The 71,482-nt window shown below is 46.8% G+C and overlaps 1 protein-coding gene and 1 non-coding gene across 2 annotated transcripts; both read right to left on the minus strand.

The window, feature by feature from the left end:
* Positions 1 to 1,040: 1,040 nt before the first annotated feature.
* Positions 1,041 to 48,153, minus strand: SEC14L1 (SEC14 like lipid binding 1). Its single transcript, XM_054170449.1, has 17 exons — positions 48,074 to 48,153; positions 46,270 to 46,361; positions 21,109 to 21,258; positions 20,889 to 21,020; positions 18,739 to 18,867; positions 18,277 to 18,511; positions 16,915 to 17,024; positions 16,011 to 16,200; positions 12,489 to 12,577; positions 11,436 to 11,506; positions 8,643 to 8,814; positions 8,251 to 8,385; positions 6,423 to 6,557; positions 5,716 to 5,967; positions 4,566 to 4,744; positions 3,668 to 3,769; positions 1,041 to 1,601 (listed from the first exon to the last, which is right to left on the minus strand). The coding sequence occupies exons 2-17, from the start codon at positions 46,330 to 46,332 to the stop codon at positions 1,586 to 1,588; spliced, it is 2,160 nt and encodes a 719-aa protein (XP_054026424.1). The 5' UTR covers positions 46,333 to 46,361; positions 48,074 to 48,153; the 3' UTR covers positions 1,041 to 1,585.
* A 16,358-nt stretch (positions 48,154 to 64,511) lies between these two features.
* On the minus strand, positions 64,512 to 64,691 carry LOC128898257 (small Cajal body-specific RNA 16). Its single transcript, XR_008462778.1, has one exon. It is a non-coding gene; the product is annotated as a small Cajal body-specific RNA 16 (non-coding RNA).
* Positions 64,692 to 71,482: the final 6,791 nt, after the last annotated feature.

Below are 71,482 nucleotides of genomic sequence, written 5' to 3' on the forward strand. Positions count from 1 at the left end.
CTCTGGCAGGGCCACTGGTAGGGAAAAGAAAAGTTCTTGCACTTGCCAGTGGTGGCCACATTCCAGCCTGCACAGAGGCAAGGAGCCATCCATCTGTACCCTCCCTGTGGCCTCTGGATAACACACGTCACATGCTGCACACTGCTGCCATCAGCTGAACTGCTCAGCTTGGAGCTCCCTTTCACACTGTGACAAAAGGGTATGAAGCCATCACAGAAGCCATCAAAGCAGACATTTGCTTTCTAGGGCTACCTGAAGCCTTTCCAGCACAGCATTTTGTTCCTTTTGTGCATTCCCAGACCATTAAAAACCTGGATACAGGTTCTGTGGGGAAGAGAGAGATTCTATTCTGTGACAGTAATGTGCCCAGCAGAGGCTGATTTCCTCCCAACCCCCACATTTCCTCACACCATTTATACCTGCTCAGGTTTCTGCTCCCCACAAGAAGCTGTTTTGCTTCTCCACAGTGGCAGAGAGCTGAGGAATGACAGAATTGTTTTAGTGGGAAAAGACCTCTAAGGTCATTGAGTCCAACTATCAACCTAACAGCACCATGGCCACTAAACCATGCTCAAGTTCCACGTCCACACACTTCTTGAACACCTCCAGGGATGGGGACTCCACCACCTCCCTGGGCAGGCTGTTCCAATCCCTGACCACTCTTGCAGCAATTTTTCCCCATATCCACCCTAACCCTCCCCTGGCACAATTCCAGGCCATTTCCTCTCCTTCTGTCACCTGATACTAGGAAGAAGAGACCAACCCCCACCTTGTTCCAACCTCCTTTCAGGGAGCTGTAGAGAGCAATGAGGTCTCCCCTCAGCCTCTTCTCCAGACTAAACCAGCCCAGTCCCCTCAGCTGCTCCTCCTCAGACCTGTTCCCCAGACCCTTCCCCAGCTTTCAGGAAGGATGCAGTGGGAGACTTTGAAATGGCAGTTCAGGACCCTCCACCTCCCCTGTCCCCCATAAAGCACTGCCCCCGAGCTGCTCTGGCAGAGCTGAATTCAGCAAAGTGAACACAACCAAGAACCCCTTCCAGTTATTTCCAAACAGTTCACATTTATTGATAACAATAAAAAAATCTTTTAAAGACTGTCTGTAGTTTAATTACCCAGAATGAGGTATTATGTATACAAAACATTTACAGAAGTTGATATGCAGGTCATGAGTACAGGCAGGGGAAGTGCAAGGAGGATGCTGCTAACAGGAGAGAAGCCAACAGAGGAGTCAGTGGTGGAGAGGAGGAAGAAGAGCAATAATAACACACAAAGGAAGAGCAGGGTATGGGAAATTAATTAGTCAGACTGCAGTGATCAAGTCATATTGCCACAGCACTTGGCTTAGAGGAGGATTAGCTATTGTATCTCTGGCATTTTATCTCCCCCAGCTGTTTGTGCTGCCGTGTGCTTTGAGCTCGGAAAGAGCAGGGGAAACCCCAAAGTGCCACTTTTGAGCCAGCTCAAGTGAACAATAAAACACAGATCTTCAGACTTGAAAAGTGACTGCAACTCAAAAAAGGTCTACAAAGCCAGACACCGCTGGACAGATGTGGAGTGTTGAACTGAAGCAGTTTCTTTACAGTTGTCAGCAAAATCGCCATCTGAGAGAGAGAGAGAGAGAGAAAAGAAAGGGCACCACTTCAACCCTTACAGCCTGGCACATGGGAAGTGGCACTTGCAAAGAGCCAGGAGTGTCACTGAGTCAGCCTCACCGTGCCTCCTGCCACACTAACTCCCCTGTGCCTGGCAGCACTGGCTCCTGCACGTCAAGCATCAACCCAACCCCTCCAGCAAGCTGGGCTCCTCCTGGCAGACAGCTCCCCAGCAGCCCCAGAGCCATGGCGTGTGCAGACTCCCCGACACCAAAGCGAGTGGCCTGACTCACACAACAGCACACTGTGGCAGCCTATGTGACAGCCTAAGCTCCACCTTCCATTTTCAAGTCCAAAAAAAGACAAAACAGAGCAGTTTGGTTCAGTTTCAGGAGACTGGCCTCTCGGCAGCTCTAAACCTGTTACTACATTTGTCGGCTCTGGTCTGCAGGAGGAGTGCTGCTACTCAGAGGTTAGTGTAACCTGCCTCTTAGAAGCTTTGCAGTCATAAAGGAGAGTCCAGAAGCATCTTTCCCTAGGCAGGGCATCTTAAAAGAGTTCTCATTTGAATGTGCAAGACCTCCACAAGTTCCTCTACCACTTCCCCATGGCAGTGCTGCCTCCACAAGGCTCCCTCGAGTCTACCCAGCGTGCTGGTAGGGACTGCAGCCAGCACAGTGCCTCCTTTTAGCTGGGATGGACACTAGCTCTAAGACAATGAGGAAAGACTAGGCAGGGTCTAAATATGTGCCTCCTGCTGCATTTCAGACTGAAATCCTCTCTGCTCCACTGCCAGGAACGGTCTGTAGCTGTCTGCTGCCAGCCCTTTGCTCAGCACTTCAGTATTGTGGGCTCCAAGTGGAAGAAACTAAGCAGCCTTTAACAAAGACTTGAAGTGGCACTGCTTGGGCACAGCAATCCAAAATGGCACTTGGCTGCTGGAGTGGCAATGGTGAAAATGGTGGAGCAGGCACTGCTCAGCCTTCCACTGCATCCCTCAGAGGGAAGCTCCATGGGCTCCCTGCCTGCCCTAAAGCTTCTGCTGCTCAGAACTGAAGCAGAGGGAAGGAGAGGAGGCGAGAGGGATTGAAAAGTGCACAGGAAGGATGTGAGGCAGACCTCCTTAAGAAGCAAGCTTAAGCTCTGCATAAATTCCTGCTAAGAAGAGAGTCTCAGTACAATGAATTCCCATGGAGTGTACTAAGTGGAGTGGAGGCCCAGCAGAGAGCTGGGCACAGATCCTCAGAGCAGCTCTGGATCAGCCTGGCGTGAATGCAGCGAGGGAGAGCCTGCTCTCTGCCTCTCTCTCTGCAGTGCTTCCAGTGCAAACCCAAGGAAAACAATTAATTGCTTTAACTCACCCAAAAGCTCAAATTCCAACCCTCCCCCACCCCCTCCCAAAAAATGTGCTCATACAAAAGGTTTTAGTGTTGACAGCCTGGCCACAGCTCCATGGGCATGCTTTGAAAACAAATGGACTCACAAAGTCAAGTATCCAGCAACTGCTTTGCTTTGTCTTGGACATCACTTGGTGGCAATGGAGAAGAGTTTGCAGCACTGGAAGACCACAGGGGATTTAAGATGGCAAGAAATGTCCTGACAGGAGGCTTTGCAGTTGATCTCTAATGCACTACAGGACATTTTTGGTAGGGTTTTTATCCTTCCTTTTGGTGTTTTTTTTTGTTGCTTTTTAGCATTGACACAGTTAAAAACCTGATCCTTAAACTGCTGCAGTGGTTATTTTTCCTTGCAGTGAGAGCCCTTGTGTTCAGAGTTAGGATCTGTGCAAGCAGACTTGCAAAAACATTTATGGCTGAGTGAGGGGGGAGAAAAAAACCCAACCAAAAAAAAATAGGGTTAAAAGTTAAGAGAGAAGCTGTTGGATCTAACCAGGACCAAATCCACTAAGTTTAAAATTCAAACAGCTACTTGACTATCTATAAAAGGCTTTATTGGGGTGGGGGGTGGGCTTGTTTTTTGCACAATTGCCAGTTGAATATGGTGGGTTGCAGTCAGTGCCACAGGCGAGGGTCCAGCCATCTCATCCTTTTGCTTTTCATCTCTTGTGGCACTACCTGGAAATCATGGAGCTGGAATGGGACTGGCTAGAAGAGGTGGTGGCAGCACTGAGCTGGGAGAATCCACTGTGGCTTGATTCGAGGCTGGTCATAGATCCCCTGCAATAACAAACAAGGTAATTTTAAGCTCCAGAAGAGACAAAGATTTTGAAGTCTGCTATGTGTCTGCGTGGGATGTGTCTGCAGGCTGAATAAAAAGAAGGCAGGTTTGGTGCAGGTACTCCAAAGCTTTTCTGCCTCATCACATAAGAGGGGAGATTGAGACTGGAGATTAGAAAGAAATTCTTTACAGTAAGGGTAGTGAGACACTGGAACAGGCTGCTCAGGGAGGCTGTGGATGGCCCCTCTCTGGAAGTGTTCAAAGCCAGGTTGGATGAGGCCTTGAGCAACCTGGGCTGGTGGGAGGTGTCCCTGCCCATGGAATGAGATGATCTTTAAAGTCCCTTCCATTCCAACCCCAACTATTCCATGACTCTATGAATAAATGAAGACACTGAAAACCTTCCTGCAAAAAAAAAAAGAGCTTCTGGTCAAAGAGACTGAGGAGCTGTTTCAGTCAAGCATCAACTGGCAGGCAGCTGAACTGACTCAACTCAATTTGAGCTGCACCTATTTCTACCTGGCAACCTGCCAAGCCCAACAGCTTTCCAAGCAGAGCAAAGTGACTAGTGATGATTCCAATAACTAATAAACAGCTTTTATACATTAGCTGCCCCCAGTGCCAGTACTGGCTGCACTCTTTGGCTTATTGGTTTGTGGTTTGGGAGGGATTTTGAGGCCTAAGAAAACACAAGTGCTTACAAGTTACTTGTATGTAACTTGTATGTAGCTTGATCATCTAAGCGTCAGAGAGGTTTGACACCAGCTGACCTTCCTCAGCCTCAGCCAGACATACCTGAAATCTTCAGATCCTATCACTTCTGTGTAGTACATCACTTTGCATTTGTGAGAGGAGACCTGTAGAGATGCTAACACATCATCCACACGAGGCAGGTTGGTTGTAGCACAGGCAGGCATGTTATGGAATTTCCACTGGAGAATGTAGAAGCCAGGCCACCTGGTCACGTGCGATCCCTGGGGGCAAGCAAGCACGGCAAAAATTCCAAGTTAACTTTAACACCACCAGGATTTGTAGGCTTGCCATTTCTTTTCCACTGCCTACATGCCAGGACTTCAGCTCCTCAACCAACTGGCAGTGCTGGTCACCTCCCCCCACACAGCATACTGATCAAAGTTGTGGCTGCACATCAGCAGATCCTCCTACTTTTTGACAGTGTCAAGGGGTTGGGATTTAAATATCCTGACAGGACAAAGTTCTGGTTTAAAACAGGAGCCATTTTTTCCCCCCCATTTATTTTCTGTAATGGCTGTCCTTTGAGACTGTGCAAAGAACTGTCAAGGTTCCTGCCTCAGAAAGAGAAAGTGCAATTCAAATGGTCACTGCCCACATTTCCAGTCTTCCAATTAGGTGGTTTCAGGAGTTCCTTTGGCAAAGGCTGCCCAGCTCTTATTTCAAGTCAAAAGGAACAGCAAAGTGTGATTGTAAACATGCTGCATGTAACATCAAACTTGGTAATTAAAGGACAGGTCACAAGTGGCATTAAAAAAAACCACCTTCAAGAGCCTTAGCCATAGGGACCTCCTTGAGGTGCCTGTTAGAGAGAAACCCACAGCAGCTCAGTCTTAATTTCCAGGCTGCTCTCATTACTGAGGTAAGACACTATGATAGTCTGCAAGCACAACATGGAGTGTACTTCAGAAAAAAAGGGTCAGAATCACAGCACAAGGTGTGTCTGGCTGCTTTCTGCATGTGCACTTCCTTGTAGATGGCTTCCCTATACTCCTTGCTGATCAGTCTCAGCCACTACTGCACTGATGCAGCAGATCCCGTGTCAACCCTACCCCCGTGCCTTGCAGCATGCAGCTAGGAAACATCAAGCAGTCAGCAGCTGAATCACCATTCAGTCATCAATAATGATTGTGAACTAGGACACCTTGCTCATTTTGGAGCAAGCCCTCACTTGCTCCCACACAGGGATTCTCACCTGCACACTCTCCCCTTCTTTGCAGATCAGGGGAGACTCCACCATGCTGTAATCCCGCCCCAGCTGCCAGACTTTGTCTATCAACTGGACGTTGTTCCCACCAGGAGATGTGATACTGTGGGCTCCCAGAGAGTCCTTTTTAGGAGGCTGTGGGGCTCTTTTGGAATGGAAGATGTTAAAAACAATGTCACCCTTGCACACGTCAAAATCCCAGGTGATCACAGATGAGGCATCCACGATCTGAATGAGAACCTGAGGCAGAAAAGTCAGAGGAGACAATGAGCAATTTGCTCTGTAACAAACTCTTACCAGAAAAGGAGACAAAAGAACAGAGCTTCTCCTTGTTTGGGCTTAGTGTGGGCTGTTCAAACAGGCATTGTAGACACAAATTCTCTCCCGAGGGAGTGTCTTTGATTTTAGCACACTACTTTCAGAAGCTGGCAGGTAGCTTCTGAGAACATTCTGTGTCTTTGCTTAGAAGGAGAGGGCTTTGAATAGGATGAAAAGCAGTGACGTTGTCTAAATGGCAACAAGACAATACCAGGAATGGTCACAACTTCAGCTTCTAAAGCAACATTATGCAGCAGAACCACAGAAGAACAACAGGTGGAAGCATGGCAACCAAATAATCAAGTTCTAACCCATTTTCAGCCCAAGAGATGCTCCAGAGCAGAAGTTTGTAATGCAAGGAGGGCAGGAGGTAGTACCTCATGTGGAGCTCCTTTGAAGACACTTGCAGACTGGTAGATTGTTTCAGTCCAGAGCTTTATGTCTTCATTTTCCAACTCCTCTGCTGTTCGGTAGAGGGACTTGGGGACCAGCCCCCCCTCTGGTACTTCACACTGGAAGCATAAACAGGCATTAGAAAGTATCCCCTCTGCACATCCCCCACCCTGCCATGCTCTCTGCCTAACAGCTTCAGAAATAAACCACATTCAAGCAAGTACTCTGAAGAAAGAAATGCAAACAGAGTTTGAAAGTCCTTTAGTAACTTGTACATCATGCACACAGAACTTTCTTCTACAGTGATCTGGTTTAGGTGAGCTTGCAGAATTACACATCAGAGGAGCAGCTCTGGTATGAACAGAACAGCCAGCAGCACAGAGCATGGCTGTGCAAATCCTGTCGGTATCACTCATACTGCCCTAGACTGAAGAGAGAGGTGAGCCACTTCAGAATCCTGAGGGAAGTGGGAATAGCAACTCAGCCTGCAGAGACCTGAAAGAACTGGGGTAGCTAAATTTAAGGCTGAAGAATGGTGAGGAAGTACAGCAAGCTCTCAAACAGGTAAAAGAATATTTCAGTCAGGAAGGTAACAGCTTCGAAGCCACAACTGTCCTGATGGCTCAGTATTGGAACCAATTACTGAGCTTCCCTCTGCAATCTTCCCTTTATAATGCCTCCAGCACTGAAGTCAGACAACGATCTGATCAGGAAGAGGTTCCACAGGAGTGTTTGGGCCAGCAGTTTGATAACTGAATTACAGCAGAGTTGAAAGGATCTTTGAGAAGTCAATTTTGTTCAAATATCCAGAAGTAAAGGAGAGAAAGAGACTCTCTCTGTGAGCAGCAGGAAGCATTGAAGCAATTTGCTTTCTGGTAGCATTCACTTTTGCTTACTTAAGCAGTGGGTTTTGCCAGCTTCCCAAGCTCCAAATTAGCTAGCACAAACTCTCTGCTCTGAAAGCCACTGCTGCAGCAAAAAGCAGCCCACTGAAGACAAACACATATTCTGCTTTGCCATATGTAACTTCATTATCATTTGAGACCCCATCTGAACAGACCTAGGTGAATTCTCCAGAACAGCACAGAAATGACTCTCAGAGGTGTTACAGGGGCTTAAAAAAAGCAAGCCTGAAATGGTATTTTAATCCAACTGAGTTCAGAAAAAAGGCAAAGGCTCCAGAGAACGCCTGAGCTGCACTCCTACAGCTCAGTCACACCACTGAGCCTGTGCTTTCAAAAACAATGCAGAGAGAAATCAGCCTCGCAGCATCACGGAGATGTTAAAATGCCAGATTCAATTGACACCCACAGGCTAGGCAGGAGACAGCTCTTAAGGCACATGGCAAGGGACTGAGAAATGACAGCATCCTGCAGTACACCCATTTCATTTTGTTTGTTGTGGGTCAATGCACACATTGCACTAGGAGACCTGGCTGTTTGTTAAGCCCTGCTAGCAGATGTGCCACATCTCCTTGGGCTCCCTATGGTATCAGTTAGTTCTTTTAGGTGATGACAAAGACTCTGCTGATTAGCTGATGGTGACAGCTCTTGCTCAAGTGCTGTGCCACCACAGCTGAACCTGACAGGTAACAGAGACTCTGGCTTTGAACTGTGCCTGGCTGTTTTGCTAAGCCTTTTGCTATTCATCGTGGAGAAAAGTGGATCCAGAAGAAAACATTGTGCCTGGCATCTTACAGCTCCAAACTATGTTAGGAATCATTCTGTGCTTCCAGGATTCTTTGTTTAGAGTGGAAGGAAAAGATAACCTCCCCCAAGTCAAGTTGCTCTATGCAGTAGTTTGTATTCATACCATGCACTCTCCACCAAGGAAATCAGGGATAATTTCTTTATCGATGTAATCCAGCAGTCCCCCAGGACCCTGGTAGTCATTTCCAGCATAAATAAGGAATTTCTTTCTAGTGTTGTCATCAATGAATGGACTAACCTACAAACAAAGAGAAACAGAAAAGATCAGGCTCCTGTATTGTTCTTGAGTCAATTCTGAAGGCACCAGTTGGATGGCATTACCCGTGGCACACAAAGAAGCTAAATTAACCCCCTGTGCGAGCAAGCTCTCAGCGATGCTTCTAAACCCATTCCAGGAGTCCCCTAACACAGATCATTCCTGGTTTAGGAAACAGCTACAGCTGTGCAGCAACATGGGGAGAGTGAGCTGAGGAGAACCTTGAGTTTCAAACCTACCAGTGTCCAAAGAACTGGGAATACTCGAGGTGCTCTCAGGATAAGGAGACGACCCAATGTCTCAGGGTAATTAGCTTCGACCACCTCAATGATTCGCAGCAATGCTTTGACACCAGGTCGCCACAGATGTCTCATGTTCAGGCCTTCCAGATCCACTAGACAGGTCCAAGAGCTGAATTTGAGATAAAAATAAAGCATTTTAGAGACTTTTAAAAAAAAAAAAAAAAAGGCAAACAACAAAACCAAAGGAAAAAACTCAAAGCCAACCAAACTAAAGCCACCCAAACCCAAGCACCAAAATACATAAAAGAACCCCAGAACAAAACAAATTGAACAAAAAAGAGGGGAACATCTCAACAGCATTAAAATTCCCCTTCCTTATGGCAAGTGTCTAATGTACTGAACATGTGAGGACCTCCCCCCTCCCCCTTCCTGCATGCTTAGGTTTTCTTCTGTTTTACCTCCTTGCTTCGTGCTATCTTTAGACACTGGAGTTTAAGATCCTTAGAGCAGGAATTTCTGAAGTGTGTGCCAAGGAAAACAATAGAATAGAATTAACCAGGTTGGAAAAGACCTTTGAGATCATGGAGTCCAACCTATCATTCAACACTACCTAATCAACTAAACCATGGCACCAAGCACCCCATCCAGTCTCTTCCGAAACACCTCCAGTGATGGTGAGTCCACCACCTCCCTGGGCAGCACATTCCAATGGCCAATCACTCTCTCTGTGATGAACTTCTTCCTAATATCCAGCCTAAACCTCCCCTGGCACAGCTTGAGACTGTGTCCTCTTGTTCTGGTGCTGGTTGCCCGGGAGAAGAAACCAGCCCCTACCTGGCTACAACCTCCCTTCAGCTAGTTGTAGACAGCAATAATGTCTCCCCTAAGCCTCCTCTTCTCCAGGCTAAGCAACCCCAGCACCCCTCCCCAGCTTTGTTGCCCTTCTCTGGACACCTTCCAGCAACTCAACATCTTTCCTAATAAACTGAAGGGCCCAGAACTAGACACAGGACTCAAGGTGTGGCCTAACCAGTGCTGAGTACAGGGGCAGAATGACCTCCTTGCTTCTGCTGGCCACACTGTTCCTGATCCAGACCAGGATGCCATTGGCCTTCTTGGCCACACTTCAGGCTCATGTTCAGCCTACTGTCAACCAGTAGAGTTACAGATTATGTGCAGTGATCCCCTTGCACATCACACATTCTCCCACAGACATTTCAGACTCTAGGAGAAGGTTAATGTGAAGCTAAAAAGGACTCTTTTGACAGACAGCCCAAAGCTGAACCATTGCTTTTACTGGGAAATCAGTTCAGTGGCCACACTGCTGCTGTGAAGCAATTCACCACTCCCAGCACTGTCACATGCCACAGCTAATCCTGCTGTCAGATCTCAGGGAGGAAAAGCTTTTTCTATAGGAAGAGAGATGTTCTTAATGCTAAATACTGAGCATCAGCATATGCTTTAGTGCCTTTCCAAGTTCAGGTCTCACCCTGGGCATGAATTCAAGATTCACAGCTGTGCTGCACCAGCCAGCATCCCTTAAATTATGCATAAGGCTTCTATGAAACCACAAACACTTCTTTGCTTCCCTTTAAATGTTTAATATCTAGTCCTTCAAAATTACTTCTACAAATGAAGATCTCCAGTAGGCAGCACAATTTCAGTTACACACATGAAGCTCATCTCTTGGATTTGGACTCCCACTGAGAGCTAGGGCAGCAAGTTCTTTAACAGGGAAAAGATAAGCAGACATACTGTGCTTCCCTGAATCCTTAGGGATTAAAGGAAAGAGTCACAAATTGAAGAGAGTCCAAGAAACACTGTTCCTTTTCAGGGCCACTCCTGCATTCATTTCACACCCTTAAATCCATTTTGCAGATAACACTATCATAAGTGACCCCTACAATGACTTAATGATGGGATAGCAAGCAATTTTTGCCTGAACTTCATGTGAGGTCATGCCAGTACTTGAAAGACTAGATGCCACCTTTCACAGGAGCCTTAAGCCTTTGCCTTGGGTCAAAAATTTGGGTAAGAGCATATAATGATAGGAGAACACAAACAAAAACTGAACATAGAGCCTTGGCATTCACTAGGGATAAACAAGTGACACGAAAACAATACCCAGACTACTGGAAAGGTTATCCATGAAATGATCATGGCCTTTTTTGGCAGCCTGTACCAACATCTGTCTAAAAACTCCCCCAGGAACAGAAATGGGAGTTGAGCTGCATTGCTTTGCAGACATTCAGCAGCAGAAAAGAGTAGAAGCAGAACACTCCCCATGCTTTTAGATGAGGCAGAGTAGATTTAAACTGGATCTTAGGAAGAAGTTCTTCAGCATGAGGGTCTTGAGAGTTTGGAACAGGCTGCCCATAGAGGCTGTGGATGCCTCCTCCCTGGGGATATTCAAGGCCAGACTGGATGAGGCCTTGAGCAGCCAAGTCCCTGCCCATGGCAGGGAGGTTGGAGTAGATGATCTCTGAGGTCCATTCCAACCTCAGCCATTCTGTGATTTGGTAACTCTGTGTAGAACCATTATGAGCATGACACAGACTGCTGGAGCAGGTGGTGTTCCCTCAGGCCTGACCAGGCAGATTCCCTCTAGTGGTAACTGGGAAGGTTCCCAGTTAACTGTGCTTGTATCTGCTTGCAAGGCACACATGCCTTGCCTTCACTTGTTCCATTCTAACTTTGCTCAGCAGCATCACACTGCCTGACATTCCTCCCCACACACACACCATGAAACCAAGCAGTTCCCAAGGAGCAGATCCACCAGTTGCATTTTACCTTATTGGCCTGCCAAATACTTTTGTATTCTCCTCACACCGCCTCAGTCCTTCCTCATTTATTGAAAGGACCTGCACAAGAAAACCCTTTGGTTAGGGAACAGCCTTAACTTCAGTAGCTAGGATAAAGGAAAAAAAAAAAGTTTCTATCCAAAGATTAATTAAAACTAGAAGGCTCAAACCAGCACAAACATGTTTCTTTCCCCCCCCACAAGGAATGAACTAGAAAGCTCTCTGCTTACCCCACCGGCTGACCTTGCTGAAAAATAAACGTGACTTTCCCTAAAAGCACCAACTTGTAAACAAGGTCCTCCAAAAAACTGAAACCCTGGAGTGATACAGACAAGAAGTCTCCCTGCACTTCTGTCCTTTTAAGCATTGATTCACTGTTTACTCAGAAATTAAGAGGCCTCCTTTACGTCAACGAAAGTAACCCTGGAACAGTACTAGGGCAAATAAATTTCAGTATGTGGCTGGAAATGTCACTGGAAGAGAAAAAGTAAAATCCAGCCCCTGTTTCTAGTGGTTGCTATGGCCATGGCTGTCATTACTAGGAGTCAAAAAACAGTATTGCAAAGCTGGAATTCTGCCAGCTCTCTGCTTGGAAACGGGGCAGATCCACACCAACGCTCTGAGCGATGCCTTTAGAGAAGGAAAGACTGCAGGCAATAACTTTCTCTGGAACAGTAAATTACTCTTATCCTTGGAATACAAGGCTTGGGGGGAAAAAAAAATGAAAAAGATCTGAGCATAGCATTTTCTCTTCTGTGCAACTGCAGAGACCTGAAGCACTGCACAAACAGCAGAAGACTCTGTGAAAATGCTAACCAAGAACGCCAGCAGCTGCCAGGAACTACGCCTTTCCGCCAGCAGTTTGCAGTTGGAAAGAACGCAGAAAATCGGCTACCAGGAGCTTTCAGATGTATTCAAACCCAAACCAGACAGCCAGAAAGCACATCAAAATATCCAGAGTGATGAATATCCTGGCAGGGCAGGAAATTTCTAAATGAAAGTATCACATTGCTAACAACTTGCTGGCTGCAGAAGTACTTACGTAGCGAAGCAAGGCCTCTTCCCCGAGAGCTCGCACCAAGCCTTTGGTGTCCATCTGTCCCAACCTCAGCACGTACAGTGGGCGACCATCTGAGTAACAAGAACAAATGCATCAATACAACCTTTGTTTTCCCACAACAATAGCCAGCTTTGTGTTAAAAATCCAGATGGAAAGAAGCCAGTCAGTCCAAACTTAGTTGTACATCTGGGAAGAGGAAGAGCCTGGAGCAAATGGCAATACAAACACTTTACCCTGTCCAGCTACACCCAAAGGTGACCTGTAAATCAGATGTCAAAGTCTAATGGAGACATCTGGATGCAAAAATAGCTCCCCATCTGCACAGAAAAGTCCAAAGTCCATGCACTTAAACAAATACATGGGTACACACAGTATCTTGATAGAGACAGCTAAAGACAAAGGACTAATTAGCTGCCAGGAGAGCTGGATCGAAGAAAAGGTGGAGTCCATTAGCATAGCTGAGGAGCTGTAACAAAGGCTGAGTGAGTCTTCTATCAAGCATGATGCAATACTGCTCTGGAGAGCTCACAGCAACCTTTTTGGAACAGTGGCTACCCTGAGTTCTGGAAATCAATGAAAGCAAGTGTTAACCCAGAGCCTTGCTTTCTGCAGGATTTGCTGAAGTCACAGCTCCCAGCGGTGTCATTACACACTATGCGGAACTGGCACACAGCCTCTCTTATGCAGGTTAAGCCTGGAGACAACAGACTCTGCTCCAGAGATCAGTTTCAGATGGACCCTCTGCCTTCAAAGCCTTGCCTTTTCACAGTCATCTTGCTGCATACTGGGGCACCCTGGTGCTGTCCAGGATACAAAGGCATTAAGCTTAACATCTGCATTGGCTGAATTTGAGACTCAAGGCTTGCATCCTGGCTCTTCAGAGTAGGAGCTAGTTTGAAACAGCTTCCATCCCCCTCCCAAAGCTGGGAGGCATTTTTAAATCTTTGCTTCATCTGTTCTAGCACACAAGCTAAATAATCCCCAGCTTGTGAAACTGGATGTGCTAGGATACAACATTAAAAGATATATTTTTAAAAAAATAAAAATAAGAAGCTTTCTACATAAAGATCTCCCTGAGGTCCTGTTGTCTGTTCAGCTTCTCCCCTCAATTTAAGAAGGGCATTGAGACTCTTGAACGTGTCCAGAGAAGGGCAAGGAGGCTGGGGAGAGGCCTTGAGCACAAGCCCTATGAGGAGAGGCTGAGGGAGCTGGGATTGTTTAGCCTGGAGAAGAGGAGGCTCAGGGGAGACCTCATTGCTGTCTACAACTACCTGAAGGGAGGTAGTAGCCAGGAGGGGGTTGGTCTCTCCTCCCAGGCAATCAGCACCAGAACAAGAGGACACAGTCTCAAGCTGCACCAGGGGAAGTTTAGGCTTGAGGTGAGGAGAAAGTTCTTCACAGAGAGAGTTGTTAGCCATTGGAATGTGCTGCCCAGGGAGGTGGTGGAGTCACCATCCCTGGAAGTGTGCAAGAGGGGACTGGACTTGGTGCCATGGTTTAGTAGTCATGAGGTACTGGGTGACAGGTTGGACTTGATGATCTTTGAGGTCTTTTCCAACCTTACTGATTCTAAGATTCTTTCCTCCAACAACTGCAAAGAGAGGTATCAAATTATCATTAAGTGCTTTGGGACACAATGAAAAAGAAACCCTCAAGATATGCTGTTACAAAATAAAGCAACCACCAACAAAAAAACCCAAACAACCCAAAGTGCAGAGTCAAAGCAAATGATTTACTTGGCAAAGACACTACCCCCGTGAAAGCTCACACTACTCTCTATTTTATCAGGTAGTCTACGAGAAAGTGTTATTTTAACCTCAGCACACACTTATCTTAGAATGTGCTGTTTAGCTTTCCAAACTCTAAATAAAAAGTGCTATTAAGCTTGATAGCAGATCTCCCTCCCTTGCAGATGCACAAGCATCCAAAGCCAAACCAACAGCTTACTCCACCCAAATGACACGCGAGGCAAGGTCTCAGCTGACAGAGCTGCCTTATCACGGTGTGTTTCATATTCCATTAGAGCTTTGTGACTTAAAAGCCCCTGTTTGATGGAAACATCCCTGTCAAAATAAAAGCCACTCAGATGTACAGAAAGCTGTGCTAATTGCAAGCCAAAAGACCAACTTGTATTCGCTTGCACTGACAGCTCATTCCAGGCAACAATGCTCCACAATCCCCGCTGCCTTTTGCTTTGGTGCTAACAGCTGCACAGAACTCAGCTGGCCTAAGCTGGCACATTTTGCATGTGTAGGAGGAAAGGGGAAACACTAGAAAGAAAGCTTTAAAGAAAGGAACCTTCCACTGTAAAAATTTAAATTACAGAGAGCTGCTCAGTTTTGAAATTCTGTTTGCAGCATTGTGGGCACGCTGCAGAGAGATCAAAGGTACTGGAGGGGAAGGAGGGGGGCATGAAGTTCACCACAAGACTGAAGAACTTCTCAGAAAAACATTAAACAACCCTTTGATGCATTCTGTACCTTTCTACTCCCTGGCAGGACCCAGTTATGTGCTATTGACAGAGGAAGTCTTTGCAAAGCACGACAAGGCACTGACAAAGCCAGAATGTGTTCCCAGCTCTGTTCCCTTGCAATCTTTCCAAGCATATTCTCATTTTTCATTTTCTCAGTCTGAGGGCTGTCAAACCCAAAGCAGCAGGGAAGAGCCATTCAAGCTCTTCAGCTTTACAGTGATTAAACTTCTGCTGCATCCTCCCTGTCTTCTGGCCACTAATGCTGACAGCGTCCTGTCCTGTCTCATACGCTTCATGCACCAGGAAGAGCTAGCAGAAACAATGGTGCCTAGTGGGGAAAAGACTCAATCAGAATACAGATAGCTCACAGTAAGATTGGTTCCTTATCTAAAGAGCCCAGCTTGCCTCAAGCTACAAATTCCAAAATGTTTCATTTCTATGTATGTGTTAGTAACAAGATCAGCACATGATACAGCAAGCAAAGGGATAGGGGAGGGTGTCAGGCACAGCCAGCCGTGTTTGAAAGCTCTGGCCATGGATCACCATGGCAAGTGAGCCAAAGCTGCTTCTCTTCTTAAATAAACCTGCTCTATTTGATGTTTTTGCAACATCTCACTTCTCATCATTAAGCTGATTGTAATGCCAAATAAGTATTCATTTATGCCATCAGCAGACTTACACAACACCAGAAATAAGTTGATTAGAAAGATACACTTATTTACAAACATCTTTTAATCACTGAAAGGGAATACTCAGCATTTGCATAACACCCTTCTAAGCATCTCTGAGCGCTACAGAACTGCAACTAATAACTTTCTTTAAGCTACTGGCAAAGCAGAGCTCTTCAGCATTAGTCAGAAAGATTAGGACCTAGGAATCTGCCTCCACCAACTGAAGAGTTGGCAACATCGATTTAAACGCGTTCAGTACATAACTAGAGCTGACCGGGAAGATAGCTGTTAAGAGGGACAACAGACACCTTTAATTAAGGCCATAAAAAGGCTGTTCAGTATTCACCCTATAGAGCTTACCTTTATCATGGTGATGCCAGCCTCCTGCATAGTAATCTTGGAGCACTTGAGGAGGGTTCCAGGTGTCTAGAATGTAGTCTACCTGGTGCTGCTTACGCCACGTCAGTGACTGGCAAAGGATCTCTCTTGCTTTATCAATGTTGAAGTCCCGGGCACGCAGAAACCTTAAAATGTGCTCATCCTTTGGGATCTGGTAAAAAAAACCACAACAAAACACCACCTGATTTTGGATTCAAGCTTTGAAACAAGAACAAAACCACCCAACCAAACAACAGAAGCTGAAGAAGGTGCAGCCTGGATGGAATTAACCCTCCAAGTTACTCAAGCAAATCCGTTTTTGCTTGCAACAAAACCAGGTATGCCCTGTCAGAGAAGGGATACAAATACTTCATGAACTCTAATGCAATGACTTACACCTGTGTGAACACACTAAACCAGTCCAGTTTCAATGAATCTAGGGCCAAAACACAGGCTGTATTTCATTGCAAAGTAAAAGGAAGCTGAGACACATGCGCTGGAAAACCCCAGCCTTGCTGTGAGGGATTTAAGTGGCCACGTAGCTTCCCTTTCAGTACTGCACTTAGGGACATACATTTAAGACGATGATGTTTGGCCAAAACAAACAAAGGTAAAATTAAGGTTATTGCAGAATGAGGCAGACTTATAAAAGTAATACTCCCCTGTGCTGTTCACTAACACTGAGAGGCTGTCACTCTGATCATTTAAGCACCTCTGCTGACCATGTCAGCTGGACATTCACAATGAACTTCATCTGCTGCCACTGTACAGACCTAGGTTTTGATCATGGGGGACCACTAACAAGAACTGTTAGACACAGGAGGCGTGGCATGATGTTCCATCTGGTCCACTTTGTGTATCACACAAGAGACCAAGAGTAACTTACTTTGCCTTTGTGTGTCTCCTGGAGCCATTGTCTCAGTCGAATGAGGCAGCTCTCCTGTATTGGCGTCAGGTCACCCAGATACCGCTTGATGTAGTCTGCGTCTAGCTTGTCTGCAAGGAGATGTACATGTGATTAGAGTGGTCCTCAGCTGACCTAGTCAAAACAGCAAGTGATCCTATCTGCTGATATCTGAAGCAGAAAAGCAGCTGCTCTGTGTTCTGTGCAGTTAGAACAGAATAAAGTTTCTCTAATTCAATGAAAAGAAGAGTAAGGCAATGTAGAGAATCATCATAAAGCAAGAGGATTCATTCTTCTGCAGCTAAGAGAGGAGTAAACCCAAATATTTATAAAAGCCTTTTGCCAATAGATTCAGATTTGTCAATCCACAGCACCAAAGGGCTTGCTGCTTCTGGAAATACTTAGAGAAGCTTTGATCTAAATCTCACAGTGCAAGATTTTTCCAAATTCCCTTATTAACTGGGGGAGGAGGATATAACAGAAGACAGTGCCCAGAGAAGCCTTCAGCCCTTTCCTCCTCATTATTCCTACAGTTAAATCCATCCCAGAATTTCAGGGCAAGAAGTAGGCCATTCATTTGCAACCTAATCAGCAGCAAAGTGAAGAGTTTTACCGCTCGTGTCTGCTCTTCGTTTTCTAAAACGCAGCCATTAGGGTATGCAAAAACTGGACTAACCCAAACAATTGGTGTAATAATCCACTTACAGCAAATCAAACAGCAAGTGGAAGATACTGCATCAGGGTAACCTTAAGCTATTTCATCAGGGTGACAAATGCAAGCATCACAAAAGAAACCACCATTATCAAAGGGCATGCAAAAGCAAAAAATGCATGAGAGCTTATATGACAGTTTATATAACACAAGAGGTGTTGGGTAAAGGGTGGGTGCCAAGAGGATGGAGCCAGGCTCTTCTCAGTGATGCCCCATGGCAGAACAAGGGGCAATAGGTGGAAGTTGAAGCATAGAAGTTCCATGTAAACATGAGGAAAATTTTTTTCCCTGTCAGGGTGACAGAACACTGGAACAGGCTGCCCAGGGGGTTTGTGGAGTCTCCCTCTCTGGAGATACTCAAAACCAGCCTGGATGTGTTCCTGTATGATCTGGTGTAGGTGATCCTGCTCTGGCAGGGGAGTTGGACTAGATGATCTTTTGTGGTCCCTTCCAGCCCCTAACATTCTGTGATTCTGTGACTGGAGCCAGGAATGTGAATGTCTTAACATGAAGGGGAACATACTCTTTGCTCGGCACTCTCCTGCCAAAGCCCAACTGTCTTAACTAAGACAGCAGCAAGAGGAATGTAATGGTTTAGTGCAAGGGCTCATTCTCACAGCCCTCCATCATACCATCAGGGGTTCCCGCTGTGGGCTCCGAGGGGCTGCTGGAGGTGTTGAGGATCTCCTTGTTGTTCAAGCCTTCCTTTGTGGCAGAGTCAGGTATGTTAATAGCAGGTGAAGCTAGCCGTCTGGCGTGGGATGTGCTGCTCTCCAGTTTACATGCAACAGGAGGGGTCCAGCGAGGAACAAAAGTTATTCCTTCTTCCTCCAGCTGCTTCAGGTAGTATTCTATTATTTCTTTGCCCTTCAAAAAGGAAAACTTACTTTAGCTACTAGAGCCACTCATTCAGACACAGAAAGGACTGGGCTGAAAACCTATTAAGCAGTCAGACCTCTCTAGAGATTCCACTTTAAAACGCAGACCGCCAAAAAATACTGCCCCAGGCTGAAGAGCAGCCTGTTCCTTAGCAGCAGCTACACTGTCTGTTGGTAACAGGGAGCCAGGCACCTCCTGCATGACTGCAAGCTCACCTTTTTGATATTGCTGGTGTACTGCTTCATGGCAATCTTTTCCACTGTGCTTTCAAATCCAAAGAAAGACTTTATATCCAGACTTGCTGACTGTTCAAAACAGGTCCAGTCTTCATTGTCAGGATGAACCTGTTAGTTAAAAGGAGGTCATACAGCTTAGTTACCCATTTAGTGCTTTTTCCTCACAGTATTTGTAATGACTGTTTCTCATTTTACAAGTTCACAGAGTCAAAAGCATTCAAGTGGAACATACAGCCTTTTGCTCCATTTGCCAAACATGGTTCAGAAAAGGTGACACTGCAGAAAAGGCTGAGGAGGCCCTCCTCTAGTCCCAGGGCCACCACACTGACAAGAAAGGAGAGGGTAAAGAAATACTAGAGCAGCAGGCAAGAGCCAAAGGACCAATACATCTCTTCAAATAACTCTTATCTCATGCTAGACAGGGGCTGTGACTATAGTGTATCTGTGGAACAGGTCAAAATACTCCACAGTGACCTTTGTGCTGCTGCAGGTTAGATCAACAGACTGAGGCTAGCCAGCTTGAGAACAGCAGCACAAGCACTTCCAAGCACTGTAGTCTAGACATGTTTGCACAGACTGCAAACAGGTTTTGTAGACTGAAAACCATTTTCCTTTGTTGTCCTATGATAATGGTACAGAAAGAAGGGGAAGCTTCTCATTCTGTTGACAGCTGAATACGCTCAGAGCACTTCCAGCTTTCTTCTTAGCTCATTAGCTTGCTGAGAGACAATCCTGAAACAGAGATTTTACTGCTTACAGTTGGACTAGATCTTTAAGATCTTTCACAACTTAAATGATTCTATGACATGATTGATGATGATACACTGAGGGAAATCTGTTTTCTAACCTCTCTTCAGCTAAAGAAGACTTGTATAAGGAATTTCCAGGCTGGGCCCTGAATTTGTAGCTACACACACATTACATAAGGCTGGATTTCTGGGCATGCAGCTGTCCTAATGCCTTAAGATTCCTTTCCCCATCAAAAGGTGTTCAGATTGACTGGGAACAGTATCAACACTTTACAAGGAGACAACTACAGGAACAAAACCCAAACATTTCCTTTCATTTGCTTCTTGAATTAGGGAGTGGGGGGGTACTAGAACAGCTTGCACAGCATGAACAAGTACAAATCACAGTAACAACATTTAAGAATCTTCTGTTCCTTTCATAAATTCAATTAAAAAATAACTTTAATAAGAATTAACTTTTTAAAATACTTTATTCTTCAATTCAAAACCTAGCTTGTATTTACCTACTAATTCCTTGATCAAGCAGAGCAAGGGCAAGAAGGGCTGTGTTTTGTACAAACTTACCACATGGAATCTTCTGTTTAGCATTTCTCTTGCTTAAACAGAGCTTTCACAGAAAAAATAAATGCAGGTGGGAAAAGTATCTTTGAATGTGCCTTGGAAGTAATTGCAGAAATAACAATAATAAACCAATCAAATTACAGTGTTGAGTGGGTTTGACATCCAGTGGCCTTTTAACCATCTTCTGTACACAACAGAAAACTGCATGAAAAAAAAGGATGTTCCCAGACAAGTATTTCTAGCTTTGATGTGACCTTTAACATTAATTTGAAGTTTCAGTGCTACACTTATGTGCTGTATGAACTTAGGAGCATTAGCTAAGTCATTCAGAAAAAATAATGAGCACAGCAGTTAAGTGCAGCACCAAACTCCTTAGTAGCAGAAAAGGTCTGCACTGAGGACCAAGAGTGATGGAAAGAATTAGGTTAAAACACAGCTGACTTAAACATTTGTCTGAGCTGAGCAGAAGGCAAATAAACTATGCTGAACTTTTAACAGTTCTGTCAGGGTATCATCAGCCTCACCAAGTCCCACACTGGGACCACCAGATTTGCCTAAGCAGAGCTGTCAAACAGCAAATTATGTTGTGTTCTGCTCTCTGAGAACATGCTCAAGCAAGAGGGTGCCAAGCTTGCTTCAGTTCTTCAAGCAAGTATGTTACATTTAGCACTACCAACAATTAGCACTCATGATGGTGTGTTACCGTTATTTTTTCTTGCAAGACAAAAGCCAAGAACAACACAGCTTCTCTTTGTGAGTCCTGAAATCTAAACTCTGATTTAGTTCCATCTGTGGCACCACCAAGAGCCTGTTACTCACTGTGTAAGAGCAGTGTTCGTTAATAATGACTCTGTTGGAGAAGGTTTCATTGTAGGCTTCTATATGCAAAGTCCTTTCTCGTCTGTTCAAAGAATTCTTCTGGACAAAGTAGACGTAATCCACTCCTGCAATCTGAGGAAGATGAGATAGATTTCATTAAGGTACAATACTTATGTGGAAGAATACCAGAAGTGTAAAACAGGCACTTCAGCCTAATCACCTTTTTCAACAGCCGTGGTGCATCGATGTCCAGCTTGCAGCGCCGTTCAATCACGTGGATGGATTCATCCTCACTCTTGTATTCACTTACAGTGTCACTGGCAACAAACATAGGGATCAGAGGGCATGTAGGAAACCTCCTTTCATATGCCTGTAAAGATGGAAAGAGAAGAAAACAAACTATCATCACAATTTAGTCATGAGGGGATGCGTGAGGCTGCTCTGCTGACACCACCAGCATTCGGAGGCACAACGCACTTCAGACCTTGTCTGAGCCCTCCTGGAGTCCACATTACAGCTGAAAAACAGTCACAGTGCATTCCAAACAATCCATTTATTAATATGTTACTAATATAGCCCTTTCCAGGTTAAACAACTTTTAAAACACATGAAATATCCCATTTCTCCCCTGCCTCCCCAGAGGAAATTGCTCATTCTGCGCAACGCCAATCATCTTGTCAGCAGAGCCAGCAAAATAAGACCCTCGAGTTCTAAAATACCACAAGACAAAACAATTATGTGTTGGATTAAGAAAACCCACATGGTAATTATTGGTGTTTCACCAAGCTCTCTAGAGGGTTTTCATACAGCTCCCAAAGGTCTAATAAAAACATTTCAAAGCCTATTTCTCAAGCTAATGGAGCTCTCGAGCTCCCTGCGCACAGTCTTTGCAGCGACTTCACTGCACGGTTTATCAGCTCACAGTTTTGTCCAACAGCACCCAGGCAGGCTCCCCACTACAATGAGGCCACTTCATACCTCTCAAAATATAAAAAAACCTCTTTTGCAATAATCCAGAGCTAGCAATAAATAGCTTTGATTCTGCTTAAAGGATATAGTCACGTAAATAAGTTCATCTCTTAAAGACTTGGCACACAGGAGACGGTGTTAAATCAGACACACTTGGGAAGGGCAGTTAAGAATCTGCTAAGTCTTTTAAGGCAGTCTTATTAAGATCAGTCAAACAGGTAACAGGGAAATGGAGTTTTGCCCATTTTGGCTTTAGAACAACTGTGGCTGGAGAATCATAGACTCATAGAATGGTCTGGGTTGGAAGGGACCTCTAAAGGTGACACCCAAACCTCAAATGCAACATAACTTTGTTCTTTCCCCTTTCTTTTCTTTCCTCATCACTACTGCACCACCATTCCTCTTTGGCTTTTTAAACTCATGGTGTAGCAGTAAAGTAACTGATTCTTTAGCCCTCTTTCCACATGCACTATCACCTAGAAAGGTTAGGTTAGAATAGAATAGAATTAACCAGGTTGGAAGAGACCTTTGAGATCATCAAGTCCAACCTATCATCCAACACTATCTAATCAACTAAACCATGGCACCAAGCACCCCATCCAGTCTCTTCCTAAACACCTCCAGTGATGGTGACTCCACCACCTCCCTGGGCAGCACATTTCCATGGCAAATCACTCTTTCTATGAAGAACTTCTTCCTAACATCTAGCCTAAACCTCCCCTGGCACAGCTTGAGACTGTGTCCTCTTGTTCTGGTGCTGGTTGCCTGGGAGACCAACCCCCACCTGGCTACAGCCTCTCTTCAGCTAGTTGTAGACAGCAATAAGGTCTCCCTTAAGCCTCCTCTTCTCCAAGCTAAGCAACCCCATCTCCCTCAGCCTCTCCTCACAGGGCTGTGCTCCAAACCCCTGCCCAGCTTTGTTGCCCTTCTCTGGACACGTTCCAGCAACTCAACATCTTTCCTAATCTGAGAGGCCCAGAACTGGACACAGTTGGCCCAGATGATTCTTGAGGTCCCTTCCAACCTGGCTTCTATGATTCTGAATTTTTCAGTTTTGCTATGATCAGAACCCAGTTGGCTTTGGTGAAAAGGAAGGATATGCAAGGTGTCTCTATTCAGTAGAAAATGTCAGTGACATAAATGAAGTAAATTTGAGAGCAGGACATGAAGCAATTCTTCAAAAGAGCTAAAATATCCACTCTGTCCTTTGAGATGATTTTAAGTGCTCTGAATATAGCTGGGCTGAAGCACAGGAATGGCACCAAGAGGGAGAGGGTGTGGAGGAAAACAAGCAGCAGCTGCAGAAAATATGCAATGGTGGCTCTGGGAGAGAAAAGGTCTCTTAATTCTCTCTTTAGAAGAGCTAAAATAGTTTGTTACCAGGGTTCAAACACAGCTTGAGCAGTGTTACTACGGTGCCAGTGGTGCAATGCACTAAAACAGCAGCAGCTTTTTTCCCTTCATGCAGGCTTTTAAACCACTTTGCAGCCCAATTGTTCATAAAGCTCCTCTTTAACCCCCTAGAAGCACAAGGAGTGAGCAAGCACACATGCTCCTTCTTTCAGGCTTTGCATCTGTGCACAGCTGGGTTTGTTTAAATGAAGAACAGAAACAATTTCTGGGTTGAGAGATGGGCACAATAGAAGTGACAGAGCATTAGTGTCATAACACAACAGTGAGCAGTGGGGAAAAAAACCCTCTCAGAGCTCCAGAAGAAAGGAGGATGGGTCTTATTCATAGGGTGTGAGGAGTCCCTTATTTCTTTGGTGAAGCTCTGCCTATTTTGTTGTTGTTCAAGAAACTCTCAGCCCTTTCCCTGAACGAGTCCCAGCATTCCTTCTGAATTAATCCCTCTTTTAACTATATTGACAGCAGTTCAATGTTGTCCTCAGCCAGAAAAGATTTCCAGAAGAGGCAGAATTGAGCAGCACTCCTGCTCTTCAGATTGCTTCATTTACTGCTTATTTCTCTTTTGAGGAGCTTATGTTACAGACAGGAGAGAAGACGACCTCTAAATGTTTTCCTCACTGTTTTCAAAGTATTTTTACTTCTAGACGATAACAAATTTTCCACATCTGAGCAGCCTCCTCTCTGCCTCTTTGCAAGTCTTCATTGCACCTATGGCTGCATTTCTTCATCTTAGCCCCCCAAAATGCTTTCCATTTACCCTGAGAACACTTGCAAATCACAACATTACCTGTTCATAAGTGTTTGTTGAACTGTGAGCATAAAAATGCCCGGGCAGAATTTGTTCTGAATGGGAAGGCTGAATTGAATGTGTTCATCGTGGAAGAGAACAAAATAATTATCTGCCAAAAGTTGGCAAGCTCAGTGCTTACAGCAACAAAGTACTTGAAGGCTTGAAAGTGATTAACAGCGACACAGGATTCTTTCTCCCTGAAGAACAGGCACAGAGCGTATTGAAAACCGTTCACAGGCAATTTTATTGGGCTCTTAAATTAGGCTGGTTTTATTTCTTCATGTACCATTGCCAACATGTTCTTGTAGTGCATCATTTCTCAGCACTGCCTTGTCTGGAGAAAAAGTGATTATAGTAAACCACAGCCCCATCATAATATTCCATCTGATTTAAGCACAGCTGCCTCTGCCACACATGGCAAACAGTTCTCCTTCACGCTGCAGAGAGGGCAGGGAAAAAAAAGCTGCTCAAACGGGACACAAAGATCTGGCTTCAACCTGGACCAACACAGGACAAGAAGAAAACCTGTAGTTTGGGGTACAACACAGTCAGAGACACATGAGTCAAAGCTGCACATGTATCACCAAGACTAGAGCTATAAAAAGAGCATGAGAAGAGAAAAGAAAGATCAAATGCTGTTGCTTCTTTCCTAATACTACAATTGAATGGCATTTTCTGTGTTATGAAGGTGTCCTGAACCAGGAATTGTGTCTCAAGTCCAGCTTTGCAGACAGGAAATAATTGACTGCATTATCCAACATTCCTTTAGTGCTCTGATAAATACAAGATGACACACATTTTTTCCTGTATGAGAGGGGCTCTCTTTACAAATCAAGTCATTAGATACTACACACCTTTCTCTCAGGACTTCAGTTGCACTACATAGCTACAATCACAGAGGGCAATTAGTTCCTCAAAGGCAAAGCAATCCTAATGGCTTCATTGCCAGAATGGAATGCTGTTGCTGTAGGACTAAATGCATCTAAGGAGGTTTGGGTTGGAAGGGACCTTAAATATCATCTAGCTCCAAAGCCCCTGCCGTGGGCAGTGACACCTTCCATTAGATCAGGTTGCTCAAAACCTTGTCCAACCTGACTTTGAAGACTTCCAGGGATGGGGAATCCACAATCTTTGGGCAACCTGGGCCAGTGTCTTGCCACCCTCACAGTGAAGAATTTCTTCCTTATACCCAATTTAAATCTCCTTTCTTATAGTCTAAAGCCATTACCCTCATCCTATCACTACACTCCCTAAAGGAAAGTCCCTCCCTTTTAAGTACTGAAAGGCCACAAGAATAGAATAAACCAGGTTGGAAGAGACCTTTGAGATCATCAAGTCCAACCTATCATCCAACACCACCTAATCAACTAAACCATGGCACCAAGCACCCCATCCAGTCTCCTCCTAAACACCTCCAATGACGGTGACTCCACCACCTCCCTGGGCAGCCCATTCCAATGGGCAATCACTCTCTCTTCCTGACCCCCAGCCTAAACCTCCCCTGGTGCAGCTTTGAGACTGTGTCCTCTTGTTCTGGTGCTGGTTGCCTGGGAGAAGAGACCAGCCCCCACCCAAGAAGGGCTTCCCAGGAGTCTTCTCCAGGCTGAACCCCAACTCTCTCAGCCTGTCCGCACAGCAGAAGGGTTCCAGCTCCCTCATCATCTCTGTGGCCTGCTCTGAACCCACTCAAAACAGGTCCACAATTTTCTTGGGCTGGGGTCTCCACAGCTGAACACAAGGATGTTGCAAAGCTGTTACTTCATTTTGTGATTTCCTTCTGCCACAATTCTAAATAACAGTGTGTGGAGATTCTGGTCTGTAACAGAAGTAAAAAGTGCAGGCGTGCTCATCCTCAAAGCCTCCACAGCTGGTGCTGGGCTTGACAGGAGAAGTCACAATGCCTCTTTGGCTAAGAGACATCTGTGTGCAGAGCTTTCAGAAAGAAAAAGAACAAGATTTTGAGCCTGCAATTCTGTTGTTCCCTAATAATGTACTCTGACAACTCCCCACCAGCCTCTGGAACGTTTGTATACTGCGATGCATTAGAAGCTGGCATTGTGCATCAAGGGGGGAAAAAAAAACCCCACCACAGTATGGTGAAGCAGCTTGAACTTCCAATTTAACAGACTCATTATATAAGCCCTTAACTTTCTTAATGCATGTTAACAGTGAGAGCACTGACAAGCATAATTTCATCCAAAATAGCACCGTATTAAAGCTGCTTTTCCAACTGCTTCCCTTAGCAACTCATGTTCAGAGCAGAGTCAAAATAACAGGATTTATTTTACTTTTATCCTTGCTACTATTTCAGCTATGTTTAAAGACATGAAAGCAATTCAGAAGTGAGGTTATTTTAAATCCACTGCAGTTGTGTTTCATACCCCAGGGAATTGAGACTTGCTGTCACCGCTGCCCCGAGATTTTGGGGATTCTAGTATCAGCACTAACAGGATCTTTTCAAAACACCACCTTTAGAACACAGTTTAGGTATAACCCCAACCCAGTTTTCAGAAGGGCCAAGGACTCTCTTCTGGCTTTTTGCTTTTCAAGTCATGCCCAGGGCTAACAAAACAATAGGCATGTGCTCAGGCCTCGCTGGGGAAAGTCTGTCATTTATGCAAATATTTACTCAGCTTCTCTGACCAGATTAACATATTCTCAGTCTCCTGCCTTAAGGCTAGAGACTGTGCAGTATTTCCACAGGATGACTCAAAAATAATTTCTCTACTTAAGATTAAAAAAAAAAGGATGTAACAAAACTTGCAAACAATCTTACACTGTGATGTTTATTCTTACTGTAGCTGAATCCTCCAAAGAGAACTAAGTAGGAAGTAGGAATTTGCCACTATTCTGACAATTAAGCATGTTGAATTCTTTCTTGACAGCTTAACCTGTTCAGCATTTTGGGGTGTTGCTTGATGTTTTCTGTTCCAAATTTCTAGAACAGTAACCTTCCAAGAGCAGCAGAACATCCTCAAAGGTCACCTCAAGAGAACACATGAAGAGATTCACCCTGGCAATCAAATCTAGTGCACCGCACTTTGTGTACGCACACAGAGTTTATTTGCTGCCTGCAACACCTGACCACCTTTGGGGACTGATCTGCAAGCCCTGCTAACACTCTCTGTGCTCTCCTTTCCACTTCCAGTATGTGGAATTTCTGAATTTTTCATAAACACACAAGAAATAAGAATTATCACTCAAGCAGGATGCTGCCCTAGCCTGGCAGGCTGCATTCCAGCAGCTGTGTATTGCTCTGTCCCCTGCCTTGCCCTGCATTAGAGCACTGTAGATCAATAGGAAAAACATTTGACTCATGAGAGGTCAACCAAGAGGTATCAAATTCTTGGCAGCTGCATTTGGAATGAAACAATTCTGGATTAACTCTCACAAATCAGTAAATCCCTTCTCACCTCCCATATACTGCTGTTCACAGCTCTTCCCCAGTCTCCTTATAACACACACATGCATTTAAAAATCCTTCTACAAAGAAGTGTGCATCTCAGTGCCACTCTGTCTCAGGGATGTCAGTTCACATGTTAGTAATCAGCTCAGGGGCGTGTGGGTGGAAGGAGGCAGATGGTTAGAGCGGATATACCTCAAAAGCTCTGGAATTAGTTTTCTGGTAAGGTAGCACAGGAAGGGGAACATCAGCTGGGCTGCAGCTTGGGAAAGGAAAAGCATCTTTAAAACAGGTATTCAGCTCTTTGGAAAGGAACATCTCTGGGAAGCCAGTACTGGAGGCCACGCAGTCCCTCTACAGGCTGACCTCACTGCTGGAAGGCAGCCCCCTGCTGCCATGCACGCAGCACAGTTGTGCTTTTTGCATCTAACTTCCCCCATCAACACAGATCTCCACAGCTGCCCTTGTTCCAAGTAGGCTTAAGTGGTTTCTTCTCCACCATGTTTTCACTTCATTAAATGTTCTCATTTAGGAAGAGAGAAGTTACTCTCTTACAGCTGGGAAACAAAGGCTGCTTGGCAGTGACTCAGTACTCTCTCTCTTTGGAAAAGACCAAGAAGGCTTTAGTAACATAAATGAGGCTTATGGGGACAACCTACCCAACTTGAGAGAGGCAGGCTCAGACCCATGAATAAACTGCTGTACATCATCTGAAACGAAGTTTTTCCTTATGCACATTTCTGGCCCTTGACAAGTATGAGGTAGTTTAACCAACCTTATTTTTGAGTTCTCTGACCCACTCTATGCCATCAAGATACAACTAGGCAGGTTTTCAAAGTAGTGAGATGATAACCAAACACACAACTGGCATTTGGAAAAGTGGGTACTAGATGCCAGAGACCTTCCCTCCTGCTTCTCAGCACTGTAGAGACCACTGACTTATTTCAAAAGGGGAAAAAAAGAAGGGTGTTTAAACCTCCAGTTGCAACTTCTACTTTTGAAAAGTCTTTAAAAGGAGCAAATCAGAACTAGGACAAAACATTCTCCTCCACAGCTTTTGCAGCTAGATTCTCCAATGGTTAACCTGCTGGCTATCACAGCAAGATCAACAAATAGAATGTTTGCATAACAACTTATCACTGAACTGGATTTAGGCAATGGGAAAGTACACCAGGAAATAGCTTGGGTGGAAGCCTCTTCTCCTGCATAACATCATACTCTTTAACCTGAATGAGAGCTACTTCAATGATTTGAAAGAGTCAAGACAAATAAGAAGGCAGCAAACATCCATTATAAAGGAAGGCTCCTGTGTTCCATCTTGTTTTGTCGAAGAACCAAAATGCCCCACATCTGACTACACCTTCATTTTCATGTGTTAATTTGGGAGCAGGAAAAGCTCTTCCGCTCTGTGAAGAGCAGGATTTCAGTGGAGAGAGGAAAATCCAGCCTTTACAAACTGAGCTGTACTTGAGAAGGGTGTGAACAGCAGAGAAGAACTGGCAGAACATTCAATCTGACAGCCCTGCAGATGGCTCTGAGGGGACAGCTGCACTGTGTGGTGGGATGGATTCCGGTGAATCCCTTTGAGTGCGAACCGACTGACATTTGCATGAGTAGCCCCTTACCCTAAACTACAAGCAAAAATCTGCACAACTCCTCTCCTTTCTACTCATCACACTTGACTACATTTGCAACTGCATTTTGATCTCACTTTACTTTGCTCCTCCTCTATCTTCCTTCCATTAGAGCCCCAAACCATTTTACCCTGTTGTGCCACAAGTCACTCGGGAGCAGAATATTCTGTCTTTACCTCCTGTTCCGTGGTTACACAAGATGAAATTTGGCCTCTTTAAGTATTAATGATGCCTATTAAGTATATCAAACATAAAATCATCCTTCTGTAAGTTACACAGGGGGAAAAAAAAAAAAATCAATAGGAGAAGTTAATTTCAGTAACAGAAGCATTCTGCTTTGATTCAGAGGCTACAAAGTTCTTGTTTACTACACAAGCGTAACAAATGCTATTGACTCTGGACTCTGACAAAACAGCCATCAGTGGTTTAACTTGCAGGACTGGGAACAAACAGTGCCTGCATGGCTCATGTGCAATCTACCAAAGCATTGCCAAGCATCCCCAAAATGGCCCAACTGCTTCTGCTGTGCAGGAACACAGCCCAGCTTTAAAGTTTCATCATGATGGAGATGGTCTAAAATCTTCATAGAGGGGGAGGGGTCTGTTCAAGTTTTATGCACTTACACATCAAATCCTCGAACTGCATGGCTTTCCAGGTTTGCAAGCTCTTAATATTTTGTGGCTTTTCAACTATAGACCACACAAACACACATAATTATCCAAATGATGAGACAAGTACTAACAAGAATGTGCTCTGCACAGATTCTGTTCATTAATTCTAACTGAAGGCTAATTAATTTCTCAAGTAGTGGGAGAAGCAAGCTTGAAAAGCCATCTCAGATGCTCTCTAATGTGGTGAACAGAGCTTTCTGGCAGAAAAGCTGTCAGTAGTTTGAGAACTTATTGCAGCATGATATTAAAGTTCTTGTAATGCCTATTTATGATATTGCACTGAAGTGGTGCTCTAATTTATAGCTCAGCTCCCATGCCTCTCACATTCAGAAGATCAAGGGCCAACTAATTCAATAGAGGCTAACACACCGAATCAGTCATGACCATATAGACTCAGACTGAAAGAGTTGGGGCTGTTCAATCTGGAGAAGAGAAGGCTCCGAGGTGACCTAATTGTGGCCTTCCAGTATCTGAAGGGGGCCTACAAGAAGGCTGGGGAGGGACTTCTTAGGATATCAGGTAGTGATAGGACAAAGGGGAATGGAATGAAGCTGGAGGTGGGGAGATTCAGGCTGGAGGTGAGGAGGAAGTTCTTCACCGTGAGAGTGGTGAAGCCCTGGAGTGGGTTGTCCAGGGAGGTGGTTGAGGCCCCAGCCCTGGAGGTGTTTAAGACCAGGCTGGATGAGGCTCTGGCCAGCCTGATCTAGTGTGGGGTGTCCCTGCCCATGGCAGGGAGGTTGGAACTAGATGATCCTTGTGGTCCTTGCCAACCCTGACTGATACCATGATATAGACATCACTGGATCCCGCACACACCTCAAAGTATTGCCTGTGCTTCAGACACCCAGAGGTATTAAACAAGCAGTGTTGCACAGCCCACACAAACCTACAAACACTGAAGGTCACTTCCAACCTGGTATTCCATGAAAGGTCACTACAGAAGACATTTCATCGCCATCATCAGGACTTCTCTTGAACTTGCTAAGAATATGAGGTGCCAAGAGGACTTGATGTTTACAGTATCCTTGTCTCTAGAAAAGCATTTCAGAGCCAGACAAGACAGTACACTGAGTTTTCTCAGCTCCTTTCTTTGTGGAATGGAAACGAAATTCCTGAGAAACATTTCAGGAAACCAGGAGTTGAGAAAAGTGAAAGAGGTGGACACAAAAACATTTATTTCACCAGAGCCATTAAATTCTTGCCACTAGCAGCTCCTCTGTCACTCAAGAATTCTGTATGGAACAAAAGTTATTAGGTGCAGAGAAAAACATCATAATCCCTGCTCCTCCTTGTCTTTTTTTGCTGCTATACTTGTTTAAAAGGGTTCTCTTGATTTAATCAAGCATCACTGAAAAGGATTTCAGACCCTACACTGCTGTGAGTGACCCACTTCCACCTTGCAAACCTCCACACAAAGAGGGGGGGAGGATGAGGAGACAGATTTATTCAAATACATTTAATTTTACCCTTTAGCTTAATTATATAAAGCCTTAGGCTTCAATACTTTGTCTGAAGAAGAGACCAAGACTCTTCAGACCATTTTTACATTTAGCTGCATTAGAAGCTCAGGGTACTTTGAAGTTAAGTATCCATTTATGTTTCTTGGACACTTCAAATACCCTCTACTCCTAGATGACATAAAGAGAGCTAATGAAAACCTGTTGAAGTCATCTCATGGATGTGACCACAGAATAAACAATACCTGCTTGTTCTACCAAACAGGTTAACAGGCCTGCCACCAGCAAAGCAAACAGAATGATTCGCTCCTCAAAGCCTGGAAATAGTGAGAAAGCTTCTGACCTTCACATCCATTCTGCAAATTCCTGAAACAGAGTCTGAAAGCAGTGAGGAGAGTGCCCACAATCATTGCAAAGCAGCCCAGCATACAGACTAAACTCAAATTCAATAGCTGCTTGGGAATGTTGTATGAAAAGCTTTGATTCAATAAATTAAAATGCTCTCTGAAGTGTAGAAGCAGCACAGAAGCTCTGCTTGCACATTTAGCTCTAGTCACTCTAGTTGAGACCATAAAAACAGAGACAAGTTTGGGTTTTTTGCTTCTGGATCACCATTACTCCAAGTAGCACTTGCCACCAGTCAACCAAAACATGTATGGGATGTACAGGGGAAGCAAAAGCACCTTTGGGAATCAAGACCCTGAGGCTTTTGGAAAGGAATAAAGCTCTGCTATACAGGACATGAATCAATGCTTCCCTCCACACAGCTGTGTAGACACAGCCCAGACTACTTCACACATCTTTAATCTCTTGGAAGTCTTCTGCAGCGTAAAAGAAACAGCTTCATGTTCAATTTCAGGCATAACAATAGTTTATGCACACTGCCAATCACAGAAATAATGGAATACCCCTGAAATGGGATGATAAATGAAACTGTACTCACAATAGCTTGCAGCTAGAGTGCTGCTTACACAACACATCACACACCACCCCGGGTTGCTGACAACAGAACCTTTCATGTGTTAACATTGCTAGAGAGCACTTTCAAGTGACTGCACTAACACACAAACACTGGCATTTCTGTTCAACTCCTCAGAGCAGGCAGCATCTCCATGGTTACAGTGCTGATCACTATTGGCTTTACATACATTCCAAATATAGCCCAAATGCATAGCTTGTCATTTCAAACAGCCCTAATAGCTGGGAACCAGCTCCAAGTCCCTGTGAAGTGTAAGGCACTCACAAATAGGCTCCAGTGCTGCCTGAGAACTTAGCAAGCCTACTGTTGATTATGTCATCCTAGTTGGTTGTAAAACCAACCACTGAAACTGGACAGATCTTCAAGCATCACCTTCATCAGATCCCATCACAGCATCTCCACCACTTTCTAAAGCTTTGGTCTTGCTCATGCTGAAATTTCTCTCCTTTGAGGCCACCCTGCACAGATAGCAGGAGGAAATCAAAACATCCTTCCTGCACAGAACATTCCCCCCTCAAACCAGGTGCACTCTGGGACATTATCTTAGGTGTCAATCACAGGACACTGTTTGCATCAAGTTCACTGTTGGATAGCTGTGGCAGGGAATGGTTTGGAAAAATTCCTGCTAAGTATGCACTGACTAGATAGGATTATGCATATCACTTTCATTAACAGGATTTAGAGCCAATTATCTTCTCCTGCTATAAGATGTTCTAGAAGACATCAAACCAAGCCTCCAGAAGACAGTAATGATTTCAGAAAGGAAAAAAAAAAAAAAAAGAATCCCTTTTCCTTGTAATAATTTAAGTAGTTCACACATTTCAGAGTTTCAGTTTACATTCTTTGTGCAGTGCATGTGAACCAAGGAAAAGCTCCTTTTCCTTCTAGCATGAAAACCAGGAATCAGAAGGATTTCTCAGACAGCTTATTGAAAGGATGCTCCATTTAGATAGCACCTGCACCTACCTCTAAGGATCAGTCAAACTTTAAGCTTATCCAAGGAAAGACTTGATAATATATTCACACAAAGCATTCTTGACAGATCTGAGTTATACCAAAAAAAGAACAGAGCATTTGCCCAAAAGCAAGGTAGGGGGAAAAAGAAAAACAAAAAGGAGAAGCAAGGAGTTACTGGGCAACAGGAAAGAAGGTCTGAGGCAAAATTCTCTGTACTGGAGCACAAATGTGTAGACTACAGAACCTGTGAATCTCAGCTTCATGTCCAGTGTCTTCAAGCATGAATAAAGTTACTCTAATATTTTAATATTTCATTAAAATAATTTAGACCTTATAAATAAAACAGGAGATTCAGAACAGGCCATGAAGCAATCTCCCAGGGAAGTGGAATTTTACTGGTAATTCACTGCTGACTTACACAACTGTGGTAACCATCTCACCAGGCCAAGCAGAGGGCTCTGCTCTCCTGCAGTGCAATTGGCCAGACACACAAACCTCTATTTTCAGGAGGGAAGTGACCAGTCAACACACCCACATAGACACTTCCTGTACAGATCACTACCTTCTCCCCCTCAGAGTACCCTTCCTGCATGGCTACTGATCAATAGCTGGACATTTTGGTTTCATAGAAGTCACATGGAGAAGTTTTAGATGCAAAATTAAGAGTGGGTGATGGCTGCACACAGCTGTGTGTAATGACACTGGAAAGGGCTCTCAACCACCTAAGAATCATTTTCCTACATGCAGAGATTCAATCTTCTCCAAGATTAAAAGTAAGCTCTTCAATGATTTAATACAACTTTATTCAAACTTTGGGTGGTAAAAGGAATACCAATTCGGCAGGCAAACCAGTCTGGGGCTGAAGAATTTGACCTGAAGACAAGGGCTAACATTCCATCTTTTATCTGTAAAAGATGATCTCCAATAACCACAGGCATGCCTCAATGGTACTTTAATTGGAACAGTGGCTTCTTTAAAACAGATACAAGTCATTTGTGGTTTGCTTAAATAAATCTGCCCAGCTGGGCCTGTGTAATACTTGATTCTTATAGGGGAGGATGAACATCCACCTTCAAAGGACAACTGAATGAGGGTGGGATTTGAGGAGAAAGTGGGTAGCCAGTGGAAGAAGTTGAGAGTTACACCTATTGGGTTCCCAGATGCTCCCAAGAGGATCATTAATTCTCTTGCTCCCTTCAAGTAGTCCAGAGAGCCAAAAAAGGCCAAGGCACAGTGCCACTGTACTGAAGACAGAGCAAGACTAACTCCAAATGCAGTCTCTGCACACTGGTGGCACACAAATCTTAAAGGAGAAGCTAGAATAGAGAAGTTGGGCAAGTACCACTCCTTCCTCAAGTTAAAAATACAGCAAGGACAAAAAACCCAAACATGCTGAACGTAAATAACACTCTTTTAATCTTCCCTTCCTTTAGAGCAAGCTGGGAAGCCCTGAGCACTCAGGTTAGGCTGGCTTACTGAAAAACCAGTATCAAATTGCTGGTTAGAAAAAAAGCAGCTGGCTTTGCTGTGGTCTGGGCTGAAGATGGAACATCAAGGAACTGTACAGCCCTGCTGCACTAAGTTACTCGTTATATAAAGAGCTTGACTGACTTAGTGGGGGCAGCAGCAGTATCAGACTGCCTTGCAATCTCAGTTCAACTTGTTCACAGTAAATGCATGTGCAGAACTGCTCTACAGAGCAAGTGAGCCTTTGGTCTGCCCGTGCTCCAAGCAGACAGATGGAAATCAGCTCTGGCCCAGAAGCTGTGTAGCACCGAGCACAAACACCTTGTTGGACAGAATGTGCCCTGCAATGAGAGTCAACTTTGGGAGTTTCTAGGATAGAAAACTTGGCTTCTGACCCCAATTGCACCGGACACGACTGCTTTGCCTCAAGGTTAAAGCACTATGGAGAAGAGGCTGACCTCCAGAGAGCATCACTGTAAAGGCTGGCAACAGGCCAAGGAAAGCTTAAATGCTTGGAGACTGACGTGATTACTGGGGAATGTGAACTGTTCTCAAGCACTTCCTCTTTCTCTGCAACAAGGGCAGTAGAGAAACTTTTACACAACGCAGCAACTTACCTTTCTTTGAAGTTTTGAGATACACATATCAAAATGACTGTAAACCATTAAGCTTGTCTAACCACTGCCTGTAAATAACCATTACTTGTCTTACAGCAGCTGTACAACAAGAAGCATGTTCTGCATTGCTAACAGGCATCTCACAATGGCACAGGACACCGTCACACTGAAAAGCAGAATTTGGTACTCAGCTTCCCCATTCCTATTTCCAGTTAAGAAAATTGTGTGTCTGGTTCCTCTGCAGTCAGTTTTACTTTAAAATTCAGCTGCAATCCTGCTGTGTCCACCGAGAATCTATTTTTGGAACAGCCAAATATCCCGTACTGCTCTATTGTGCCCTGCTTAAGTCTCACTTTCACGAGTCCTGCAATGGGTATTTGTCACTCTCTTTTGGTGTCAGAATCACAGGCACTTGCAATAAGCAGGTCTGTTAAAATGTGGTTAACATTTGCAATATGTTAGGGTGTTTTAAGTAAAACTATTACTGCGTAGGGGAAAAAAAGAAAGCTAATTTATAAGCGGAGGAGAAAAAGATGACTACAGCACTGCTACGGTGCAGGCTCAGAAATCCTCATTAAAGCATTGTCTGAAAGGCTAGAGACTTGTACTACTACAAAGAACAAAGTCTCCTGATCTCCATCCAGATCAACTCCCTCCATAAAGGTTCAGTGAAACTGGTTTGACTTCATTGCCACAGACTGCACCCACCAGGCTTCCACTTGGCCCCGAGGCAACTTGGCCTCTAAGCACTGCAAGAGTGATTTCACTCTACCAAGAGTATAATTAGTGCAGCAAAGAAAGCTTTGCTAAAAGGGCATCATTCCAGCTAAGTAGCATCGCTCAACTGTAAAGGTCTCTGGCTTTTGGACCATCAAAACATCAGCTTCCAGGTAGAAAGCAGCTATATTCTATTAAGCAAACCAATTTAAATGCTTTAAGCACCTCAATTAAATCTTGACCATTCAACTCAAGCCAAGGAATGTCATCAAAACGCAGCATAATAGGGTCTGAAGGCTACAGACAATTTACCTTTTAAGCTAGAAAGTGAAATGCAACTTGAAAAAAAATAAAAATCTTCACATGTCTGATGTATCAGGAGATCCTCAAAAGGGTTAGAAACTGATGGTGGAAGATCAACAGTCCAGAACAACAGTGGTTTCTCAGATGGATTCATAATCTATTAAAGAGATTAAGACTCATCACCATGAAAAAGAATAATTTAAGAACTGAGGGAGCTATCTTACAGCTCTAACAGGGCAAGCAGCACAAGGAATGGGAGCAGGGTCTTAGTGCCCCTTCTAAGACAAGGAGCAGGTGGTGAGAAGCTGAGCAAGAAGGAGCCAGGCTCTAGATAAAGTGATACACCTCTTGACAGAGCATGTCAGGAATCTCATACTCCTGCTGGAGAGCATCATGACAGAGTTCACTGGGCTCCAGAAAGGAGCTGGGCAGCCACAAGGAAGCAAGCACATGTGGTGCTATCACAGACAACGGGCACACTCTGGAGCAGAAGGGCTGTTAAGACATGTCACTGTAGGATGAAAGAATATCCAAGAAGGTGTTACCATATGTTTACCCCATTCTTATCCTCTTCCCTAGAGGCAGATACTGCCCATGGCCACAGACAATGCATAGCATGCTAGCTTGATCGGCCTTATGGTGCAGATCAGTACTGTGGTTCTCATTTAGAGGCAGAAGACAACCCTTGTCCCCACATCCAAACACATCATTAGGATACCAAAAACCAGGTAATACCACTGCTAGATGGATCTCTGGCATGTTAAGGTGGTACAGCTTCTGCACCCCTGAAATCTACTCCCCAGTAAAATGGGGTTGGACTCTATCTCAAAGGTCTTTTCCAGCCTTAAAGATTGTATAAGCCAATTAAAAACCAAAACCAAACCAAACAGTCCAGACTCCTTTGGTTCTTTCCTGAAAAGCAATTAAAATAACAGATTACAGAAAATCAGTTCTTTGTTCTTTCCTCTCCTTTACAGCAAAGGAAGGCAGACAAAACCAAGACTCAGTCAGAACAAACAAGTTCAAGTGCAATGGCTTTAAATCCTGTTCATTACAACATCAGTGGCTGCACCATGCAGACCATGAAAACATTTCAAGAGAAAGAAGTCATTTCAGAGAGCCATGAATTCAGCAATAAAGAATTTATCCACAGGGCAATGAATTGCAGAGCAAAGAGAGAGTTTCGCAAATTAAGTAGCATAATTTACACACTGCACGAATTAGCCAGAAAAAATGTCCTCTGGAAAGGATTCTGCTGAGTGATGTTCCTGAACTGGACTCAATGTCTGTGGCATTCACATTTCACACTAAATGAAGAGGCACAAGGCACTCAAGAGAGGGAGGAAGTGCTCTCATCAGGAAACTAACTGCTCCCCTTCTGCTGTGGCACAAACAAATATAAATGACACGTCTCCATCCTGACCACAGCCAGAGAAATATTCATTTGCACAAAATGAGATCTATTATTACCAAAGCAATATGATATAATGGTCCAGCAGCAGTAGGCAAGGCAGAAAGCTATCAGTCACAGCAAGGCTGAGCCGTTAAGAGGTTTGGAATGTAGATTTCAGCTGTTACACAGATTGATCTGCAGGCATTCCAAAAGCATCCACACTCCACTGTAAATAATATAAATAACACCAGGATGAAGAGTTGTAATTATCCAGCAAGTCATCCAAAACAGACACAACCCTATGGATTCAGACACCTACTAACTTCATCAGACTGAGAGAACCCAAATGTATGTAATTAAGAATTAAAAGAGTTTTAAATAAATTTGATTTTTTTTTTTAATGCAAAAGGGGAGCTTCTCTCTGCTCCCTCCCACCATCCCTCTGCTGTCACCAGACTTAAAGCTGTCAGCTTCCCAACAGCCCTGTGGTGTTTTAATTTTCAAGTTTACTGATGTACAGTCCCCAAAACTAATTCTTCTAAAGTAAAACATAAAAGAGCAAGCCAAGACAGAAAAATGTTCAAATTTGCAGTTTCACACAGGAATAAAAAGGAAGAAACCCAACCAGTCAGCTCTCATGCCACCTCATGAGATCACACAAAATGCCATTTTGTTTTAATTTTAATTTTTTTGAAGGTAAGGACAGGTTCCCCTTTGGGCCAGAGCATCTCACAAAGCCAGGATCCATGCCATTAAGCACAATTGGCAAATACTTTGCTCTGCTCAATACCAGCATGCCTGAAGACTGCTGAATCAAGTTTCTAATGGCACCTTCATTTAACTGCTCCAGCAGTGGGTTTCAGCATTTTTCAGACTGCAGATGCCTGATTTCCCCACGGAATGGAGGGCTCCTGCAGTGCAACATGTGCTGACAAAGGCCCTGCTGACTTGCTGGCTCTTTCTGTGGCCAGCTGCCATCTGCTCACTAGCAGTGCAGGACAGGATGAGCACCTGCCCCACAGGGGCTCAGCAGCCTCATCAAGCTGGAGAGAAAATCTGAATGATGGGGTATTCATTCTCCTTTGACTCCAAGACAGCTTTTGACCAGCCTATCTCCCTACACTGGCTTGGTGATGAATGTGTCCTTGCAAGAAAGCAACAAGAGCAAGCTGGTAGCCCAACCTCACTGTAATAGAAAACCACATCTTTGGTTATGTTCCTGTGCCCTTAGAAGAGTGAGCCCAGGAACCACAAGCTGGGCTGGGCTGAAATCAGCATCACTCAAGCAAAAGCAATGCAGAGAAAAAGCTAAGACCTTGAGACCTATCTCAAATTTAGATGGCTCATTGCTTTGGCAGCGGTGCCCCACGCTGCAGTGGAGGCCAGACGATGCCAGCCAGTCCTTCCAACCGTGCTGCCACCATTACCTTCCAGCACACCATCACTTCTTGGCACAGCTCTCACCTCAAACAGCTGAAACTGGCTGCCTATGAATGGACTGTGAGAAAGCCAATTATTAAATTACCTATAACAGGCCTTCATTGACATTTTACCTGAGCTGCTGACCTGACCTGTCTTAACTAAATCACAAAACTGAGATAAAAAAAAGAGTTAATAATTCAGCTTAACAGCCTAGTGCTTCATTTAGGATACACACACAGTCATTTTAAACTGCATGAAAAATTGGAAGGCAAATTCATTTGGGAGAAAAGAACTAGACCATTTAAGACTAACCTGTAATTAGTTTTAACTTGAGCTAATTAACAGCTTTCCTTACAAATCCTCAGAAGATTCATTCTATATGCAGAACACAACAGGTTTAAGATTACACTGCCATCCCCCCCTAGAAACACTGAATTCTAACCAAGTGCAAAGTGAAATCACCATGGCTATGAAAATCACAGTGAACACCCCCAATTCTGTGTTCAAAATCTGGATTCTGAATTTGATTTAAGGGAAGTCCCTGGAGGCTGCCTCCTCCTCAGGCTCTCCTTCTACTCCCTCTTTCATGGCATGCTTGTCTCCTCAAAGCACAGCAGCTCAAAATTTCTGCTGTTAAAACAGTAGCAAGAGCTCCACAGGAAGAGGAAGGGAGGATTGCTCAAGCTGGAGGTGCCAGTAACTGGCCATGCCCCACGGAAACACCTCATTCTGCAGCTGCAGCTGACGTCTCTGATCTCTAAGCAAGCCCTGGCTTCTCATTGGAGCTGTTTTCAAAATGAACAATAAAAAAATAAACACACCATCTCTCTTTCCCACGCACCTTTGAAGGCTTTTTACACCTGCTTCTTAATGGCTAACCATGTCACATCACAAGCACTCTTCCAGACCAGAACTGTAGTACCATGGGTGTCCAGGACTCTGCAGAATGCACTAACCACTTCCTTTCCGCCAGCTTCCCATCACTTTGTGGGGGTTTTTAACTCAAAGGCAACATCCTTTGGCTGATCAACAGATCCTACAGCAGCACGTCACACCAGCCTCAGCTAACACCTGCAAAGGCTAAAAGGCTTGGGAATGCTTTCAGAGCAAAGCAACAAGAAGTGTTTTGATACATATTTTCCTTCTTTTGACACCTTGCAGTGCTTGACAGTAGTGGTGTTTCAGCTCTTAGAGTGTAAAAGACCTGTTAAAAAAAAACAAACACCCTAACTAAAAGCATTTGGTGAGGAAGAGAACTGCAGCTGTCAGCTACAGTCAGGTCATGCATTTGCCCACAAAAAGCAGGAAACAACTAGCCATGGAAATAGCTAAGCAGGCCACGAAACAACACAAACTGCACAGTAAACAGGCTGCTAAGTCAGTATTCCTCCCTAGTCCTCAACACTTAACTCTTACATTGGTTAAGCAGGCACGGCTCATCTCAAACAGCCACAAATCAGTGAGTCTCTTGTGCTAGCACACCTTGTAAGGACAATCAGTGACACACAACACCAGCTGAACTGCAGACACTTAATAACTAATAAGAAAATCCATACAAGGCACTGTTCCACTGCAGTTTTGTCAATGCACTGCTAACAATAAACGAGCCTGAATTTTCAACAAAGACAGGAAGCAAAGGAGTTCAGAGTCTGGGAGTCACAGAACTGAAGGGAAAAGCTGTGGGCAGCTCTGGAGTGGACACTCCCATCCCCAAGCTCTAAGTATCCAAGACAAATCCTTGGGAAGGTGCATTGCAGCAAGGGAATAAATGACTTCTCTATACGCTAAAGCCTACTTTGTCCTTTCAAAAAGCTCTTGGAGAAGGGCTTCCTTTTTGCCACCAGATTCTCAGCTCCTCTGCACACGAGGTGCAGAACGCATTTTTTCCCCCAAGAAAATGAGACAGGAAGGAATGAGAACTGTAGGGATTTATAGGCAGGTATGGCACAACTTGATACAGTTATTTTCTTTTAAATGATATCTCAAAGTAATAACCTTTCAAAGGAAAAGATGATGGACTGCCTGACCAGAAAACTCATTACCATCTAGATCAAGGGATTATACTTTGATTTGTCAATCTGAGGGGGAAAAAAAAGCCCAGATAAAGTTTTTCCAGCCTAGTCTGTCACTGAAGTGTATTTATGCCATCTCCAACCTTATTACTTCCCTGTAATTTAGGGATACTTTAATACAGGGAGATTTACCTTAAACACTATTCTTTTCAGATTTATGGAATCAAAGCAAGCCAGTCAGCCTCTCATCCAGAAGCAGCAAGTATGAAGCATTAAAACTACAACATCATCAAAAGGGCACCACACATCAGCATTCATGCTTTAGACATTCTCTCAGAAGAAAGGAAAAACACAAACCCAACTGGCTGGTATTTTTTTCCTGAGAATATGTAGCTTGGAAGGCAGCAGTTTCCAGCCTCAAGGCAGCACAAGGTGAATTGCAATTTTGATTTGCAACTAAAAATTAAATGTGTTATTTCCACACCTGCAAGCTCCTGACATTGAGGACTAGTTGTTGTTTTTTTCCTGACTCACAGACTTCTTTCCACTGTTCTGCCCCAGTGGAAGCTGACAAACGCCAGGAACAGCCACAAAGTGGAAACATTATTTCAGGTTTTGCAAAGACTGCAAAACACCTTTGAAAGTCTGTCTCCTGTCACAAGCAGCTTTGAAATAAAGTCTTCACTTTTCACAGAACCACAAGTTTTCTTCAACTCTACATTAAACAAGCATAACAGGAGAGGTTTAGAGCACACATGCTGTGTTCAGACACATTACTGTTCACACTTATTTCTGAAACTAAGTAATTTGTGGCTGTGTAAATAGGACATTTTCTAAATGGCCCGAAGAGAAATGTATTTCCAGGGCTTCCAGAACATAAAAAAACCCACCTGTGGTCGATGGTTCAATTCAATATGGGGCTGGGGGGGTTTTAATATTCTCCCTTATTTTCCATTTCCACCCTTGGAATGCCAAAGCAGCTGATTATTCCTTATTGGAATTTACTTTGGATATTAAACTCAAGGGGAATTATCTAATGCATGTCAGATTGAAAATGAGCTGTAAATCTCCAAAGTTAATTTTAGCCTGATGTGCCTTAAGAAAGATTCAAGTTCTTAACTGCCTTTTAATATTAAGAACTACTTAGTCAGCAAAGTCCCTATATTACTTTAAATGTAAACCTCCTTAAGCCAATGGAAAAAAAAAAAATAGAATCATAGAATCAGTCAGGGTTGGAAGGGACCACAAGGATCATCTAGTTCCAACCCCCCTGCATGGGTAGGGACACCCCACACTAGATCAGGCTGGCCAGAGCCTCATCCAGCCTGGGCTTAAACACCTCCAGGGATGGGGCCTTAACTACCTCCCTGGACAACCCATTCCAGGGCTTCACCACTCTCATGGTGAAGAACTTCCTCCTCACATCCAGCCTGAATCTCCCCACCTCTAGCTTCATTCCATTCCCCCTAGTCCTATCACTGCCTGACATCCTGAGAAGTCCCTCCCCAGCCTTCTTGTAGGCCCCCTTCAGATACTGGAAGGCCACAATTAGGTCACCTCGGAGCCTTCTCTTCCCCAGACTGAACAGCCCCAACTCTTTCAGTCTGTCCTATTAGGAGAGGTGCTCCAGCCCTCTCTATAATCTTTAAAAGTTTTATTGAAGCAGCTTCTCAGGTTGCTGTTGTGTTTTTTTTTCTCTCCAATATATTTAACCTTGGTAACTTGACAAGTGAGGCTGAGTAAACAGTCATTTCTCCACATTTCAGCTGCTTCCAGCCTTACGTAAACTTCAAGGCTAGCAGGAGGAAAAAACAAGGGGAGAGTCTATTCAGCCTGATGAACAGCTGTGCAAGTTGTTGGGGTTGGTTTTTTAAATATATACATACAGACAGATACTTTTCAAGAAGCTGATTATGACAGATATGCCACAGAGCAAAAGTCATCCCATCAGAACTGGCAAACGTTTGGTGAAATCCTATTGCCAGTGTTAGGCGTGTCAGGCTGAAATGTGATCGCTCCTAGCCTGTGATTGGAGTTGAGGAGATGGTTTCATTGGAAGATTTGCATCCAGTTCTTACTGCTCTTAAAGCAACTTAGATATTATCTGGAACCATGCAATTCACCAGTAAATCTTCAAGGGGAGTAGCTTATATTAAGATTTGACATAGCTTGCCTTTAATGATAAGGGAAGGCAAGAAGCATGCAGCAATGATTGCCCAACAGCAGCACTTCTTCAGCTCTCTCCTGAGAGATAAGAGGTTGTGCCTTGAAGTGTATTGTCACAGAGGGTTCAGCAGACAAACTTTGGATTTCAGTGGAGGAACATGAGAGTGAAAAACAAATTCAACTCAGAAAAAGAATTTTCACTGTGCCTATTTTAAAAGTCTCCATATCCTAATTTTCTGCAAAACACTTGCCTTGTCAATCATGCCTCAGATCAAAGGCAAATTAAATCCAGTTTTTTGTCTCAACATAGCTGCACTCACCCTTCACAGAGAGAACAAAGTTCTCTCACAACACACTAGAGCAGCATGAATGGAATGCTGATTGTACTCCATTCTCCCTCAAGTACCTCTTAGAAACTCAGGAAAGGAAAAGTGGGCAAATAGGAAGTTTGTAGTGTAAATGACCTGATTCTGTATTTAAGTGGCATTCACTTGGTGGCTTGTAGAAAAGAACTTTATGCTGATTTCTCTGTCTGAAAGCTAAACATTAGTTTGCCATAATGAGTTCCACTTTGTAACTGGAACACATAGCATCCAGGAAATCTTTACAATCCACATGGTCTTGGCTGACACTGGTGATCTTCGTTACTGCTCTAAAGAATTAATTACCTCTTTGGATCCATGAAACTCTCAGGGAAGGGAAGATGATGGCTCAAATAAAATTTTAGAAGTATTCACCATTTAAGACCAAGATGAGATCCCAGGCTACAGACCTGGCAACAAGACCCAGGCCAGAAACAGTAAGTTTTGTTAGACAGCTCAGCGTGAAGAGCACTGCTGCCGTGCTGACCAAAGCTTTCTTCAAGAGGCTTTTTTACCAACAGCCACGCACCCCTGGCATGAGCAAACGTCTAGTTGAGGACACACTGGGTGGGAATAAAAGCCACAAAGTCATTTTTGGGGTGCTTTAAATTCAAGCTTGATATATACTAGTACGTGTTCCTCATTTTAGGAGAGCTGCTGGCCCTGTTAGGGTAACATTATAGCACTTGTACTCTGTTCAGAACATGTGAGGTAGTACTTCCTTCCCCTTTAGTGAGCGCAACATTTGGCACAAATATTCCTTCCAGAAATACTTCAACTTCTGCAAGCCCTCTTTCACCAAGGGGAAACAGTAATGAAAAGTGTCAAGCTATCACAGACTGTTTAGATTCTTTATGAATTTGGCTCACAAAGGCACTCTGCATACTTCAGAGAACGCAGGAACAGTTTTGATAGATCACACCTTGGAAATGTACAAGTTTTAAAGGTATTAACAGAAGCAACACTGCAGAAGAAGGATGTTCAGCCAGTGGTGACATCCTGAACAAGTTCAAGAGATAACTCTCTGCCCTGACATTGACAAAATAAATCACATGTATTGTCACTAAACTCCCAGGCTCTGAAAGCATCCCCTTCAGCTGACTGTTTCTTTTAATAAACATTCTTCTCCTCTTAGTTCACTGCCTTAATTTTTCAACTATTGTTTTATCTTAGTTGTGCATGCAGCAAAGTCTCTTTCTTTCCGAAGGAGAAAAGCTTTCATGTAAGAAAAAAGCATTTGTGAAAGACTATTCTTCCAATGTTATCCCCAAGATACAGAACTGTTTGAGAAATCAGGGCTTATATTAATAGCCAGAAGTGTTTCTAATTACACCAAATAAAGCATTGTTAAAAGTCCTGGTCAGCATTTTGACTTAAAATATCCATGAAGAACGAACTTAACTGAAGAATTTTTGCCTTCAGCTCAACAGCAAGATAAAGACTCAGCAGTGCAGCAGCCAGCCAGAGAATTTTGCCCAAGAAGCTCATTTTGGTGGGCTAAGAACATGAACCAGTATACTTCACTGAAGGCTGATGTTAAACACAATCAATTTTAGACCAGAAACCATCTGAAGCCTCCCTGTCAGAGTATAGTGAGGCCCTAAAAGACCTTAAATATATCACAGTCAGGCTCTTCACCACTCATGAGAATAACTGCTCTCTGCCTTGAAGTGTTTGCAAGAGCAAGACCTGTCTGTGCAATACTGGAGGCAGCTGTAAGAATAAGATAAAAAGAAATGGAAGTATTCCCTGAAGAGTAAGCTAAGCCTTTTTTACCCTGTGACTGCAGAGAGTCACTTCTCTAAGGAACTCTGCACTCCAAACCATGTGATCTATCCAAATATTTACTCTGAACACTATTAAAACTCTCCTCTGGAGCCATCAAACATAGTATTTTCAGCAAGTGGAATAAAATAATTCTCATTTAGATTATTATTTCACTGGTTTTATCAGGTAGAAGCTGACCTGACTGTTCTCTTCAACTCTTCTTTGTAACTCATGACAGCCACACAGCTGTGGGTTTGGCTGAATACACTTTAAAATGTCAAATACCTACTTCCTTTTTGTTTTCCAAGGGAAAAAGGGAGGGAGAGGGAGAAGAAGAAAGAATAGGGAACTTAATTAGGGTTTTGTTGTTGTTGTTATTATTTGTTACACTGACACACAAATTAGCAACTGTGCACCCTACCAAAGTTTTTTCTTCCCCCTCAAAGTACTACCAGTGCTGAATGCTTTCTTCTCTTCCATTCAGGCTTATCCTTGCTTTCAGGGCTTTCTCTGCCCTCTCTAATCCTGTCAACTGATGAAGACACAACCACAGCAATCTTTTAATCACCGTACTTGACACTTTCTCCCATCTTAGTACAGATTGTCCCCAGTAATCAACTGGCAAGCACACTTTGAGCCTACTTTTGCTCTAACTTTAAAACAAATCCATGAACTATGGCTAAACTTTGGAAGAGAAAAAAAGAACACGTTATGTAAAATATACTCTGGGTAGAGAAGAAACCATCAAAACACACACATCTCATCTTTTGTGCTCCGTTTCTGATTTGCACATTCGACAGTACCTATCAAACTGAGCTCAGTAAGTGCTTAGCAACCCAAGGAACTGTCAAGAAAGAAAAGTGCAGCAAAAAAATTCATACTTACAGCCATAATTAACTCAAAAGGGTGTTTATACACCCGCACAGGGGATTGGTACTTCTGCACCATGGCTGCAGTTTAGTGAGGTCAACTCAAACCTGAAAAAGAAGTGTTTAAAAGCATCTGTCAAATGTAGGAAGCCATTTCCAACCCTCTCTTACAAGCACTCTCTGCGTGATATCATGCTAGCAGTCCCCCAGGAAATCCTTCACAATTCCTTGACGGCTTTTTCTTTTTGCTGGGGGAGGCACCGGGGCCCTGCAAAAGCCACGCGTATTTTTGTCAGAAATGACTTGTCATTCCTTCCAAAGACGAGGCAAATTTAGCACATTTTCAAGCCCAGTTTTAGTAACCAATCTTCAACACCCTCTATGACTCTTCCTCAGGATGGTGAGACTTCCTGTGCTGCTGCTGCTGAGAAAAAAACCAACACACTGACACACAGCAGTAAAGGAAGGAAAGCAGCACCCAGGCTCCCAGTACGGTAAGTGGGTGGCCTTGCTTATGGGGCATTCTGAACTGGGACTGGCTTAAAAAAAAGCCCCAAACAACAAAAATGGAGGTTAAAAAACATTCCAAGTGTTCAAACAAACAACAAAACCAACTTTGTTTTCAGAAAGCAAACAACAGCTCACTACAGCACACTGCTCTAAGGCATTCCTTTATCATTTCCAAAGCAAATGGATTAAGACTTTTGAAAGAGAAAGTTAAGAGAGAGCTGGGGAGAAAAACTTCAGTGAAACTACAAACATTCCAATATACATCCAGGGAAAGAAAAAAAACACAGAAAGAAAGAAAATTCCCTGGCAAAACAACCAGGAGTTATTCCCAAAGCTTTGTGTCTGCTTTCCCCAGCAAAGCATTTGACCCAAACTCTTCTTAATTCAATTCTACTGATTGGAAAAACACTGGCTGTAGCACTTGCAGATGTACCCGCAGGCTGCTAGCCAGGCTCGTTTGTGCAAGAAATGGTTTTATTGCAGCAAGTTGAGTTCACTTCTGCATTTCTTCTCCCTTTTTTTCTTTTCACGCGTTCTCATGTTATCTACGGCGCTGCTGGAAAGCGTTAACCGGCTCCAGCTGAGGAGCACGGCAGCTCCTCAGACACGAGAAGCAGCCAACGATAAATTCCAGTCACCGAAGTTCACCCGACATCCTACTCCAGCCAGGAATTTACCCATGACTACCCTGAATTCAAAAAACCACACACCTAAATCAGGAGAAGGGGGGCGGGGGGGAAAGAAGCCTCTCTAATCCTCGGACAAAAAGAGTTACACAACAAAGAAACTCCGCGTTCCTTATCACCGCTCTCCGGGACCGTGCTGCCCTCTCCCCGCCGGGTCCCCCCGGGCCGCGCCGGGCCACGGCGGAGAAGCTCCCGGAGCGGACGGGATCCGGATCCGGCGGACACCTGTGACAGCGTGGCGGCGGCTGCCCAGCGCCGGGAGAGCCCCACACTGCCCCTGAGGGGATCCCAACAGGGCCACCCACCCGGGAGAGAACGGGAGCCCCGGGACCGCCGTGACCGGCCCGCCCGCGGGCCGTAAACCCCAGCCCCACCGCCACCCCTCACCAGCACCCAGTTCCTCGCGGCTCACGGCCAAGCCCCAGCCCGCTGCCGCGGACACCGAGGAGCCGGTGGAGAGCGAGCAGGGGTCGGACAGAGGGAAACTGGCCGCGGGGGAGAGCACCGGCGGCAATGAGGCTGAGGAGAAGAGGCGGCGGGGGGAAGCGGGGAGCACGAACAGAAGGGTACGACGAAGGAAAGGCGGGGGAGGACAGGAGCAAACAGCCGCGCGCCGACCCTTACCGCCTCCCGTGCCGCCGGCCGGCCGCGCTCTGGCCTCATGCCGGCGCTGAGCAGCGCCGCGCCGGTTCCGGCGGGGGAGGGGCGTCGGGCGGCCGCCGCCGCCTGTTGTTACTGGTGACAGGGCGCGGGCGGCGCTTGGCCCCCGGCCAGGGCTGCGCATGCGCGAGCGGGAGGCGGGAGGGGGGATCGCGGGCGCTGCCTCCGCGCCCGCGCAATGGCGCCCGGCTGCTGCCTGGGGTGGGCAGTGAGCATGCGCGCTGCGGGCCGTGGGGCATCGCGGGGGTAGAGGCAGCCCACACACACGGGCACGGGGAATGAGCGTGGGCTGGCATGTGCTCCGGTGGCCAACAACATCCTGGGCTGTAGGCGATAGTGTGGCCAGCAGGACTAGGGAAGTCATTGTCCCCCTGTACTGGGTGCTGGGCAGGCTGCACCTCAAATAAGTGGGTTCAGCTTTGGGTCTCTCACTTCGAGAAAGGCGTTGAGGTGCTGGAGAGTCCAGAAGCTGGTGAAGGGTCTGGAGAACAAGTCTCATGAGGTGTAGCTGAGGGAACCGGAGTTGCTTAGTTTGTAGAAAAAGAGGCTGAAGGGGGACCTGGCTCTCTACAACTCACTGAGAGAGGGTTGAAGACATGGTGGGGTCGATCTCCCAAATGACAAGCAATAAGCAAGAGGAAATGGCCTCAAGTCTTGCTTGGCGATGTTTAGGTTGGACATTAGGGAGGACCCTGTCTCAAAAGGGTTGTCAAGCCCTTGATCAGGCTGCCTAGAGCAGTGGTGGCATCCCCATCCCTGGAGCTATTTAAAAGCCATGTAGATGCTGTGCAGAGGGCCATGGCTGAGTGGTGAACTCGACTGTTCAACTAGTTGAGACTCAAAGGTCTTTTCCAGCCAAAACAATTCTATGATTCTATACATCCCTCCTGGTCTTGAGGCCACAGCTCTGCCTGGATTTGTGGCTCCTAAGGGGCTCTGAGTGGGTGCCGGGTAGGATTAGAAGCAGAGGGTGTGAGGCTCCAGTGTAATGGCCACAGCATGGGGTAGCTGTAGTGGTGCACTGGGTGCTTCAGGGTGGAGCAAGAACAGGAGGGAAACTGCCCTAAAGACCCCGCTGGATACTGCTTATTGCTGCTGCAAGGACAAAGGTCTGCAGCCTGAGATCACAGACGGTATCTGCTGGACAAAAGACAAAGCACCATATCATTTCATTAGTAGCAAGCAGTTGCACTCTTTAGGCTAATCACCAGAGGAGGTGCTGGACCTGTCCCAGGAACTCCAAAGGCATGGCACTGCAGGGAGCTCTGTAGGTGCCCAGCTCTGCCCCATGAGCAGGAACTCCCAGGGACCTGCTTCAGTCACCTCTTGAGCACCTTTCTGCCTCATCTGTCTCTGTCCTCAGCCAGCAGTCGCCCAGCCCAGGGTGCTTTGCAGTTTGGGATGTCTGAAAGAGTTACATCTTAAGACCATACCCAACAGAGTTTAGCTATGATGTACTAAAAGCAAGAACTGTGTTTTGCACAGAACCAGCGTATCACAAACTGTGTTAAAAGAAGGACTGGAAAATAAGGGACCCATGCCTCTGTTCCCTTCAGTGACTTTATTAAGGCATTTTTCCCCACAACATAATTTCTATTGCTGGCTTACTCCCTTGGAAAATAAATCTTCCTACTAAAATGTAGAGACATTATCATGTCCTTTTAGTGTGATCCTTTCTCTAGGAAGGCTGAGTTTGTGGTTACTATTAATGAGTGATTCAGCTACAGTTCTTTCTTACACAAACCACGTGTCTTTTAAAGTTGGTGAGGGACACTCCGTTGTCTGATCGGAGACTAATGATTACAAGAAGTTTAATCTGTTGAGAAATTGCCTCTCTGAATCTGGTTTCTGTCATGGCACTTGGCCAGTTGCCTTCATCTAGCTGAAGTTAACTAGTTAATCTAGTAGCTCTGTAATTAGATTTGGCTATCTGATTGATATTCCATGCCATTACGCCCGTAACGTCCTTTTCCTGCTCTGAAAGCCTGAGATACAATCTCACCAGGGCAAGGAATTTACGCCCACTCAGATTCCTCTTAGTTCATAACATTTCTCTCTTTAGGTTCTGGGAAGTGTTTGAATTCTTAGTTACTGCCACTGTTCGATTTAAGCAAATGGCCACATAACTCCAAAAGCTTTATTTGGACTTTTAAAGGTGTCTGAAGTTTATTGATGGAGTGAAAGCATTAAAGTGAAAGTCCACAATTTAATGCCTACATCAGTCGTGGTAGGTGTCTTGCCTGTTCTCTGCAGAAAGAATAATTTTAGCAAGACACACAGAGAAAAGGCAAATAATGGGGGTTTAAATAGTTCTGTTGTTGCCTATACTCCTGTTACATCTCTTGTGGAAGCCCCAGCAGTGCATCATTAGAAGGAATATAAACGAAAAAAAAGGGTGGGTGAAATGTTTAAGGAAAACTGTGAGGCATGCTGAAGAGTAAAGCCCAGAGGATGCAGGCTGGAAGTGCAAACTGTTCAGTACGGGCAGAAAAGGAGGAATGCTGCTTGCTAGACATGAAAGGCAGAAGGGCATTCAGGAGGCTATGCATGGTTGGTCACTCTGCTCCACTTTTCCTGGATCACATTCCTTCACGATAGGAACTGTGGTGACACAGCTCCAAGCTGTTTTAGGCAATGTTGCCACAGGAAGGAATGAGAACTATTGGTAGTTTATCCTTAGTAATAACTAACTTGTGCCTGGGAGCAGTGCAGGGCTGGTGTGTACAAGATTCAAAACGCCTCTGGCCTTGCTGTAGTTCAGTGCAAACCTCTGGAACTCCAGCAGGCAGGGACTCGCTCTGGTGCCTTTTACTGGCATCACAGATGGTGACTAAAAGTGAAGTGGTCCTGGCTTACTGTCCAGCAGGTCTCATCTTTGCAGCTCCTGCATGGTAAAGAGGAGGCTGTTAGGAGTGCTGAACAAGAGAGAACATGTGTTCATTCAAGGTCTTGCAGCTAAGCTGGATGTTTATTAAAAGGATGTGAAAGAGGGATGAGATGTTGAGTTCAGATAAGCTGGAGTTCTTCAAGAGCTGCTCCCTAATAAATCAGTCCCATCTGAGTCAGTGGAATATTTTTTATGTACCACCAGCTACACTGAAATAAATCCCTGCTTCCCAAACCTTTAACACCACAAAAATGGTCCCAAGTGACAACATTTACAGCTAAAATAAGCATGATGACTGCTAATGGGACAGAGTTGTGCCCTGGGGCAAGGCGATTCCGGTTTACACAGCGTTGTTCCTAAATGCCTTATAGGTACTTAACTAGTGTCACTTTCCTTTTTCCTTTCCTTGTTAATCTAGGGAGCCAGCATCTGGTGGTCATGGGTATGAGGTGGTGTGAATTCCTTCACTCCTTTACTCTTGAAACTAAAGGAGCTGTGGCACTCTTGAGTTCATTCAGTGCTCTCTGTGACATCTCCAGGGATTTTTGTAAGCTCCCTGGGGTAAGTGCACAGCAGGAGAAATTTCTCCACCTATCTCTGGAGATCTTAAAGCTCTTTGTTATAGCCAGGAAGATACTAATAATCACAAGATACAGAAATAAATTCTGAGGTTCTCAAACTGCTGGAGGGAAAACCATGCAGTAAGTCAGGATGAGAAAGCAGACTGGAGTTCATCCCTTCCAAGGTGATCCCCTGATTCACAGAGGCTGCTGCCTTTGAGCTCTGTGGTAGTTTTCCATCAATGACAAGATTTGGGACAGAATAAAATGCCTCCAGATCCATCTGTGTTCAGAGAGGTGATGCTAATGTACAAAACCTAGAAGGTGTTCAACTCTTGTGCTGAGACTTCTAGTAAGGATAAAACTGGCCTGTTAAGTGCAGCCTAAATGAATGTGTGCTAACTTTACACCATTATTTGAGTTATCCCCATGTGTCACAGTGTAGAAAGGCCTTCAATGTCCCTGTAGACCAGAGCCCTGTATGTTTTGATGCCACAGTCAGAACCATGTTTTTGTCCTTTCTTCTTAAGTGACTGATAGGGAAATTGAATTGTAGGCTGGGAGCTGGCCAGAGACACCAGCTGCCAGCTCTTGGCCTCCAGCAGCTGACATCAGAGCACAGGCACCATTGACATAGCAAACATTACGTAGCCAATCATTAGCAAATAGAACTAAGTCCTGATTCATAAAACAGATGAATCAGGATGAAGTGTGTGGAAAGCATCCCAGCCTTTATTCACAGCCTCTCATTGCAAAGCCCATAACCATACAAGAGTTCCTGCATGGAATTTAGTGTCCCTGCTCCCAAGTAAAGCAGAGAGCAGGTGGCACAAAGGGGGGGGGGGGGGGGGGGCTGCTCCTGCAGAAATAACTGAAGCATGAAGAGCCAGCAGAGTGGATGAAGCATCAAATCCAACACTCATTTCAGTACCCATGTTGGATACTTGTAACCAGGGCATTAACTCCCTTCTTAGGGGGAGACACCCTTTGGGGCTCCCACAGGATTATTTCATCCCTCAGATCTCAGGAGGTAGCACAGGGTGGGCAGAATATCAGTGAGAACTCACTCCCCACAACCTTTTTCCCAGTATAAAGAGAAAAAACACTCAGATGATAACTTACTTGCTGGGATCTTTTATTGTTGCTGAAGATGTCATGCTCGTAATACAGGGAGCTGGAGCTGAAAGCAAGGGAGGTTTACTGGGCTGTTGGGGGTGCCCAAATGTTGTCATTGTCTTTAGAAACACCCCTTGTGCCCATCACTGCCCAGGAGCTGCCTGGTACCAGCTCAGAGCACACAGCCTGCTACCAGTCACCTCTTTAAGTGAGATGCCTGGATCAGATCAGTTCCTTAATAGCACTTTTCAGTCCTTAGAAAAAAAAAATACCCATTTCAGCTAAGAGGCATAGCAAATGCAGGATGAATAAATTCCTTGTAAAAATAAACCCAAAGGCTGTTTACTATCCCTCTTTTTAATGAGTCTGATAGTGCAAATACTCTCCTCTACTTCAAGCGCTGAATCCAGCTGTCGGGAGTTGCTCTCCAGGCCCCTGTCTGCCTGTAAAATGTTGATAAGTTTATATATATATAAATTTTAAACACCCTTAGAGTAATAAGAAACTATTACTTCTTATTAAAAGTTTTCCACACATCTAGCTCCTTTTCAAGTGTGCCCTGACTCCACCAGTCTGTGCCCTGTGGATAAACACTGGGCCTTTCACTGGAGCTCAGTCAGGACAAGCTTCCTTTGTGGTGGTTGCTCCTCCAACACAACACCGCCTCTATCTGTATAGCTTATTCTCCTGCCTGAAGGCATATCATTATGAGGCACTGGCACACCAAAATAACCACCAGTCTAGCTATTTTCAGGGCTTATTTTTCAAATCACACTCTCTGTGGAGAAGTCCAGAGCTGGCAGCCTTCATCTAAAGGCCTCTTAGACAACACACGAGGAACATAAGTCTTATGACGCCCTAGAAACGCTGCTTATCTTCTCCGATCAGCAGGATTCTTCGCATGAATTCCAGTCCTGTATCCAAGGCAATCTCATTATTTGCTACACAGGCTCAAGCTGCTCGCTAATTTCTTTTTCCTTGTCACAGGGGAGGAACCTTCCTGTGCTCCACAGGCATGCCTGAGCTTGGGAGATTAAAAGAAAGCGAGCAGGACGCGTGAAAGATGTCACCCACTTGCAGTGGCGGCGGCGGCCTGAATGGGGAGCACAGTTTAGAGACAGATGTTCCTTCCAATTGAGTTGTCAGTGTCAGTGATCCCAGCGAGTTCAGTGCTCCTGGGAAGTGTGAGATGGAGGGCACTGCTAGGCAGGAGGCTGGCTGCATCCTGGCAGCAGCAATGCTGATTTTGACATGGCCGCAGCATTAATCTGTCTCGGTCTCCAGCACCGCTGCCTGGCTCTCAGTCCTGGAATTAATTTGGCTAATGCAGTGTGTGATGGAAAGCCAGGTTTGCAATCTCTTTGCTGGGCAAGATTGAATGGAGATTGAAAGCATCCTCTATCCCTGAGTAAGTGAAGTGGTGGCAGAGCTCCACTGAAGGGATATCCACTGAGGGTCGGGCGCCATCTCTCTAGGGATGAGAGATGACTTATTTAACACCTCCTGGCTCTTGTAGCTGTCAGCATGGGGGAGGGAGAGCCTGCACAGAGAAGGAAGAAGCGGAGTTGTCTTTTGAGTCAAGCACTAGCTCTGCCACCTCCGTGCAAGTGGGATGTGTAGGGGGTGAGGTTTGGTTTGTTTGGGTTGTTGGTGGTTTTTTTCGAGGGCAGCTTCCAAACAGCAGTCTCAGAATCCCTGGGTTTAATGAAGGAGATGAGCTTCAGCACAGGAAGCCTATTTGGAGTCGTGGTTTCAAGCTGGTAGTGACAGACTGATGTGTGACCACTAAGTGTCTCAAATTAGCTAATGAACAGCTGTTCTGTTGGATCTGCTTTCGGTCAAAACGAGCCAGAGTCTGAATGAAACAACAGCCCAATGATGACAAGAACCAATATGGCCCAGTACAGCTGCCTGGACTGAGACTGGAAACAAGCCAAATGCTTCCTGAGTGCCCTGTCGCCAACCCCATGTGTTGGGGCCTTCCTGAGCCTTTGCTGCACCACCTCTACAGGGAGCAAGAAAGGAGAAGGGCCTTGAGCACCCAAGGAGTCAGCTGAATATGGCAGTGTGGGGAGTTGAGGAAGCACCAGCTGAGCAGACCCCCAGGCTCCAGAGTGGGAGAAGACATCCTGCCCAGCAGGTTTGCCTAATGAATTCAGAAGAAGGTGCAAGACAGACAGGATGACCTGAGGAGGAGATCACTGCACCTACCAGTGTTCTTGCTAAATTAATTTTATATCTCAGTCAGTAGGAAAGGACTTCCTGAGGGGGTCCAAGCACCACTTAACCACCACTCTGAAGTACAAACTCCACCGTGCGTCCCTTCCTGTGGTCGTAGAGAATTCGGTAGCTGTCCTTTTCTTAAAGGCAGAGCCTAAAACTGTCACACTTCACTCCCCATCCCTGCCTCTCCCCATCCCATGCAGCACTGCCCCACTCAGCATCACAGAGAGAACCACAGGTGACTGCAGGAAAACCATTAGAACATGGATGTGAGACACATCGACACAGCGCTGCTCAAACCGACCCAGGAAGAGGTTTCAAAGGCAGACAAGCAAGCTGCCAAAAATAAACCCCAGCCCACCCTGGCTGCTGCACTGAGCCATGGGAACAATATTGTGCAGAGGATCAGATCCAGCAGGACACAAGCAGCCTAAGGGTCTTTTTACATTTGGCTTGAAAAGGCTAAAAATAGCACCCTTTTTTTCTTTTTTTTTTTGCATTGCCATCTCCTCTGCCTGCTCCTATTCACTGGCACTTTTACATGCAAAGCAGGCTTTGGGATCCAAGGCAGGGTAATTAGACTCCAGCCCAGCAGCTGCAAGTGGAACAGCTGGAGGTGTTATTTTTATGGGTTATTAATTGACTCCATAACAAAAAAAAAAGAGCCAACACACAACAACAACAAAAAAAAGCCAGCAAAACCTGAGCCTGGCAAACAGAGTAAGCCAGCAAGCTGCAGTCCCCAGCCACATGATGAGGTCTTAGTGACAGAAGAAGATAAAATAAAAGAGAGAGCCCTAGTACCCTAAAGCCGATTAGTTATAGCAATTTCTCCAAAGCTAAATATAGAAGGGAAAAAAAAATCCTCCCCCATCTTCAGCTCTGTTGGTGGAGATGAGAAAGCACAAGGAAGGAGATAGAGACATTTAATTTTTCACTTAACCCCCTCGTGGGCTGCAGAGAGCAAACTGCTGCTTTGGGGAGGCTTCCAACACTTCCAGTTCCCCTGGCAGCTGCACCCTGGCCACCCCTTCCCTCAGCCTAACAACTGCATTAGCTCCAGCCATGAAGGCCAGGCTCTGGGCTGCTGAGCAGCATCACCATGCTGGGCAAAGGAGCAAAGCAAGGCAGCTCCTAGTGCCAGCCCAGTGCCCTGTCACAAGTCAGTGCAGTGCCCAGTGCCTCTGCTGGGCAGAGATGGGTGGGCACACACTGTGTGCCTCCCTTCAAAGGGGCTGAACCACCCACACTGCCCAAAAAAACAATGCAAGAAAGACCCAGGAGACCACCTCCCTCCAATTCTTCCTCTCTGCCTCTCCTGTAGCTGGGGACAGAAAAGGCTTGGGGACAGAAAAGGCTTGGGGACAGAAGCCACCTACAGCCAGGTGGGAAACCCTGCATCACTGGCCTGAGTATGGAAGAGCTCAGGTGCTGGTGGCAGGAGGGAGCAGGACCCAGGCCATTGCCTCAGTGAAAGCTTCTGCCCATCTGCTTGGACAGCAAGCAAATAAATAACAGGCAGCTCCAGCAGAGATGCTGAGGTGCCAGGAAACCAGCAGAGCACTTCAGCTTTATGGGCAATGAATTCAACCCTTGTCTGGATGCTGACAGTCAGCAAGGCCCTGTCCCCAGGCCAGCCCATACTGCTGGCCCAGGCTGTGGCTTCTTTGTTCAGGCCCTGGGTTTAACTTCTCAAAATAACTCCCAGTTGTACAGCAGAGGTGAAGCAGCCTCTCTCCCAGCTGAGAGGACAGCCAGCTTCACCAGGCCTGGGCATCAACTGTGCTGGCAGCCCACAGGGAGGGAGAGCTGCCAATATCTTGCCAAACCTCAGCCCCTTCTGTGGCAGTCCTTGGCAGGAGGCAGGACAGCCCTGTGTTCCACAGCTCCAGGACAGGGATTTCTTCCCGTGTTTTTCACCCATACACCAAGAAGTGCACCAGAGGCTCCCCCCAAGCTTTTCTTCCCAATGTTCAGCCATTGCCCCACATCTCACAAGACAAGAGCAGCTGTAGCTTCACACAGGCTATATGCCCCTGTGGTGGCTGCACAGAGCCCCCCTGCATTACCTTTAACTTAGGCAGGTGTGCTGCAAACACGCTGTAAGGCAAAGGGGATTCAGCATCAGCTACATTCCCCTGCCCAGCCTTGGGGAGGTGCACGTTGCTCCTGCATCCACAAGTCTGGCAGTGCCACAGCTCCCTGGGCATTTTTTCCCTAGTAAGACAGAATATACCATCTGTGCTTCCATCACACCTCCCCACAAGATCTAGAGCTGTGGTTGCACAGGGATAGACAGCTCTGGGGACAGCAGAAGGGAAGGAAGCTTCTTCGAAGGGGTGTCAGAACCACAGGTGACCTCACTGGAGAGCTAAGAGATGCAGGGGTTGTGCAAAGTCTTTGGCCTCCACAGCGTGGGACGGGCATTTGAGCACAGAGCACATCAAATGAACTGAAGTACGAGTGACATTTTCCTTCTCAGCTGCTCTATCCTTGCCCACACAGCCGGTGGGCTGACTCTATTCAGCTGAGGATGCAACGTGATTAGTAAACAAATGATGCATTTGCACCAGAAAGAAAAGAGAGAGAAAGAGAGAGAGAGGGGAAGAGAGGAGACTAGCAAGGAAACAAGGCACATTTTTGGGGTAGGAGCAAGCAGCAGTGAGCTCTTTAAGAATCTGCTGAGGAAGGCACTTGCACAACACATGGTTTGGGCAGATCAATGAAGCTGCAAAGTGGCCTGCTCCTGGCAGGCACACAAATCCACTTTCTAATGAAATTTACAGCAAGCAGAATTTAGGTCACTACTCGGAAGCATTCAGTTTATTCCAGGCAGCTTTTAAAATATTTAAGAAATAGCTTTCAAATTAAGGCTGTTCACCTCTGGCTGGAAGGTCCAGCTTGCAGCCAGGGCAGATTTCTTAGCTACAGCTTAAAAAAAAAAAACCTAGGTATTTTTAAGGTGGTTTCTTTGCTTCCCCCCTCCCTTCGTCATCACAGTACAGTGACTGAAATCAGCTCCTACCACAAGTGGGAACTAAGGCCCCGAGCAACGCATTCCTCCCCCAAGGTCAGAGCAGGGAGACACCTGGATGTGACCTCCCTGCAGCATGTGCAGTGAACACAGGACTTCATCTGCTGCTGAAGGAAAACCAATACTACAGCCAGGCCCAAAAACAGCTCTCAAGGGAGCAGCTAAAAGCAGCCCCTTAGCAGAAGTGAACCTTCACTAAAGGCTGAGAGTGATGCTGAGTGGAAGGATCTAGGCTGGACTGGTGGTTGCTAGCACTAGTCTTAGGTGTTATGCTTTTAAGAGAGCTGCTGGAGCCTCTTCAGCAAGTGGTGGAGAGGAAGGAAAGGTGGAAACCAGGCAGTTCTCTGGCAGTTTACCCAGCCCCAGTTCTCCAGGCTCTCAGTTCCTGTACAAATCAGGGCAAAAGTGCAGGCATTTCCTCTTCCAGCAGCGCAAAGTTCAGTGCTCTGTGGAACGCGCTGACAGCATGAACCCATTCCTGTCCCTGCTCAAGGTCCAGCCTGCCAGGCACAGACACCAGGGCTTTTCCAGCCTAAACACAAACCAGGAACAGAGGAGGGGAGAGCAGAAGGTGACCTCAGAGCACAGCCAAGCTCCTGGCGTGTGCCTGCGTGGTGCTGGTTCCTGGTCAGCTCTTGAGGACTGACCTGGCAGAGGTGAAAAGTGGCCTTGTGGCTATGGGAGCTAAAGGCTTAGTGCAAGGGGAGAAGTCACCTCCACAGCAAGGCACCTGCTGTGATGTACTTAGGGGTCAGAGCAGTTTCCCCCACTGCTCACTGACTTGCCCCACCTTGGCAGCTGCCTGCCCACCCCTTGCCTCCATTCATCACAGCCAGGACACGTACCCCTGCCCACATGGGACCTGTTTCCTTCTCATGGAGTCTGGCTTTCCTCCCGGTGCAACCCCAGTGCCCAGGATTTGGTCTGACTACAGCTGAGGTGAAACATGGGTGCATATGCAAACATCTCTGCCTCCTTCCTCATTATTTTTGACTTGCACACATAAATATCCATTTCATGCTCAGCTGATGAAGGATTTGCTTGGCTGGGTTACCACCCTGGCTGCTGCTCTGCAGCTGGCTTTGTACCAGGATTTGGTACTGGAGGACACAACCAGTCTCTGGCCTACCTTCCATCATCACTCCTGGTCTTGGACAAGCACACCAGGACGTGGCTGCTGGACTCTGCTGCTACACACAGCGTGGCACTATCCACCATGGCCCTGGTGATCCTTGCCCTCTGCTCTGCCCTGTGAGACAGATATCAGGGCATTGCAAAAGGCAGTGCAAGGAGAGGGCCAAAGAGACACCATCAGTGCAGAGAAAATCATAGAATGGGTTGAGTTTGAAGGGACCTTAAAGACCCAACCCCCCTGCCATGGGTTACCTCTCAGTAGATGAGGTTGCTCAAAGCCTCACCCAGCCTGGTTTTAAACCCTTCCAGGGATGAGGCATCCACAACTTCTCTGGGCAACCTGTTCCAGTGTCTCACCACCCTCAATGGCAGCTTCAGCAGGGACCAGATGTTGCCAGCTGGCTGGCAGAGCTCACCTCACCTTCAGCACCAAGAGCCTCAAGTCCAGCAGGATTTTCCCCTGCAGTAAAAGCAACTACCAAGAAGTCATAAAAAAACCCAAATCCTATTCTCTGGTTTAAAATAGGAGACAACATCACAAGCAGTCCCTGTACTCCATTCCCTGGGTTTATGTTGCAGGATGGATCCCACTCTCCCCACAAAAAAAACACAATGGGCAGAACTTCTTCCAAAAAGCTATGGGAGATACAGAGCATGACCTCACCAGTCAGCAATGGAGGAACTGAGAAGCTGTGCACAGGCTGGGACAGGCAGAACCACCAAGGCTGTGGCTCCCCAATCCACAGAGCTGATGTAAGAGCTTGATGCTGCCAAAAGGCAAAGATTCAGCTCACCCCACGCCCACCAACAACTTCTGGGGGCCACCCTACCTCCTTAAGTCTAGCAGCAATAAAATGCTTCTCTGCCAGGCAGGTGACTTGTGTCAGCTCCCTCTGAGGAGCAAGAAGAGCCAGCCTGAGCTGAGCACTGCAGCTCCCTTTCCACTGGAGCAGCTCCTGTCTGGTGTCCCCAGAGGAACCATGGTAGGGCACAGGCAGAATTGAGCAGAGAAATCCTACGTGCTGGGAAACAGGGATCCAAGAGCATAAGGGGGAAGCAGGGGAGAGCTGCCTGGGGCAGGTTGGACTTGATGATCTTTGAGGTCACTTCTAACCTTATTGATTCTATGACTCTATGATTCTATGGAAGAACAGGTCAGATGCTGCAGCAGGCAGGCCACCCACCCGTGCAAAGCATCAGAGCTGCTTCCATCCACAGAGCCATTTCCAAGCAGGCTGAGAGGCAGAGAAGGATCAGTAGCTGCAGATCCCCAGAGACAACATGGGGAGGGACAGCACCACACCGCCTCAGGGCAGGATGCCAGGTCTGTGACCTGCCAAGGAGCTACGTTCCCTCCAGCAAGCAAGGGCCTTGCTCCAACAAAGCATGCCTGCTCAGCTCACCATCAGCGTGGGGAGCATGTCCCAGCAGATAACTCCTTGCTCTGGGGACTCCTGTACTCGTGAGATAAGCTGCTCTTATCCAGGAAGGAAGGAACAGCTTGCAAATGGCTCAAACAAGTGCAAGGCTCGAGCTTAGCACAGCGACCACGGTGCGAATGGCAGATGAGGCTCCTCCAAACAGCTACTCATGCTCCAGCAGTCAGGCTGTGCTTGCAAAAAACCACCACAGTGGTTTGCACACAACCTCCTTCACAATCAGGGAAGAAAAACAAACAGTGCTTGGAGAGCTGGGGCAAAGCACTGCTTCAGGGTGAGGCTGTGTTTGGGTGCAGCTCACCCAGAGCCACCCACCATCCCCTCCAGCACCCTCAGCACCTATCCTGGGTCCCTCTGCAACTCCTGGAAGGCTCACAGCCACCCTTAAAGTGCCCAGTTCTGCCCTGCTGGGGATGTGGGAAATCCTCAGAGCAGCCCAGCTGTCTGTCACTGCACACTGTCCACCTTCACACAGGCAACAGAGAGCAGCAAGGGAGAGAGGAACACCACCTTGCTGACCACAGAGTTTAAAATCATTTTTCCTCTGGGACAGCCCGGACCTAACCACAGCAGGGTTCCATTAGTGGGCAAAACAAGTAAACCAGCACAGGATTCAAAACACATCCATGTGATGCCAGCCCTGACTGGTGAGGGTCTTTGCTGTCTTGACAACTCTCAGTTGCTGCTCGAGGGGCTTACAGCAGCTTCAAGCTGTAAGAACACCGAACAGGCAAGGGATAAGCAAACGTGGGTGCACACAGGAGCTTCCTGGGGCCACCAGGCTCCAGAGCAAGTGAGCAGCGAGCAGGAATGCATCACCCTGCTCCAGACAGGCACGAGCCACTTTCACAAGGCAACTTGAGTCACTCCAGCTGATCCACAAGGAAGATCCTTCAGCATGATCTGCAAGTTACCCAGCCCCAACCACCCGCCTGACCCACTTCTCAGGGCGGTTGTGCTTTCCTCAGACCAGGGCTGTTTACAGTCTCTAATCCACTTTGCATGCTGGCTAAGCACAGACCTCAGCACACCCAGCTGGTGGAGGCTGTGTCCTGCCTGTACCTGCCAGCCTGAAAGGGCTTTTACTGTGACACTGCTTCTAGAGCAACTCATGACCTCAGCCACCAGACTGTTTTCAGAGCAAGACCTCTGAGAGACTCAGGGACCACGCTTGGCAGTCATGTGCATATGAGCATATCAAGCACACAGCATCCCCCAGGAGAAGCTGGGGGGAAAGAACTGTTTTTTTCTCTTCCCCTCTCCCCCCCCCCCCTTTTTTTGTTCCCCCCCTCAGGCAAATGGTGACCAGCTCCTTACTCACTCACTCTGAATTCAAATTTTCAAAGAGAACATCAACATTATTTGTGCCACAAGGTCAAAAGGATGTGAAATTTCCTTGAAAACAAAGCAAAGGCAGATAAGCTGTTACAGGACTGCCCTTCCTGCAGGCAGCCCTTCACCTCCCCCACCCTCAACGCTCACAATCCTCAGCCCCAGGAGCACCACCCCATTTTGGCTGCCTCCCTCCACATTGCTCTCTAGCCAGACTCCACCCTGACCATAGCCAGCTGTGGTAAGAGCAGTAACTGGCAGACACCACGCTTCAGCCAAGAACCAGTCTCCTCTCAGATGCAAAGATCAAGTTCCAAAATATCCACAGACCCCACCAGTACCAACAAAGATCTCTATCTGCAGCAATCCTGAACTGACCAAGATGTCCATCTCTCCTTTGGGTCTTTCTCAAGCCCTGCACATGCTGGAACAAAACTAGCCCTGCTGGGATTGCTTCTGCTCAGGAATTCATTCTTAACATGACACTTAAGAGGCAAAATTTAGTGAGGAAGAAATCCTGTACTTGGCCAAGGAGCCAGTTTGGCCATCAAGAGCTGAGCTACTCTGCAGCACTTCCTATGAACACACACAATCCATCAAGCAACTGGGGTTCACAGAATCCCAGCATGGTGGGGGGCTGGAAGGGACCTCTGGTGCTCATCCAGCCCAGCTCCCCTGCTAAAGCAGGGGCAACCACAGCAGGCTGCCCAGGACTGCATCTAGGTGGGTTGTTGAGTATCTCCAGAGGAGACTCCAGCAATATTCTGTCACTCTCAAAGTACTTTTTTTCTAATCTTCAGATAGAAACTCCTGGGTTTGTGTGTGCCTGTTGCACCTCATCCTATCACCGGGCACTACTGACAAGAGTCTGGTCCCATCCTCAACACTGAGCATTGAGAAAATCTCCTCTCAAGCTGCTCTTCCCCAGGCTTCTCAGCCTTTCCTCATAATAGAGTAGCTCCAGTCCCCCACATCACTTCATAGCCCTCACAGGACTCTCTACAGCATTTCACATCACATTGGCCTCAGTCTTGGTGCAGGAGAGCTGCAGATCAAGTGGACATTGCCTCTATCCATGAAAGGAAACCCAGAAGCCAGGCTCTGCAATGCAAGTGAGAAGTTACTACTTGCTGTTACCAAGGGCACATTCTGCTCCCTGGGTGGCAGGAAAGGGAAGGTGGCCTGTGCAAGTGAACCCTCCAAGCAACCTCTTCCACATACCCACCGTGCAAGGGGTACCCACCCAGCTGCCTGCCCTGGGCACACACACTTGCTTAGGAGTGATGTCACCAGCTGGGGCTGAGCACCATCACATGGAGCCCAGCTGATAGTTACATAAGGCAGGAGCAACCTGGGCCACTGCCAACGCACAGAGCCAGGATCTTGAACACAACTAATCCCAGCGCGGCCTCGCTGCCTGCACGGCCCTTTAAAGGAAGTCTCCTTCATCTCCAGCTTCGCAGAAAGCAAAACCATTCCGTGGAGCTTCACACCCTCTAGCGGGGACAGGAGCATGGCACACCCAGGAGAGCACAGAACCAAGCAGGCTGGAAAGGACCTCAGAGATCAACCTATTGCCCAACACCTCCTGACAACTGAACCATGGCTCCAAGTGCCACAGCCAAGCCTTTTTTGAACACCTCCAGGGATGGGGACTCCCCCACCTCCCTGGGCAGCACATTCCAATGGCCAATCTCTCCTTCTGGGCCTCCAGCCTAAACCTCCCCTGGTGCAGCTTGAGACTGTGTCCTCTTGTTCTGGTGCTGGGTGCCTGGGAGAAGAGACCAACCCCCACCTGGCTACAACCTCCCTTCAGATAATTGTAAACAGCAATAAGGTCTCCCCTGAGCCTCCTCTTCTCCTGGCTAAACAACCCCAGCTCCCTCAGCCTCTCCTTATAGGGCTGTGCTCCAGACCCCTCCCCAGCCTCATTGCCCTTCTCTGGACATGTTCAAGTGTCTCAATGTCCTTCTTAAATTGAGGAGCCCAGAACTGGACACAGGACTCAAGGTGTGGCCTAACCAGTGCTGAGTACAGGGTCAGATGCACTCACATCCTTCAGTACTCCTGAATTAAAGACTGAAGTAGCCCTACAGATCCCCAAAGCAGATCGAGAGAACACTACACGTGCCCCAGGCACAGGCCACGAGTGCCAGAGCAGTAGTTTTACACACCTACCTTCCTGTATGCTCCCTTGCAGCATGTTAAAAACCTCTCTACTTTGTTCACACCTAACACCAAGTATTGAATATGAAAAAAGGAAGAAAAGTCAACTTTGAGAACTGGATTTTATTGATGTTTAGCATCTAGTTAGGTGAAACTATTTCCTATAACCTAAAAAAAAGCACTCTCACCATCCTGCAGAACGATCTTCTGGTTCAGCCACCTGAAAAGAAACCAGGGGGTTCAGCCACAGCAAGCAAGCTGCAGGGAAAGCTTGGCACAGGCATCAGAGCTGCTCAGCCTGCATCAGTCAGACCCCACAAGGTTAGCACAGACAGCTCATGATCCAGAGCCCTCCTGCAAATGGTTGTGTTGCAGATTAATTACACTGAGAAAACACTTTGCTGTTTAAAAGTTAGCTGAGAGGGAAACCCTCAGCCAGGCAAATGACTAGCTACTGATTTTTCTGTTTGTTTGCTCCAAGAGCTGGTTTTCCTTGGCTTTGGAGGGAGCTTGTTGTATGCAGTATCATACATGACCATCAAAAGGCTGCATGAATGCTCACACCTGTTACTGCACAGGATGGACCCCAGCATGGAGTCTGCCAGGGGGTTGATCTTGGGCACGGGTGAGGCTGGCTAGTACGAGGCAGGGCCTGTTGGCCCCACTGCCCAGCAGCCCTTCCCCAGCCCTGTGTTCACTGTGGCCCACAGACCTCTCATGTCCCCAACTCAGGGACTCGCCCAATGCACCTGGTTCTTGCTCACCTCACAAATGGAAGCACCAAGTGACAGCATAACCACTCATGGTTACCATTCAGGGCTGGGGCTTCTCTGAGGCTGAACCCCAGCAGGAAATCCTGAAAGGCACAAAGTTCTGTGAAAATTCACTAGAAAAACAAACAGATCCAGTCTGGCCACCATCACCACATGATGTATGTGCAAGCATGCCCTGCTCTGGCCATGGAGCTCTTCTGCTTGCCCACATAGCCCCTTCCTTGCTCTACAGCTCACCCATTCCACTCCTTGTGCCAAATTCTGCTCTCTCCCTGCCTCCACCTGCCCCCAGCACCCTTACTCTTTGGCACTGCCCACCCCACAGCCCTGCACCACCCCACACCCCCAGTGCAGGCTCCAACACCTCCCACATGGAGGAGCTGTAAGTCGGGTTTGTCCCCTGCACAACACTCCAGCTCTCCTGCCACCTCCCTATACCTGCGCCCCACACATCCTGCTCCTGCACCTTCGCTGCACCCCGACACTGCCCCCTAAGCCCCCCTTGCACCTCCCACAGCACTCCAGCTCCCCCATATCGACTGCCGCAGCCCCCACTACCCCACAGTACCATTCCACCTTGCCGTCCCTCAGCCTTTGGTACACCCTTCCACTACCCCAGGCCTATATCCTGCTCCCTAGGCCCCCACTACACTCCCACAATGCACCCCAAACCCGCACTGCACACCCCACAGCCCCCCCATACTCTGTCTCCCCCAGCCCTCCCCATCCCACACCACCCCTTTTACACTCCATACGCCTCTGCCCCATACCCAACACAACCCCTTCCACAACCCCAGCCCCATATCCTGCCCCCGAAGCCCACCCCCAGCGCTCCAGCCCCCCATACCGTGCCTTCCCCGGCCCCCACTGCCCCCAACCTCCCACACCGGTCCTCACCCCCCACTACACCTCATGTCCCAGTACAGGACCCCGCACACACTACCCCAGCCCCAAACCCTGCTTCCCCGCCCTTAATGCATCCCCAAATACAACCCCCCAGCACCCCCAATCCCGCTCTCACCGCTCAGTGCCCCCACGACGCACCCCGGACCCGGCTGCCCCCCGCCCGCCACGAGGCGCCGCCCGACCGGAAGCAGCGCGGGCCGGAAACCCACCGAGACGCAGCGCGGGCCAGAGCGTCACCACGGCACTTCCGCCCTCCCGCGGTCCTCCAGCCCCGCCTTAAAGAGCCGGCGGCCGCCGTCGCTATGGCAACAGCTCAGGCCGTCGCAGCCGGGTGCCCCCCGGCGAAGGGCAGCGCCAGCCCGGGGCGCTGTGCCTTGGGCACTACCGCTCCGCAGCGCTTTCCTTAGTGCCGGGGCCACACAGCCCGCACTGCGCCTGCCCCTTCTGGCCCCTTGGGTCTGCAGAGTGGGGGTAGGACTCACAGGTTCCACCATGGAACTGCCGGGACGGAAGCCGAGAACTCGGGGGGGCTTCTGGGGAGACAGAAACCATGACCTCGTCAACTCGGGCAACAAGCTGTGCTCAAGGACAGTGCTGGGTTTGGGTTTGTATTCCCCAACAGGCAAAACCCCTGCACGCAGGAGGCTGCTCTTGGCCAGAGCTGATACTGCACCAGTGTTAATACAGAGGAAATCAGTATGTTATAGAAACATTTAGGTGAAAAGAGTCTTCTAAGATCATCAAGTCCAACCATTAACCCAGCACTGCCAGGTCACCACTAAACCATGTCCCTCAGCACCACATCTCCGTGGCTTTGAAACCCCTACAGGGATAGGAACTCTGCCCTGGGCAGCCTGTTCCAGGTCTTGACAACCCTTTTAGGGAAGAAATTGCTCCTCATGTCCAACCTAAACACTCCTTGGTGCAACGTGAGGCCATTTCCTCTTTTCTTATATTTATATATTTTTTAGCCACTTCTTGCTTGGGAGAAGAGCATTTAGATCTGATTTTCTGTGGGTGGTTTTCAAGGCTGCCTGTTTGCATTGAATTGTGTATCGCTTTCAGTGGCTCTGACTGAAGCGTGAGAGGCTTTTCAGCATGAATAAAGGCATCTCACTCGTAATTTAATCACAAATTTCCCCTCCCAGACATCTCAGTATAAATAGCCAAACAGAAGAAAACCAGTTCCACACACACAGACAATAGCTCTCTCCCTGGTGGCTCATTAAAAATGAACAAGCACTTAGTTTTGTTCCTGCAATAACGCATTTTAGCGGACCTTTCATAAAATATACACAGAGCTCTAAATCATAGATGCAAAAAATGGGATGGGAAGAGCAGTCCTTCAGCTGAGCTGGCAAACCCTCACTCGCGGGTTCGCACAGCCTTGGTGTGGCCTCTTGGCGCTAGCACGTTCAAGCCTGGGGCTTGAACGACACCCGGTGACGACTCGTCGTCCCAGCAGCCCGGCTCCGTGCCATGCGAGGGCTGCTCAGCCCCGCTGCTGAGCAGGTAATTCAATCCTCTGGTTTCCCGTCAGCCGTGCGCAGCCCCGTGCCGTGCTGCCTGCCTGCTGCTGGGAGCCTGCTCGGAATACTAAAGCGGTCATTTGCTTCTGATTTTTTTTTTTTTTCCCTTCTTCTGGTGCTTGTAAACGTACAGGCAGAGTGTTGTACAAGTCCTGAGGAATGTCTCCCCGCTCCCTGTGAAATCAGAGGTCACGATCCCCGTTTTGCACACAGAACTCTGATCCAGGGGGATGAATGAAAACATAAATAGGCACAGATTTGAGGAGCTCGCTCTACAAACCCTGCTTCCGTGTTGCTCAAGGTAAAAAGCCCTTTTCCTTCTTCCCCTTGACCAGCAGTCACAAGCCAAGGGATGTTCCTCTCTCTTCCAGCACAGTTTTTCATGTGTTGGTAGTGCAATGTTAGGTATGGTAATGCTTGATAGCTGTTTTTCTTAGGATCACAGTGACATCCTTCAGTGGTGCCCAAAGGTGCCCAGAGCATGATGGAACAGTCCTGCAGCCAGTCTGCCCCAGGCTGGACCTTGCAAGCTCATGTGCAGTGGCCAGGCAAGGCTCCTTGTGGGGCTGGACAAGCCAGCCAGGCTGCACAGGCACCCCCGGCTCCCTCACAAAAAAGGTGGGATTTACCTCATCATTAGAGGGGCTCTGAGTCCCTCACCACCCTGTTTAACTCCAGTCTGGCAGTGAGGAGCAGGAAGCAGCCAGGAACTCCTCTCCAGACAGTCCCTTCCCTCTGGCTGGCATGTCAGGGTGGCATGGGGACGTGTGTGTGTACAGCCTGAAAGCAAAAGCACTTCACAGACTCACAGATTGCATCATGCTGGAAGGGACCCTCAAAGGCCATCTTGCCCAATGCCCCTGCAGTGAGCAGGGATACCTCCAACTAGATCAGGCTGCCCAGGGCCACATCAAGTCTGATCTTGAACGTATCCAGGGACAAAGCCTCAACCACATCCCTGGGCAACCTGTTCAGAACCATGCACACCATAGCTGTGTCCCCTACTCTCGCACACCCTCTTTTGTCTCTGCTCTTCACTTTGGTGCTGCTGGAAGGAGCCAAGGCCCATGCAGCAAGCACTCAGCTGCCACACCCCCCTGTGATTTCATTTTCCCTCACTGTGATGTTGCCAGAGGTTTTGGTGTGCTCTCTCTCATTTGCACAGCTGAACCTGTGCTGTCTGCTTGGTGGCAGCGACAGCTCTGAAAACAAACTCATTCCTTTGTTTATTGCCCTCCCCCCCCCCCCCCTTTTTTCTTTCTTTGATAAAACATTGCCTCTCTGAGATTTACACACTAGATCAAACACAAACCTGAATTATCTCTCTCTTCTTTTCCCAGGGAGCAGACAATAGGTAGATCTCTCCATCCAGCTGCTTTGTTACGCATCGCCCAGCTTGGCAGCGCTTCTGTTGCTATTAAACCATATTCATTCCCCTTGATGTTTACAGGGCCGTTATATGGGTTGCTGTCACAGTTTCATACATGGGTCCTTAAGCCAATTCTCTCCTCCCCTTCCTGCTGATGATAGATTTGCTCATTTGTGCCATAGTAATTTGTTTTCCCCATGCTGTTCTCCAGCCAAATGCTTTCGCTGTCAGATGTGGTTTTCCATGCCGCCCTTCCCCGCGGTGCCATGTTACAACCGAGCAGCTCTGGGCAAATTGGAGCTGTCCCATCTTTCAGCAGCATTAGCAAAAGAAAATAGCTGAGGCTTTTGAGAGCCTGAGCAGCACTGGGGTTGGATCCTCCTGTGTTTGGAGTTGCTGTTGCAGGGGTGTGAAGCATAGCAGAACACGGTGCTGTGAGTCCTGGTAATGGGGCCATCAGCTGCTGCAGCTGCTCCATCACAGAACTGTTGGAAAGACCTTCATAGTATCATAGTATCAGTCAGGGTTGGAAGGGACCACAAGGATCATCTAGTTCCACCCCCCCTGCCACAGGCAGGGACACCCCACACTAGATCAGGTTGGCCAGAGCCTCATCCAGCCTGGTCTTAAACACCTCCAGGGATGGGGCCTCAACCACCTCCTTGGACAACCCATTCCAGGGCTTCACCACTCTCATGGGGAAGAACTTCCTCCTTGAAGATGATCAAGTCCAACCACTAACCCAGCACTTCCAAGTCCCCCAACGTCACATCTATATGGCTTTCAAATTGCTCCAGGGATGGAGACTCCATCACTGCCCTGGGTAAGCTGTTCCAGAGCTTGACAACCCCTGTCAGGTTAATTTTCCACCCCCCCAAAATGTCCAACCTAAACTTCCCCTGGGGACTTCATCTGCCCTCTTGAGAAGGGCTGTGAGTGGGGCTACCCTTGCCCACCTCACACTTGGAAATTGTGGCCAGCAGAGATCAAAATGTGTGTCCCCCTTGGATGGACATGTGGCAGGTCAGGTCACCTAGACACCTGAGCCCAGGGCACTCAAAGCATGCATCTCTGTCTCACCACAGGGCTTCAGCAGTGCTGAGCTGAAAGCTTGGGCATCTCTGATTTAGCCTGGAGAACAAAGTGCAAACTCCCCATTCCACAGGGCTCATCAGCTTCTAGAATTACTCCCATCAGCATCTCCTCAGCTCCCGATCCTCTGCTGCAGAGAAGGTTGCAGAGGATCATGTAGCAAATAATTGCTACCTGCTTGTAGAGAAGCATCCTCAGCCAAACCCAGCTGTGCTGGGGAAGGGTTTTCTCTCTTGTCATTGTCCCCAGCTGGTAGTTTTCCTGCCATCCACCTGCCAGCAGGGCGATTGGTGTGCACAGTTCAGATGGAGGCAGCTGGGCTTGTGTCCTCTCCTCCAAAGATGCTAAATCTGAGAGCAGGTGACCTGATGAGGAGCTCTGTGGTGACCAGGCACACTGCTGATGGCAGCACATCCATGCTGCTGCCTCCTACCTACCAGGGGCTTTTTAGAAGAGTAATTCATTGTGGCAAAATTTCTGCCAGCTCCAGTATGGTGAGGCTGTGCTTCCCTCACATGAGCTGTGCCAGGTGTAATTTATCCTCCACCAGACAGCAGCAAGCTGCCAAGCAGCATGTCATGGAGCTTGACTAACTTCTCAGGCCCAGACTGTGCCCAGCCCTGAGTGCCTCTCTGCTGCTGGGTGGCTCAGCATTTTGAGCACGAATGAATGCCTGCAGACCAGTGTCCTCAGAGCTCTTCACAGAGCTAGATAGATGTTTCTAAAGGGTGGAGGTCAAGAGAATGGAGCTGGGATCCTCTCAGTGGTACCCAGTGATAGGACAAGGGGCAACAGATACAGCCTAGAACACAGGAGGTTTCACTTAAGGAGAAACTTATTTACTCTGAGGATGCTGGAGCCCTGGGGCAGGTTACCCAGAGAAATTATGGAGTCTCTGTCTCTGGAGACTTTCAAAACCATCCTGGATGCACGAGGTGATGCATTAGATTAGGTGATCTCCAGAGGTCCCTACCAACCCCCACCACTCTGTGAAACAAACCCCAAAGTGGGATGGCAAGTCCTCCCCAAACCACCCAGCCAGCTCACCTGCAAGGGTAGCAGTGTCCTTGCCACAAGCCGCTGCAGGATGCTGACACCTTCCACTATCACAGCTGGATCTCAGAGGTGATGTTTCTTGGCCACAGGCCTGCCTGTAGGACAGAACTCAATCCCAGCAGTTACTCTTCTTGTCCTCCCATAAAAACTCTGAGAAGGGCAGCTCTGCAGGCTGGCAGTGAGGTGTTTGGTGTGCCTTCAAATGCCGGGGGTGATGACCATCCTGGACCTGCTGTCTAAGCAGAGGAAGGCTGGGCAGGGCAGAGACAGGAGGTAGCTGGGGCCAGCCCTGAAGGGATCATGGCAATCCTTTTTATTCTGTCCTCAGGTAACTGCTCTCTCAAATGCCCTTGCAATTCTCCAGAGCTTTTCCACCCAGGAGCATCCTGTACCCTTGCAAGTCACTGCAGCAAAGAGGCAGCCAGAGGCTGAAGCTCCAGTTGCTGATATTATCCCAGGGAAATTCTTCCATATTGCATTCTGAGGACCAGCACTGTCCCCTTCATCCCATCACCAGCCAGGCACCAGCACCATTTGCAGAGCTCCCAGTGTGCCCAGCTGCCTCCCCCACCACCCCTACAAGCTGCTCTACACAGCATGTGGTGAGACAGGCTTCCAGTGTGGGTGCCCCAAATGAGCTGGTGCCCTTTGCAATCTCCATGCCATTTCCAGAGAGTTTGGCCAATTTGCATAACAAACAACACAGCATAAATGTCAAAACCAGCCACATCCACATCTGATGTTCACTTTAGACTCT

Source organism: Dryobates pubescens, chromosome 20 (genome assembly GCF_014839835.1).
Source record: "Dryobates pubescens isolate bDryPub1 chromosome 20, bDryPub1.pri, whole genome shotgun sequence".
NCBI classification, from domain to species: Eukaryota; Metazoa; Chordata; class Aves; order Piciformes; family Picidae; genus Dryobates; species Dryobates pubescens.

Bases quoted from the DNA above. Each gene is read 5' to 3' on its own strand.
- SEC14L1 (XM_054170449.1), bottom strand. From the start codon at position 46,332: ATGGTGCAGAAGTACCAATCCCCTGTGCGGGTGTATAAACACCCTTTT. The intron at 21,259-46,269 runs GTAAGTATGAAT...CCATCTTTACAG, and splicing joins CTTTTGAGTTAATTATGGCT to GCATATGAAAGGAGGTTTCC. The intron at 8,386-8,642 runs GTAGGTTTGAAA...CTTTGTTTGTAG, and splicing joins TCCCAGTTCTTTGGACACTG to GTTAGTCCATTCATTGATGA.